Source organism: Salvelinus alpinus, chromosome 31 (assembly GCF_045679555.1).
Source record: "Salvelinus alpinus chromosome 31, SLU_Salpinus.1, whole genome shotgun sequence".
Classification (NCBI taxonomy): Eukaryota; Metazoa; Chordata; class Actinopteri; order Salmoniformes; family Salmonidae; genus Salvelinus; species Salvelinus alpinus.
The window spans coordinates 22561077-22632775 of record NC_092116.1 but is presented as its reverse complement, the minus strand read 5'-3'; the positions used below and the strand labels follow the sequence as shown (position 1 = coordinate 22632775).

Below are 71699 nucleotides of genomic sequence, written 5' to 3'. Positions count from 1 at the left end.
CCCTGACCTAAACACATACAAAAACAACATAAAACAGGTCAGGACCGTTACAGCTATTAATTATATTACAGCGAGTAAGGGACTTTCAGAGACAAATACAAACAGTCATTTCCACAAAGATGATAGCCTTCCCAGAAATATCTAAAGCTATGTGAAGATAAAGTTAATCAAATATTCATTTATTAAACAAAATATTGGGATGACAGATTATTTGTTAATTATTACATGGATGAATTCATTTTTTTAGGTTATTTGGTTGTTTACTGGATAGATACTGTACATACATTGTCTGGCGATTTCATTCCTTAATATCTATTGTGACTTTAGATCATCTGTGGGAATGTTTGGATTGCAACCTTTTTGTTGAGGAGAGGATTAAATATTATTATTCTGAAAATATGTATTTGTCACGTTCCTGACCTTATTTTCCCTTATTTTGTATGTATTTAGTATGGTCAGGGCGTGAGTTGGGGTGGGTTGTCAATGTGAGTTTTCTATGTTGGGTTTTTTGTGTTCGGCCTGGTATGATTCTCAATCAGAGGCAGCTGTCAATCGTTGTCCCTGATTGAGAATCATACTTAGGCAGGCGGGGTTTCACGTGTGGTTTGTGGGTGTTTGTTCCTGTGTTAGTGTTTCGCCACACGGGACTGTTACGGTAGTTTCGTTTGTTGTTTTATATCGTGTATTGTTTTCGTGTACATTAAATTCATGGAAACCTACCACTCTGCAAATTGGTCCTCCGATCCTTCTCGCCTCTCCTCGTCCGATGAGGAGGACGACTTAGACTGCCGTTACAGTATTATTCTACACTCATGGCTCTTAGCTGTTGTTTCTATTATTTAAAAATGTTTTAGACAGCTGAAACTAAATTTAGTGCTCTGAATTGCCCACAGAGCTCTGAGAACTGGATTGCTCTAGATGCCTCAGTGTCTACGGAACATAAGAACCCAATCTACAGGTAAAAAACTTGGACGTTCTCCCCTTTCTCAACCATAAACTGTACAAACATATCACGGTCCCAGCTTTGATGCACCTGTACTGACCTCGCCTTCTGGTTCACCCCAATACCATCAAGAAGGCGACTTCAGTACAGGTTCATCAAAGCTGGGACAGAAAGACTGAGAAACAGCTTCTATCTCAAGGCCATCAGACTCCACCCAGTACCCTGCCCTAAACTTAGTCACTGTCAAAAGCTGGCTACCACCCGGTTACTTATCCCTGCACATTAGAGGCTGCTGCCCTATGTTAATAGACGTGGAACACTGGTCACTTTAATAATGTTTACATACTGTTTTACTCATTTCATATGTAGATACTGTATTCTATTCAAGGCCGTCCTATTCCATAATTGCTGAACATATACTATTCTATCCACATACTGTCCATAATGTCTATACATCCCATCACACTGTAATGTTGGAGCTAGGAACACAAGCATTTCGCTAAACCCCGATAACATCTTCTAAATATGCGTATGCGACCAAAGAAACTTGATTTGATAAAAGTTTCAACTGAATCATTTCCTGATCTCTCTTTTGACGTACGTAACAAGACGTTTTTCAAGGACAACTTTTTTCCATCTTCGTAACATTGCAAAAATCTGAAAATTTCTGTCCAAATATTATGCAGAAAAGTTAATCCATGCTTTTGTCACTTCTACTGTAGATTAGACTACTGCAATGCTCTACTTTCCCGGCTACCCAGGTATAGCAGTAAATAAACTTCAGTTAGTGCTAAACACGGCTGATAGAATCTTGACTAGAACAAAAAAAAATTGATCATATTACTCCAGTGCTAGCCTCTACACTGGCTTCCTGTCAAGGCTAGGCCTGATTTCAAGGTTTTACTGCTAACATACAAAGCATTAAATGGGCTTGCTCCTACCTATCGCTCCGATTTGGTCCTGTCGTACATACCTACACGTACGCTACGGTCAAAAGACGCAGGCCTCCTTATTGTCCCTAGAATTTCTAAGCAAATAGCTGGAGGAAGGGCTTTCTCCTATAGAGCTCCATTTTTATGGAATGTCTGCCTATCCATGTGAGAGACACAGACTCGGTCTCAACCATTAAGTCTTTATTGAAGACTCATCTCTTCAGTAGGTCCTATGATTGAGTGTAGTCTGGTCCAGAGGTCTGAAGGTGAACGGAAAGGCACTGGAGCAATGAACCACCCTTGCTGTCTCTGCCTGGCCAGTTCCCCTCTCTCCACAGGGTTAGAGGCAGAGAATCCCGGTCTCGGGGGCTAAGTCACTGGCTTACTGGTGCTCGTCCATCCCATCCCTAGGAGGGGTGCGTCACTTGAGTGGGTTGAGTCACTGACGAGATCTTCCTGTCTGGGTTTAGCGCCTCCCTTGGGTTCGTACCGTGGGGGAGATCTTCGTGGGGGAGATCTTTGTGGGCTATACTCAGCATTGTCTCAGGGTAGTAAGTTGGTGGTTTGAAGATATCCCTCTATTGGTGTGGGGGCTGTGCTTTGGCAAAGTGGGTGGGGTTATATCCTGCCTGGTTGGCCCTGTCCAGGGGTATCGTCGGACAAGGTCACAGTGTCTCCTGACCCCTCCTGTCTCAGCCTTTAGTATTTATGATGCAATAGTTTGTGTCGGGGGGCTAGGGTCAGTCTGTTATGTCTGGAGTATTTCTGCTGTCTTATCCGGTGTCCTATGTGAATTTAAGTATGCTCCCTCTAATTCTCTCTCTCTCCCCTCCTGGAGGACCTGAGCCCTGGGACCTTGCCTCAGGACTACCTGGCCTGATGACTACTTGCTGTCCCCAGTCCACCTAGTCGTGCTGCTGCTCCAGTTTCAACTCTTCTGCCTGCGGCTATGGAACCCTGACCTGTTCACCGGACGTGCAACCTTGTTCCGGACAGGCTGTTTTCAACTCTCTCTCTCTACCGCACCTGCTGTCTCTAACTCTGAATGCTCGGCTATGAAATGCCAACTAACATTTTTACCCTCTACAACCACTGTGATTATTATTATTATTTGACACTGCTGGTCATCAATGAACATTTTAACATCTTGGCCATGTACTGTTATAATCTCCACCCGACACAGCCAGAAGAGGACTGGCCACTCCTCAGACCCTCCTCGGAGTTTCTTTAACCTTTATTTAACTAAGCATGTCAGTTAAGAACAAATTCTTATTTACAATGACGACCTACACTGGCCAAACCCGGACGATGCTGGGCCTCTAGCACTGACTTGCAGTGCCTTAGACCGCTGCACCTGTAATGAGCACGAAGGGGGACAGAGAGCTGGGTTCAAGCGCAGGGTGCAGCAGGTGTTTAGTGTAAAGGATCACAGGAGGAGGCAGGTAATCGGGTCCAGCAGGAGGTCATGCACAGGGGGTCGAAAAAGGCAACAGTACAGGCAGGGAAAAGGCTAGTAACTTTGTCCGGGAGATCAGGCAATAGGTTGATAACAGGAAATCCGATAGGCTAAGGTACAGGCAGGGAATAGGCAAAAGGGGTCGTTAGTGAGGCAGGCAAAAACGATCATACACAGGAAGAGAAAAGTACAGGAAAAACAGCGCTTCGAATAGAAGTGTATCACAAAACAAACAATACCTCACAAAGATGGGGTGCAAAGAACTGAACTAAATAGTGTGTGATAATGACATACAGGTGTGTGAATTGGTGATCAGAATTCAGGTGATTGGGATCTGGAGAGTGAGCTGCGTTCAGGGGATCTATGTGTTTGAGAGTGTGAGTTGGAAGCAGATGTTACAGCGCCACTCGGAAGCCATGGTTGCTTCTATTTCAAGTATTTATTCAACCAGGATTATCCTCTCTCCGCAGCACACAAAACGTTAAAACAAATCCGATCAGACACACATAAAACAATATTAAGAATAAAACGGAATTGAAAGTATACAGTGTACATTATAATTCTCAGGACATCCTGTCCTTCTGATGGTGACCATTCTGAAGACCCTTCCGTACGGTCTGAAGTCCTATCGAAAATGTATGAAATCCAAAACAAGATCGCAATGTATCCAGAATAAACTAAGAATTATCAGAAATGTAAATAACCTTGTGTCAGAAGAAACTGTAGGCTCCATTTCAGTCTTCAGCTATAGTTTTATAGTCTCTCTTTCTCATTCTCTCTCTTTCTTTCTCTCCTTCTCTCTGTCTCTCTGTTAAATATGTTGTCTCAACAGGAAATAGTCCTGAGATATGTCAATCTACCAAATGTATTTAAAGTGTTTATAGAAGATGCAGATTTTTACTTCAGGATGGAACTAATCCCTAAACTGAAAGGGGTAAATCACACGGGCCCATACAATATGGAAAGGTTAGAATAATATTATCCAGTGATTTGTATACAGTACATGTCCTCAGATATAATTCCAATGTGTGTTTAAAGTCATACAAGTCATATGTAAAAGGAATAGTAATTTATTTGTTTATTTGCGTTGTTTTTGCATAAGTAATTTTTTAACTTATTTTGTACATAATGTTGCCGCTACCATCTCTTATGACCGAAAATATCTTCTGGACATCAGGACTGCGATTACTCACCACGGACTGGAAGAATCCTGTCCAGTTTCCTAGCAAACATGCAATCTATGGACAATAAAATGATGACTGACGTGGAAGATTAAACTACCAACAGGGGCCTGTTGCACAAAAGTAGAATTAAGACATCCGGGATAAATGACTCAGCTGAGCTCAATGAAGCCAAAACATGTGCGTCCAGGCTTAATTGGTTGCACAAAGACCAAGCCAGGATGAGCAGACACGGATTCATTAAGCCAGGTGAAACCAATCCTGGATAGGTGCGCGCTCACGGCTCACTCAAATAGACCCCGCCACAGATCACAGATTAACTGATTTACCATGGCAACTAGAGCCGCGTACTTTTCCCCGTCGGAAGCACAAATCCTCATGGAGGCATACGAGGAGGTAAAATATATAATTAAGAAGAAAGGCAACACCGCCACAGTGATAAAGCAAAGAGAAAAAGCGTGGCAAAGTATTGCAGACCGCCTGAATGCGTAAGTAGTGCACAATTACACACTCACCGCTCCGCTGAAACATCACAATTACAATTCAAATATTTAATTCACATCTCCAAAAATGCAGTTGTACTGTAATTATGAAACGGTTAAATTTTTAATTGAAATGCACTGCAGATATGAGTGAAATTGTGTAAAGTAACTCCATCACACTGTATAAAGCTATGATAAATTTTTTGATATTTTTACTGAAAACAAGACAAAAATACCAAGTAATTTTTTGCAGTGTGACTCCATTAAATGTGTGTGTGTGTGTGTGTGTGTGTGTGTAGATTAAACATGAACGGGCCAAAACGGACATGGCAGCAGGTCAAAATCAAATACAAGAACATTCTGCAGAATGGTATGGTCCCTGACTAATATTTAACAAAGCACAAGCATATATTGTACCCAGAAGGTGCCTGCTCACACATTGTCTGTACTGTTTTAGCAGTGAAAAAGAATACCCACAGACAAGGCACGGGTGGTGGGTCACCAAAGGCTGACCTTACCCCAGCAGAGGACATGGCCTTGGAGCTAAATAAAGGCAGGCCCGTCTTAGAGGGGATCCCTGGGGGGAAAGAGACGAGCATAGGTTCCTCCCAAGATGCCACCCGCTTCATTCAAGGTATGTCCTTCCATCTCTACATGGGATACAACCACATTCATATTGAATCAATTTGGACTGTCTGACTTTGGTTTACCTATTGCCTTGCAGTGTCTGGCAGCACTGTGTTCCTGTTAGAGCCACCAGCACAAGCACCAGACGATGCTGATCCAGTGAGTACTCCATCAAAGGCATACTGTAGGCCTGGCATGTCTTGTCTACTAGCTTCAATATGAATCCGATTAAATGTGATAGGGTGAAGGCCCCAGTGCAGCAGCAACAGCACATGATGGAGACGATGATGAGGAGGAGACCATCTCTCTGGATTCCAGAAGGCATGAGGTATCATGTTAAGACTGTGAAAGTACTATTTACTCTACAATGGTGAGGAGTCCTCATCAAAATCAAAAAATCTAATTTCTTTTACAGGACCCAGATGCTATACAGTGGGAAAACCAGCCTGGCAACATAGTGCGTATTAATAAAAGGACACCACATCCTGCCAAATTCCAGCTGCGCTAATTGTATTGTGTTCACAGAGCTCACAAGCTATCAGAAAGTTGTATGGCAACCACCTCCGGCGCCAAATAGAACTGGCAGACATAGACATTCAGTACAAGAAGAAAAAGATGGAAAATCTTGCACTGGAGTCCGAAATAAAAAAGAGGACAATTAGGAAACTGGACCTTGAAATAAAAAAACTTGAGAGGGAGGTGAGATATGCCTTCAATGTACACTGTATGCTAACTGTAACACAAATGTATTAATCATTATTTTTCTTTCCTCCCCCAGCTCCAAGAAGATGACACAGCTCAAAATAAAAATTAGGTATATTCTCGTAAAGTCAAGTGAGCCATGACATATGAGCTCTTATTGTGAGCACACAGGACGGTGGCATCTTTCTAAGGTTTTTTTTTATTTTCCCAGCAATCAGTACAACCAAGTCATCGTTATAAGGCATCGCCCTCTTTTGCCCACCCCCCCAGCACCAGGTGTGGCCACTAGCCTATATGAAGGCCCAAAATTGTGTGTTCCTTTCTGCTCTGACAATGGCATGCCCATTCGTGCGAGATGTGGTGGATGAAGAAGCACTTGTGCTGAGGAGAGCCTTCAGGCGAGAAAGGGTCTTCAGGGACCGGTTGGACCCACTGGCCTTCCCTGATGACCATCTATATGAAAGATACAGGTTTTCTGCAGATGGCATCAGGTATCTATGCAGACTACTGGGTCCCAGGATTAAGCACCGCACTGCACGGAGCCATGCACTGAGTGTGGAGCAAATGGTTTGTGTGGCCTTGCGCTTTTTTGCTAGTGGAGCCTTCCTGTACTCAGTGGGGGATGCAGAACAGCTGAACAAGGCCACAATTTGCCGCACAATAAGGAGTGTGTGTCTGGCTATCAAAGCATTAGCAGATGTCTTCATCTCCTTCCCTGGCCACAGAAGACTCTGTGACATCAAAGAGGAGTTCTATAGGATTGCAGGTAAGAGGATCTACAAATTACAGGACAACTGTTAACACATAGTAGGATACTCATTACTTTGTGTGACAGGTTTCCCCAATGTCATTGGTGCAGTGGACTGCACACACATAAGGATAAAAGCCCCCTCAGGTGCCCATGAGGCCGATTTTGTGAATAGGAAATCCTTTCACAGCATTAATGTTCAGGTGAACATAACTTTTTGATATTGTCCATTGACGAACACTCTGCATTGCCAGTGATGTGCATTGATTGGTGTAATATTCCTCATCTTATGATTTCAGATGGTCTGCAATGCTGACTGTGTGATCAGCAATGTTGTGGCAAAATGGCCTGGCTCAGTCCATGACTCCAGAATCTTTCGGGCCTCTGAAATCTATCAGTGCCTATCACAAGGTAAGCCACACAACCCCTATTTATAACCATCATGGCTGTGTCAAGAATATCACTGTGTTTATGAGGTAGTAATGATGAGATTTTGTGTTGACAGGTGAATTCTCTGGTGTGTTGCTGGGAGACAGGGGGTATGGCTGCCAGCCTTTTCTCCTGACACCTTTCACAGACCCCCAGGAAGCACAGCAGGCCTACAACCATGCCCATGCCAGGACCAGGGCCAGAGTTGAAATGACCTTTGGCCTCCTGAAGGCACGCTTTCACTGCCTTCACAAATTAAGGGTCAGCCCTGTTAGGGCATGTGATATTACTGTGGCTTGTGCTGTCCTCCACAATGTGGCCTGCCTGAGGAAGGAGAGGGCCCCCAGAGTGCCACCAGCCATGGACTGGGACAATCCGGCAATCTTCCCTGATGACGACAGTGGTCGGCTGCTGAGGGACCAATATGTGTTGAATTATTTTAGTTAGTATGTGTGCTTTCAATTTTGGTTAAATATGTCCTGCGGTGGCAGAGGAATTTGGGTTTTTTTGGGTTCGTTTTTTGACGAATTTGGCCTCTTATGATGTTTGTGCGGTATACTGTGTGTAATACAAGGCTGCAGGGAGGCTACTGCATCCATTCATTTGTCTGTTCAGTTGATGTGTATGGATTTGTCCTGCATTTATTTTAGTGTGCAGACATGCAGGGTGTGTTATATACAGACCTTTGAATGTGTATGTATCATTTTGTATAATATGCTTGGATTCTGTGCTTTCCATCTTGTAGAGTCACTGTGACTTCAGTTTCGAAAGGAGCTGATGGTTTACCTGCTTTGTTTTGTCCTTATTCAATAAAGGAACATAATGTTACACATTGTGTTTTTATATTCATATGGAATGTGTATTTGTTTATATGACAGAGTACTAGGGCCACACTGAAGAAAAAGGATAAAGTCATAAATTTATGAGGCTGGTTCTTTCTGCAGAAAAGCTACATATTGTTTTTACAGTTTTGATACTTATGACAATGTGATACTTAATATTCTGGCACATCAGCATGTCTTTGTTTATGAAACCATACTGAAGTACAATTTCACGAAATGCCCCACATCTGTCATTTTAACAACTGTCCTCCTTTAAAACAACTGGTTACAATATTATGACTTGTGTTTTTTTCCCCTCTGTGGCCCTAATATTCTATCATTTTATATATAGCCTTATAGTCTATGGGAAACTGTAAATTATCTAATGATAGCAACATCATCTAAAAATCATTTTTTATCCAAAATCATTGAAATTAATGATCACAAATGTTTAAATAATAACAGTGGGTCTAGTTATATGTGATAACAATGTATAGTGAGCAGTGAAATAACTATTGGTTTCCATTTGTGGTGACTGCTGACTGACATTAGGGATGAGATTAAATAGATCCTGGAATTTAGCCTGGTCTGGAGCAGGCTAGCTCCACAGAATAAATCTCCATGGTAATTTATACCATAACATATCCTCCTGCCCCCTATCCATCTTTAGTGCAACCGGATTACGGATCAATTGAGCCAGGATCACCAAGATATCCTGGCTTAATCCCTTATCCTAGTTTTGTGCAACAGGCCCCTGGACATTCAAAACTGTAACATCTTCTGCTTCACAGAGTCGTGGCTGAATGACGACACTATCAGCATACAGCTGGCTGGTTATACGCTGCACCGGCAGGATAGAACAGTGGCGTCTGGTAAGACAAGGGGCGGCGGACTATGTATTTTTGTAAATAACAGCTGGTGCACGATATCTAAGGACGTCTCGAGCTATTGCTCACCTGAGGTGGAGTATCTAATGATAAGCTGTAGACCACACTATCTACCTAGAGAGTTTTCATCTGTATTTTTTGTAGCTGTTTACATACCACCACAGTCAGAGGCTGGCGCTAAGACAGCATTGAAAGAGCTGTATTCTGCCATAAATCGAATCAAATCAAATCAAATTGTATTAGTCACATGCGCCGAATACAACAGGTGTAGATCTTACAGTGAAATGCTTACTTATGAGCCCCTAACCAACAATGCAGTTTCAAAAAAAATATGGATAAGATTAAGAGATACAAATAACAAGTAATTGAAGAGCAGCAGTAAAATAACAATAGTGAGACTATATACAGGGGGGTACCGATACAGAGTCAATGTACGGGGGCAGTGGTTAGTTGAGGTAGACTGTACATGTAGGTAGAGTTATTAAAGTGACTATGCATAGATGACAACAGAGAGTAGCAGTGGTGTAAAGAGGGGGAGAAGGGGTGGGGGGGCAATGCAAATAGTCTGGATAGCCAATTGACTAGATGTTCAGGAGTCTTATGGCTTGGGGGTAGAAGCTGTTTAGAAGCCTCTTGGACCTAGACTTGGTGCTCCGGTACCGCTTGCCATACGGTAGCAGAGAGAACAGTCTATAACTGGGGTGTCTGGGGTCTTTGCCAATTTTTAGGGCCTTCCTCTGACACTGCCTGGTGTTGAGGTCCTGGATGGCAGGCAGCTTAGCCCCAGTGATGTACTGGGCCATATGCATTACCATCTGGAGTGCCTTGCGGTCGGAGGCCGAGCAATTGCCGTACCAGGCAGTGATGCAACCAGTCAGGATGCTCTCGATGTTGCAGCTGTAGAACCTTTTGAGGATCTCGGGACCCATGCCAAATCTTTTTAGTTTCCTGAGGGCTAGGCTTTGTCGTGCCTTCTTCACGACTGTCTTGGTGTGTTTGGACCATTCTAGTTTGTTGTTGATGTGGACACCAAGGAACTTGAAGCTCTCAACCTGCTCCACTGCAGCCTCGTCGATGAGAATGGGGGCGTGCTCGGTCCTCTTGTGAGCGACGTTCAGAATCAAAACGCCAAACGTATGGTCGTAAACAAAGTATACAGGGGATAATAACAAACATAGAATGCCAAACGACTTACCCTGTCATTACTTTGGTTCAATACATGACAAAGCCAAATGCCCAGCATACAGTGTCACCTGTAAAGCATGTGGCAAACACTTTGCCTGAGTTTGTAAACAAGCACAACACAAACCTAAACTCAATCTATTAGAGGAAGATAATGAGCCAGATGACTGAACAACAGATGCAATGTGTTACATCTCACAGGTTAATTCTGTGGAAGACAAGGCAAAACATGTTTTCATTAACCTTAAGCTAGCTCCACTCAGTGATGAGCCATAGACATATGACCCCAGCCATACAATTAAATGTCAACTAAACACAGGATCAACAGTGAATGTCATAAGCCAGCTACACACAGCTAGTCATGGAAGACAGCAATCCAGTTCTCCTACCAAGCAAAGCTACACTCAAGCTAAATGACGGCACACTGATAAAGCCAACAGGTCATGGAGACATCCCAGCTTCCTCTGCTGACACGTGTGAAAGACTCAGCCTAATACATGTGAACCACAGCCATGTGCTACATCACGTTGACACCCCAAGCACCACATCCACTGAGGTCATCATGACAACTGAGGAGATCATCTCTAAGTACAAGGACATGTTGGATGGGCGTGGCTGCCTTCCTGGAGAGCTACACCTGGAAGTAGACAATGCAGCCAGCCTGTGTAGCAGCTACCAAGACGGATACCTATTCCACTGAAGGAAAGCATCACAAAGGCCATACATTCAGTGGACAATGCAGACATCATCACGAAAGTCAAAGGTGCCAACACCATGGATTAGCAACGTGGTTGTCATGCATGGACCCCAGTGCACTCAACGAAGCCTTACTGAGATCTCACTTCCAGATGCCCACAATAGAAGAGATTCTACCAGAGATATCCAATGCAAAGGTATTCTCAGTACTCATTGGCAAAGATGGATATTGGCAAGTCAAAGCTGATGAAGTGAGCAGCTATCGAACAACTTTCTAGACAGCTGTAGGTAGGTATACAGTTGAAGTCGGAAGTTTACATACACCTTAGCCAAATACATTTCAACTCAGTTTTTCACAATTCCTGACATTTAATCCTTGTAAAAAATCCCTGTCTTAGGTCAGTTAGGATCACCACTTTATTTTAAGAATGTGAAATGTCAGAATAATAGTAAAGAGAATTATTTATTTCAGGTTTCATTTCTTTCATCACATTCCCAGTGGGTCAGAAGTTTACATACACTCAATTAGTATTTGGTAGCATTGCCTTTAAATTGCTTAACTTAGGTCAAACGTTTCAGATAGCCTTCCACAAGCTTCCCACAATAAGTTGGGTGAATTTTGGCCCATTCCTCCTGACAGAGCTGGAGGCTTTGTGATGGTCTCTCCAACACCTTGACTTTGTTTTCCTTAAACCATTTTGCCACAACTTTGGAAGTATGCTTGGGGTCATTGTCCATATGGAAGACCCGTTTACGACCAAGCTTTAACTTCCTGACTGATGTCTTGAGATGTTGCTTCAATATATCCACATAATTTTCCTTCCTCATAACGCCATCTATTTTGTGAAGTGCACCAGTCCCTCCTGCAGCAAAGCACCCCCACAACATGATGCTGCCACCCCCGTGCGTCACGATTGGGGTGGTGTTCTTCGGCTTGCAAGCCTCCCCCTTTTTCTTCCAAACATAACGATGGTCATTATGGCCAAATAGTTATATTTTTGTTTCATCAGACCAGAGGACATTTCTCCAAAAAGTACGATCTTTGTCCCCATGTCCAGTTGCAAACTGTAGTCTGGGTTTTTTATGGCGGTTTTGAGCAGTGGCTTCTTCCTTGCTGAATGGCCTTTCAGGTTGTGTCGATATAGAACTAGTTTTACTGTGGACATAGATACTTTGTGTTCGTTTCCTCCAGCATCTTCACAAGGTCCTTTGCTGTTGTTCTGGGATTGATTTGCACTTTTTGCATCAAAGTACGTTCATCTGTAGGAGACAGAACACGTCTCCTTCTGGTATGGTATGACGGCTGCGTGGTCCCATGATGTGTACACTTGCATACTATTGTTTGTACAGATGAACGTGGTACCTTCAGGCATTTGGAAATTGCTCCCAAGGATAAATCAGACTTGTGGAGGTATACAATGTCTTTTCTTAGGTCTTGGCTGATTTATTTAGATTTTCCCATGATGTCAAGCAAAGAGGCACCGAGTTTGAAGGTAGGCCTTGAAGTACATCCACAGGTACACTTCCAATTGACTCAAATGATGACAATTAGACTATCAGAAGCTTCTAAAGCCATGACAAAATTTTCTGGAATTTTCCAAACTGTTTAAAGGCACAGTCAACTTAGTGTATGTAAACTTCTGACCCACTGGAATTGTGATACAGTGAATTATAAGTGAAATAATCTGTCTGTAAACAATTGTTGAAAAAATTACTTGTGTCATGCACAAAGTAGATGTCCTAACCGACTTTCCAAAACTATAGTTTGTTAACAAGAAATGCGTGGAGTGGTTGAAAAACGAGTTTTAATGACTCCTACCTAAGTGTATGTAAACTTCTGACTTCAACTGTAGATGGCTGAGAATAACATTTGGAATCAAGCCAGCAGCTGCAGAATACCAGTGCAGACAAGCCCTACAGGGAAATAAAGGAGTGTGTGTGATCGCAGATGACATTCTACTTTATGGATGTGGTGACACACACGAAGAGGCGATGGCAGATCATGACAGATACCTTACAGCTCTCTTGCAGAGAGCAAGAGATGTCAACCTGAAGCTGAACAAAATTAAACTGGTTAAAGCTACCTAGTGTGACATACATGGGTCATATTCTCACCACAAAGGGCCTTTGTCCTGAACCAGCGAAAATAACAGGTTTGGGCACAGCCCTTCTACAGAAAGGACAACCTGTTGCATTTGCCTCCAAAACATTGACTCAGACAGAACAAAGATATGCACAGATTGAGAAAGAATGTCTCTCCATTGTTTTTGCATGTGACAAGTTTGATCAAACCGCTTGAGACAATCTTCAAGAAATCCCTACTCACAGCACCCAAGTGACTGCAGAGAATGTTGCTAAGCCTACAAAGATACCAACTCTGCGTGCAATACAAACAATGCAAATAACTACATGTAGCTGACTTCCTGTCCAGAACAGCTCAATCAACCACAGAGCACAGACAAATGCAAACACCAGCCACGGTCTACTCTACCGGTCTAGCCACAACTGACCTGGAACAGGTGGATCACACCAGTGATGTCAACATCTCACCTAAGACAATGGAGTCAAGTATTACTTGATTATTACTCGGACTACTGAGAGCTCGACGAGCTGACTGACACCACATCATTGAATGCTGCAAAAAGCAGTTCAGCAGACATGGCGTTGCCCACACTGTTGCTTCTGATAGTGGCCCCACCTTCTCCAGAATGGACTTTCAAACATGTTCTGATGAGTGGGACTTTAAACATGTGACGTCATCACTGTATCACAGCCAAAGCAATTGCAAAGCTGATTCAACGGTGAAGATTGCCAAAACACATACCCATGGCTGTGATGCATGGTGAAGACCCATGGCTGTGATGCATGGTGAAGACCCATGGCTGTGATGGATGGTGAAGAACCATGGCTGTGATGAATGGTGAAGACCCATGGCTGTGATGGATGGTGAAGACCCATCTCCCTTTCCTCCGCTGACACTGACTAAAAAGGGACACCGTCTTGCAGCTGATGGCGAAACTCGAGTCGTGCTGTGTTATTTCTGCCTCATGCACAAATTCATGTTGTTACTCTTATGAACAGAGAAAGTGAAATATTCCTCGATATTAAAAAAGACCCAAGCCACTAATAATAACAACTCAAGCCTATAGATACACTTTCCTACTCATTCATTACTGCTGCTGTGCTTGTTGTAGCGCTGAGTGGAAATAGGAAGAACACGCATTTTATGTCTTATAAAAGTGTTAAATACAAAGTGTTGACAGTGCTGAGTAAGAACTTAAATATGAACTCAGTCAAACACAGCATCTCTTTGCTGTATTCATTGACAGTTTCTCTCTAGTTGTGGTTTTCAACGTTTTGAAATCTCACAGTATCAACTTTGCTGTAGATTTATTTTATGCCTCCTATGTGACTGCAGACAAGGTCATCTGAGCCATCGGATTGGCCAGCGGTTGACCTTAGAGTGCACTTGATTTGCTCTCTGGGCCCGCCTGGAAAGCAGAGTTAGTACCTTCAGGCACATGCAATGGTTGAAAATAGCAACAGTTAGTCTACCCGGTGAGTAAGGCAGCTGAATCGGGTGCACCTGCCGCCAACAGCCTATTACGAATAAATCAAAATAGGAGCACAAGGCTTTATCGTTGGGTTTTTACATAAATGTTTAGTGATCGACTAGTAATGCCTTGGAGATCGACTAGTCGGTCGCGATCGTCCGGTAGGTGACCGCTGCTCTAGAAAGTTGAGTGAAGTGTACGCTCGCAGTTTAGATGGAACTTTGATGGGGATGTGTATACCTGAGGTGTATTCACTAAGAAATCAAAAGGAACAAAATGTCCGAAATGGGGAGTGACTAACCTAAACTAATCTGCCAAACGGTTTCAGTTGCAAAACACATTACTACAGTGTGCACTAATGAATACACCTGTCTATTAAATCTGTCTCTGTCACTCAAACAGACAACTTTGTGTTGAGAGGAGTGGCCGCTCAATCTTTCCTTTGGGATTTATGGTGTAGTCCAAGCAAAGTCATCATGGAAACCGCTGCATTGCAGCACTGCAGCACTGCATTTAACACCAACCCCTGGTGGAGAGTGGACCTGCTGGATGTGTACAGAGTGACAGCTGTCACCATCATCAACAGAAGACAATGCTGTCCTTATGGTACTGAGATCCGCATCGGTAACTCACTGGAGAACAACAAGCAAGTGAAATAGATAATAAAGACAAGTGAAATAGATAATAAAGACAAGTGAAATAGACAATAAAAAATGAACAGAAAACATTACACTCACAAAAGATCGAAAAGAATAAAGACATTTAAAATGTCATATTATGTCTTTACACAGTGTTGTAACGACGTACAAATAGTTAAAGTAAAAAAGGGAAGATATGTAAACATAAATATGAGTTGCATTTACAATGATATCTCTCTCACACCCTTCTCTCTGTCCCCCCACTCCCCTTCTCTGTGTCCCCCACCCCCTCTCCCCACCCCCACTTTCTCTCCCTACCCTTCTCTCTCTCTGTCCCCCCACCCCACCTCTCTCTCTGTCCCCCCACTCCCCTTCTCTGTGTCCCCCACCCCCTCTCCCCACCCCCACTTTCTCTCCCTACCCCTCTCTCTCTGTCCCCCCACCCCACCCCACCTCTCTCTCTCTCTGTCCCCCCACTCCCCTTCTCTGTGTCCCCCACCCCCACTCCCCACCCCCACTTTCTCTCCCTACCCCTCTCTCTCTGTCCCCCCACCCCACCTCTCTCTCTGTCCCCCCACCCCACCTCTTTCTCTGTCCTCCCACCCCATCTCTCTCTGTACAATAATCGCGTCCTTTGCTCTCTCCCCCATCCCATTCTATCTCTCTCTCTCTCGCTCTCCCCCCTCTCTCTCTCCCACCCCCTTTCACTCTCTTTTACACCGCACCCCCTCTCTCTCTCCCCCCACTTTTCTCTCTTATTTTGGGGGGTATTTACAGCCTCCAAGTCAAAGAGAACGGTGGTGAAAATGAAGGTGAATATGAAGGTCCAATCAGATGCTGATCTGACAGACCAGGTGGTCGGTGACCAGCTCCTACAGCAGGTGCGAGAGAGGGAGAGGGAAGGGGGGAGGGAGAGAGAGAGGTTTCTGGTAGAGAATACAATGATGAGTACTACAATTCTTGCCCATAATGTTAAAATGTGCTCTTAACATTCCTATTACATCATAATGACTATGATTTATAAGTTTCCACTTATGTGGAAGTGATGTGACAATGAAAAGAGGTGGGTTGGGAATGCGAACTTGGCACGTGTATACCTTCATGCATTTACTGTGATACTGCTGCACAGTCTATATTTACTGTGATACTGCTGCACAGTTTACAGGAAAAAGAAACAAAGCACCATTTACAACCATCCAACTTGGTTTCATTTACAGTGAAATGTAACTTAAGTTAACAATGAGCGTAATCATCACTGGCATCTAATCTGTCCAGTTCATCCAGTTTACCTTGGGAACCGACTGATGCACAGAGTGATGCACAGAGACTAACTACATAGGGAAGAAAACATCAACCTGAACCGGTTTGAATGTGGGTGGCTCAACTCAAATTTGACTATAAAAGGACACATCATCCAGGGTCAGCCATTGCATTACAGGAACCAAGACAGGTAATAAAATAGCAACCTACGAGTATTAACCAGAAAATGCATGCAATACAAAGGTTGTACCTTTAGATTAACCTTATTTCAGATAAAAGTAATTGATTCTCTGAAGTTTTACAGATAATGTAACTGTGATATCATGCGTTCCTTTGCAGATTCGGCTGTGATTCCCACAAAAAAGATAGAACCGTCTTCAAACAGACAAAGGTAACGACAATGCCTATATTTTCCATTTTGTATTGGTATACATTTGTATTGCCGAACTTCAGTGCTATAGCGCACTTAAAATGTAAAGGTAATTTGTGGTTGAGCCGAGTCATGCAGCATTTACTGTGAATGTAGTCTACACGAACACGGGAACATTGCCTTTAAATTCAAATCATGCTGTAACGCAGAACTTCAGCATTACGGATTGAATTGAGCCATTAGTCGACAACATGCAGAATTATAAGATGATTGATTAACTTTACACTGGAGGTTATTGGCCTATATGGACAGGGCCAAACTTCTAACAGAATCAATGTATTTATGTATCAATTAACCCCTACAAGTCTAATGGGAGTTCTGCTAAGCTAACATATGGAATTATTTTAAGATGGTCATACCATGGATCATTTTGCTATTTGATTTGGATTTTTAGGACCCCTGTAGGGAAGAAAAATTTTGATTTTTATAAAACAATTATTTGATTAAACATTGAATTTGGCCTTAGTCCATAGAAACGCATTGAATAACATGTTCATACATGGCAAACTATACTGAACAAAAATATAAACACAATATGCAACAATTTCAACGATTTTACTGAGTTACAGATCAAATAAAGAAATCAGTCAATTGAAATAAATGAATTAGGCCCTAATCTATGGATTTCACATGACTGGGCAGGGGCGCAGCCATGGGTGGGCCTGGGAGGGCATAGGCCTAACCACTTGGGAGCAAGGCCCAACCACTGGGGAGCCAGGCCCAGACATTCAGAATGAGTTTTTCCCCACAAAGGGGGTTTATTACAGACAGAAATACTGTCAGGGTGGCTGGTCTCAGACGGTCCTGCAGGTGAAGAAGCCGGATGTGGAGGTCCTGGGCTGGCTTGGTTACAATGCCGGTTGGACGTACTGCCAATTTCTCAAACATTTTGTTGGAGGCAGTCTATGTTAGATAAATAAAAATGTATTCTCTGGCAACAGCTCTGGTGGACATTCCTGCAGTCAGCATGCCAATTACACGCTCCCGCAAAATTTCAGACATCTGTGGCATTGTGTTGTATGAAAAAACTGCACATTTAGAGTGGTATTTTAGTGTCCCAAGCACAAGGTGCACCTGTGTAATGATCATGCTGTTTAATCAGCTTCTTGATATGCCACACCTGTCAGGTGGATGGATTATCTTGGCAAAGGAGAAATGCTCACTAACAAGGATGTAAACAATTTTGTTCACAAAATTTGAGAGCGATACACTTCTTCTGCGTATGGAACATTTTCTGAGATTTTTTATTTCATCTCATGAAACATGGGACAAATACTTATATTTCTGTTCAGTGTATTTAGGCCTAATTACCACTAAAATTCCATGAAAACGATAGAATGACAAGCGTAATATTTATGTGGGCTATAGCAGCCTATTGGTAGGTAGCCGAAATTGTGGTTTCTTCCCTGTATTCTTTGTCTATGGCGCTGGCCTGAATGATTTACTGTAGGCTTGTGTGCAGAGGCCCGTCCATTGGAGGCGTGACCAGATAGTCAAAAAACAAACAGGAAATTTGTTTTGAAGTGTCTGAGTGATATAAGAAAGATCAGGAAATTATATAAAACATTTTGTGACCCATATGTCACCCATTTTTTGGCACTAAACTACTTCCATATATACAGTGCATTTGGAAAGTATTCAGACCCCTTGACTTTTTCCACATTTTGTAACGTTACAGCCTTACTCTAAAATAGATTTAATAGTTTTTCCCCCTCATCAATCTACACACAATACCCCATAATAACAAAGCAAAAACAGGTTTTCAGAAATTGTTGCAGATGTATAAATAACTAAATAAATGAAATATCCCATTTACATCAGTATTCAGACTCTTTACTCAGTACTTTGTTGAAGCACCTTTGGCAGTGATTACAGCCTTGAGTCTTCTTGGGTATGATGCTACAAGCTTGGCACACCTGTATTTGGGGAGTTTAGCTCATTCTAATCTGCAGATCCTGTCAAGCTCTGTCAGGTTGGATGGGGAGCGTCGATGCACAGCTATTTTCAAGTTTCTCCAGAGAAGTTTGATCGGGTTTGAGTCCTTGCTCTGGTTGGGCCAGGGACAAGAGACTTGTCCCAAAGCCACTCCTGCGTTGTCTTGGCTGTTTGCTTAAGGTCATTTTCATGTTGGAAGGTGAACCTTCGCCCCAGTCTGAGGTCCTGAGCGCTTTGGAGCAGGTTTTCATCAAGTACGTGACGCTTGGCATTCAGGCCAAATAATTATGTTTCTCATGGTCTGAGAGTCCTTTACGTGCCTTTAGGCAAAATCCAAGCGAGCTGCCATGTGCCTTTAACTGAGAAGTGGCTTCCATCTGGTCACTATCATAAAGACCTGAATGGTGGTGCTGAAGAGACGGTTGTCCTTCTGTAAGGTTCTCCCATCTCCACAAAGGAACTCTAGAGCCCTGTCAGAGTGACCATCGGGTACTTGGTCACCTCCCTGACCAAGGACCTTCTCCCCCGATTGCTCAGTTTGGCCGGGTGGCCAGCTCTAGGAAGTGTCTTGGTGGTTCCAAACTTCTTCCATTTAAGAATGATGGAGGCCAATGTGTTCTTGGGGCCCTTCAATGCTGCAGACAATTGTTGGTACCCTTCCCAAGATCTGTGCCTTGACACAATCCTGTCTCGGAGCTCTACGGACAATTCCTTCGTGGCTTGGTTTTTGCTCTGACATGCACTGTCAACTGTGGGACCTTATATAGACAGGTGTGTGCCTTTCCAAGTCATGTCCAATCAATTGAATTTGCCACAGGTGGTCTCCAATCAAGTTGTACAACCATCTCAAGGATGATGAATGGAAACAGGATGCACCTGAGATCAATTTCAAGTCTCATAGCAAAGGGTCTCAATACTTATGTAAATAAGTATTTATATACTTTTTATTTTTAATCAATTTGCAAACATTTCTTAACCTGTTTTCACTTTGTCATTATGGGTTATTGTGTGTAGATTGATGAGGAAGTTTACTTATTTAATCCAGTTTAGAATAAGGCTGTAATGTAGTAAAATGTGGAAAAAGGGGTCTGAATACTTTCCGAATGCAATGTACTTCCATTCATTTTTTAAACTGGTACCTGGCTACTTTCAGACGAGTCTTATGAGGCTCTAGGGCATCCTAGAGCAAAACAACCAACGTACGTGTTCATGAGAGTCTCACCTTTCGATGGTGGGGTCATATTATTATCAAACTATTCGGACACTACAGACGATTTCGAAGACCAATTTTCAGATGTCTCCTGGTCTGACAAACACTTCTGTAGCTCTGTGGGCATTAATATGGAGTTGATCCCCCTTTGCTGCTATAACAGCCTCAACTCTTCTGGGAAGGCTTTCCACTAGATTTCGGACAATTGCTGCTTCTATTCAGCCACAAGAGCATTGATGAGGTTGGGCACTGATGTTGGGCGAATAGGCCTGGCCTGTAGTCGGCATTCCAATTCATCCCAAAGGTGTTCAATGGGGTTAAGGTCAGGGCTCTGTGCAGGCCAGTCAAGTTCTTCCACACTGATCACGACAAACTATTTCTGTATGGACCTCGCTTTGAGCACGGGGGCATTGTCATGCTGAAACGGGAAAGGGCCTTCCCCAAGCTGTTGCCACAAAAGCTGGAAGCACGGAATCGTCTATGCTGTAGTGTTAAGATTTCCCTTCACTAGAACTAAGGGGCCTAGCCCGAACCATGAAAAACAGCCATAGACCCTCCACCAAACTTTACAGTTGGCACAATGCATTCGGGCAGGTAGCATTCTCCTGGCATCCGCCAAACCCAAATTCGTTCTTCGGAATGCCCGATGGTGAAACGTGATTCATTACTCCAGATAAGGCGTTTCCACTGCTCCAGAGTCCAATGGCGGCGAGCTTTACACCACTCCAGCCGATGCTTGGCAGTCCTCAACTGGCAGCTTCATTAAATTGTACCCGCAAAACACCAGTCTCAACGTCAACAGTGAAGAGGCAACACCGGGATGCTGGAATTCTAGGCAGAGTTCCTCTGTCCAGTGTCTGTGTTCTTTTGCCCATCTTAATCTTTTCTTTTTATTGGCCAGTCTGAGATATGGCTTTTTCTTTGCATCTCTGCCTAGAAGACCAGCATCCCGGAGTCGCTTCTTCACTGTTGATGTTGAGACAGGTTTGTGCAAAATAATAAAGGAAAATATATTTTAAAAGTATATATATATGTATGTGTATATATGTATATTTATATATATGTGGGTATGTGTATATATATATATAAATATTTATATTTACCCCAAAAATATATGGGGGATTGGAAATGATGCAGACAATTACATTGATGGAAGCTACAATCTATCTGCAATATTAAAGCTGATCTACCCCCTATAAAAAATAACAAATAAAAAAACTATTGACGTAACCAATTATCAACATTTGAAGGAGATGTATCTACTGCTTGGATAATAAAAAAAAAAAATGTTGTTCAGTTGGAGATGTGAATCCAACATATCATTTGTTAACTTGTCAACAAGTTAATAGGCTATTTACTTTATTGCAAAAGTGATACTGAATTATGTTTGGTTGTCAACACAACCAAATATCAACATTTCAAAGACATGTACTGTATCTTCTGCTTTGATAGTTCCATCTGCTCCACTGACTTAGTCGGGATTTAATTTCAGTTTGTCTATAACGTAATCATTTATATGTTGGATTTACGATAGTGGATATGACTTTGAAGATCTGACGTTTTTTCAAAGGTTCAAAGTCAACATATTTTATACAAGGTTTACTTACCTATGTTGAAAATTGGTTACAATAATGACATAATCCTGTGGTGAAAATGTTATGCTCAAAACAATGTTGATGACTTGCAAATCCAATGTATTTTACACATACATTCCACGTCACAATACATTGAAAAATTACATTTAAACAGGATTGATTGAACCAGTTTGTGCAAATTGGGAAGGCCCTACCCATGAAGTGTAACATTTCAAAGAGAGGGTTAAGACCTGCTAAACAAGATTATGTGTTTTATTAATTTAGATCATCCCTCAGATCTAGCTAAGGGACCAGTCTGTTTGTGCCAACATTCCACTACTTGTCTTAACAAATGTTTGACATACAGTGGCGAGAAAAAGTATGTGAACCCTTTGAAATTACCTGGATTTCTGCATAAATTGGTCGTAAAATTTGATCTGACCTTCATCTAAGTCACAACAATAGACACACACAGTGTGCTAAAACTAATAACACACAAATGAGTGTATTCCTCTTGTCTATTTTGAATACATCAGTTAAAATTTCACAGTGTAGGTTGGAAACCCCAAGGCTAATGACTTTTCCAAAAGCTAACTGGAGTCAGGAGTCAGCTAACCTGGAGTCCAATCAATGAGATGAGATTGGAGATGTTGGTTAGAGTTGCCGTGCCCTATACAAAACACTCACAAAATTTGAGTTTGCTATGCACAAGCGTTGCCTGATGTGAACCATGCCTCGAACAAAACAGACCTCAGAAGACCTAAGATCAAGAATTGTTGACTTGCATAATGCTGGAAAGGGTTACAAAAGTGTCTCTTAAAAGCCTTGATGTTCATCAGTCCACTGTAAAACAATTGTCTATAAATGGAGAGAGTTCAGCACTGTTGCTACTCTCCCTAGGACTGGCCGTCCTGCAAAGATGACTGCAAGCGCACAGTGCAGAATGCTCAATGAGGTTAGGAAGAATCCTACAGTGTCAGCTAAAGACTTACAGAAATCTCTAGAACATGCTAACATCTCTGTTGACGAGTCTACGATACGTAAAACACTAAACAAGAATGGTGTTCATGGGAGGACACCACGGAAGAAGCCACTGCTGTCCAAAAAACCCATTGCTGCACATCTGAAGTTCGTAAAAGAGCACCTGGATGTTCCACAGCGCCACTGGCAAAATATTCTGTGGACAGATTAAACTAAAGTTGAGTTGTTTGGAAGGAACACACAGCACTATGTGTGGAGAAAAAAAGGCACAGCACACCAACATCAAAACCTCATTCCCACTGTAAAGTATGGTGGAGGGAGCATCATGGTTTGAAGCTGCTTTGCTGCAACAGGGCCTGGACAGCATGCTATCATCGACGAAAAAATGAATTCCCAAGTTTATCAAGACTTTTGGCAGGAGAATGTAAGGCTATCTGTCCGCCAGTTGAATGTCAACAGAATTTGTGTGTTGCAACAGGACAATGACCCAAATCAAAAATACACCTTCTGGAGTGGCCCAGTCAGAGTCCCGACCTCAACCCGATTGAGATGCAGTGACATGACCTCAAGAGAGAGGTTCACACCAGACATCACAAGAATATTGCTGAACTGAAACAGTTTTGTAAAGAGTAATGGTCCAATATTCCTCCTGACCGTTGTGCAAGTCTGATCTGCAACTACAGAAAATGTTTGGTTGAGGTTATTGCTTCCAAAGGAGGGTCAACCAGTTATTAAATCCAAGGGTTCACATACTTTTACCCACCCTGCACTGTGAATGTTTACGGTGTGTTCAATAAAGACATGAAAACTTAAAATAGTTTGTGTGCTATTAGTTTAAACACACTGTGTGTGTCTATTGTTGTGACTTAGATGAATGTCAGATCAAATTTTATTACCAATTTATGCAGAAATCCTGGTAATTCCAAAGGGTTCACATACTTTTTCTTGCTAATGTACGACACGGAGCTCAAGGAGTGGAACTTTAGCACAAAACATGTCTGGATTTCTGGACAGTCACATGACGGTCAACCCAGCCATCGTTAGATGTTGGTTTAAGTTCACAACACTTACCCGTTCCTTGGGACAGTGTGTCCCCATGCTTCCCTATACCACGTCCCTCATGTGTACATGCCCCTCCGATGGCCTCAGGTGCCATCCAACTTCTGACACCAATGCACTGAGTTCGGGGGTAGCCCTGCCCGGGACATAACCTCGGGTCCCACGACATTCAACCCAACACCTTAGCCATTACATGAAGAGATCCAAACCTCTTCACAAGGTCGCTAGGTGTTGGGTTGCTACAATAGATGCCTATTTATTAGAGAGAGTAGCAACAAGAAGCAAAACATAGTCTGTATTTGTCAGCGCCATGCAGTGTCAGTAGATAAATCCAACCAATGTCCAACTTATCAGCTATATAAATGAAACTCCAACAAATTCAAAGATATATTGTAATCAGCCTTTTGTTTATAACCATTAATGACCTTCAACATCTCCTTTCTCAGAGTCCATACCACCACATGAAGTACAACTAATATTCAGAACACTGGTTAAGCTTTGGACCGGAGACAACAAAGATGGCACACAACACGGGGTCATCCCTGTCCAATGCCCGTCATCGTGAAAGTTTTGTTGGAAGTCAAATCAGGGATTCCATTTCACTTCTGGATGTTTTGTACTCAGATGCATTTGAAGAAGAGGACATAGACTCCGCAGTAGCTAAGGAGACCGAGGTAGATTTTTACAGAGGAGCCCCACCTCAATGGCTTAACTTCTACTGGGCTGAAAGGGCAACGTCAGCTGATAATACAACCCCCTTTATCAAAAGAGACGGATACACTGAGCTGATACAAAATATTAAGAAACAGTGTAAGGGTGACCTGACTTCTACCATGAATCTGCTGCATCAGCCAGGCAGCGGAGGAACCACTCTGGCCAAGCAGGTGCTCTGGGATATGCGTAAAAAGCTCAGATGTGCTTTTCTTACAGGTGCTACCTCAGATATCACCGCTATCGCCAGGCAGGTGATTCACCTTTTCACTGCAGGCGATCAAGGCCCGCAGAACACTGTGCTCTTACTGCTGGAAGATGAGCGTATTCTGGAGAATCTGCAGGATGCCATCATGAAAGAGATTGCAGAGACAAACATCACGACCCACAGGCCTGTGGTCATAATTTTAAACTGTGTGCGTAAGGCAGTTATCAAACAAGAGGACCGTAACAACTCAAGAAATGTTATTCTCAGGACGGAACTTTCTGAAGCAGAGAAAAAACAGTTTGAGGAGAAACAGATTGAGATCAGTCGAAGCTACAGCAATGAACACAAACAGTTTCATGGCTTTAACATAATGCGAGAAAATTTCAGTGGAGATTATGTTAAAGAAACGTGTGCCTTTTTAAATGTCAGGAAAAAAGGAAGACCTAAAAATTCCCAGCTTCTTGCATTCTTATCACTGGTGAATGCCTACGTCCCTGGATCCCACCTTCTGCAGTCTCCATGTCAGGCATTCCTTGGCCCTCCAGATCCCATTTATGGAGGTCCTTCCTTTGAGCAGCGAATGGAGCCTTTCACTCATCTGATAGTGACATTCCCTGCACGACAGGGACAAGACAAACATGTCCGCATGGCTCACTCACTGATTGCACAGCAGTGTGTTAAGGTACTGGCTACGGCAGGTGTGACCAGGAGTGATACAGCAACGGCATTTCTGATAGACTTTTGTGGAGAAGAGGTGCAGCAACATTTGATGCCTGTCATCAAAGACATGCTAACTAAGAGGGAAATCACAGTGGACCATCAGCAGAATACAGGACATGAAACACAGGATCTGTTTTCCCAAAAATGTGCTTTACAAAACAAGCTAACAAAAAGGGAAATGGGAGAAGAGAGGACAGACACGTTTTCCAGGTTGATTCACGATATTGAAGCCAAAGAATCCAAAAGCAATTGTGTATCTGTTTTGCGATTAGCTTCAGAGACAATCACGCAAAACCCATTTTTTCCTCAAGCTCTTGCTCGTTTCTTTTACATTAGGATGAGGGAATATGTTGAAGCGGAGCAGTGGGCAAAAATAGCAAAAGACAGAGATCCTAACAGTTCATTTGTTGCTGATACACTGGGGCAAGTATACAAGAACCATTTGAAGAGCAGGGTCCATGATCCTTCCATCTCTGCACAAGACATCTTGGAACTGGCAGAAAAGGCCTTTGAGGCTTTCAAAGATGAGGAAAGGGCTGCTGAAAATGAGCAAGGAGCAGACTTGCAAGATGATGGTATGACCAAAGTCTCAAACATCTTTAACAACAGAGGACTATTTGGTTATCTACAGGTTGCCAACATTGTTTTTGACTCACTTGTCTCGCTTGATAAAAACTGGCAAAAGGTCCTTACCATGGAAATACCCGCTGACTCCTTCTTCGTATCAATCGGACAGAAAAAGCTCTTCAAGTACAAGCCACTCATCATCAGCCTCAGGGATGAGGTGGAGAGGAAATGTGAGTTTTTTGACAGTTACTTGACGTACTCCAAGCCCAGCATGAAAAAAGATGAACCGCATTACTTTCAGACTGATGTCAAGAACTGCTACCACAAATATGTGGGGACATGCACACCTATACACTCAGAGTCTGCAATAGATGTACCCCTCCAGAAGCTCAAAGAAGAAATGCTTCGCTGTCTTGACAAGGGCTATGATAAAATGCACTTTTGGGAGGAAATAAAAAAAGATTGGGAAAAAAAGAAAGATGGTGGTGGTGAGAATAACGCTTCCCAAAACTTAATCCTTGCCAACATCATCTTAAGCGAAGTGGAAACAGCATCTCCAATGCTTACCCCTTTGCCAATCCTAAGAAGCATTCTGGAGAGAAATCTTTTGGCTAATCTCGGTAACCAAACCCCAGAGTTTTACTTCTTAGTCCTTTTGCTGTTTTGGCCCGAGGAGCATAAGAAAATGGATTTCAATATGGACCTCAACAAATGTGTTCTGGAGATGCAAGACTCCTACAAAAATACATACAAGAAGCATCTTCGCTTAAGGTACCTTCGCCCCCTTATTTTCCTGGGACGGGGTGAGGGTTTGAGCAGACTGGTTCATAGATCAAAAATAGACAACCTATTGGTAGAGGAGAGTGGTGAGGTGTGGAGAGAACCCAGTGTCCAGGACCTTCTTCTTCCAGTCAATGGAGTGGTTAGACAGCGCAGGGTGTTTGCGCGCGTTGATGGCAAGGAGATTGAAGTTTCTGCCGAAGAACAAAGCAAAGTTTGGAAGTCCGGAGGCGTCTGCTTCTACCTTGGCTTCACCATTAGAGGTCCTGTGGCCTACGGCATCCACTACCCATCCCATTCGGATAGGATTAAAGAGGAGGAGCCTCGTAAAATGTTGGAAGTACCGGACATCAAATTGATTAAAGACGGTAAGACAGTTCTTTTTCAAATTTGTATCTCTATATTCTCTCACTCATGTTCAAGTTCTTGATATTTTAATGTGCTAATACACAATATAATGACACGGGACGTCCAAACCCACCAATCTACACAGGGGAGACAGTGACTCTGGGAGCATTTGTGACTCATCTCATGGAGATCATTATTTGCACTAAATATCATTGTTATTGTATTTGTGATATCATTGATTTTAAAATGCTTTGTGTACCAGGAAATTAACACCACTGTATTATCACTGAGGTTAATGCTTGGTGTGGTTGATATTCTGATTGATGTGTCTGTCCCCAGGGGCTGTGAGAAGTTGCCCAACATGTGCCAATGTGATGGTGAGCTAATGTTTGTTGCAGTATTCATAGAGTGTATAATAGTAGTAGATAGGTTTTTGACAAATGAAACGTTTTACCACAAACTATGTTGACTGTGCTCTTTATTCATGAATATAACATAGTTTACATGACAATAAAGAAATATGTTGGGGAAATTGTACATTTTGTCTATTTTCACATGGAATTACCCAGCTGGCAGCTGCCCTCTTAGAAAAAATTATTACAAAAGCGTTCTTTGCAGAGGGATAAGGTTCTACCAAGAACATTTTTCGACTGAAGAACCCTTTTTGGTAGACAGGGACTCTTTATAAGGCAAAGGGTTCTACCTAGAACCTTTAACATGCTTAGAACTGTTTTTGGAAGAAAAGGTTATTATTATATATTTTTTAAGGCAAGAAGCTTCTGAATCTGAATAAGCATATTTATTGTAATTTCTTTATTTTACATAGTGCTTGAGCATTTGTGTTTAACTCAGTGTTTAAACTTTAACATCAGGAGTTTGAGTAATCTGAAAAGTTAAAAGAGATAGGTGAGCAAACCTATATGGGAATATTTGTGCATATTTGGTCCCGTGTGGCTCAGTTGGTAGAGCATGGCGCTTGCAACGCCAGGGTTGTGGGTTCATTCCCCACGGGGGGACCAGGAGGAATATGTATGAACTTTCCAATTTGTAAGTCGCTCTGGATAAGAGCGCCTGCTAAATGACTTAAATGTAAATGTATATATCTGGTATTATCATTTTACATGTAACTGACAGTGGTGTAAAATAACTCCAGTGTTGATATTAATAACCAGAGTGTGGTTGTCATTTTTACTCTATGTAGAGTATAACATTCAAACCACGCCAATCATAATCATATTTCCCAGTATGTTCTATTGCAGGTTGATTTTCAGAATTGTTTGTTTTAATATCTGTGTTTTTGCATGTACATTGATTGGTTGATTAATCTTATGCTACACAAAGATTAATAACGTACATTTTCCTAAACTAATCCAATCTGTTAGTAGTTGGATTTATTGCACTCATTACTGGGATGGTTGTTCAAGTTTAGATTTAGATTTAGTCTCATTTATCAATCTTCACTACCCTGGAAGTCATTCTGAACGCAGGTTGCAAGTGATAAAAATTATAATTGTTGGATATCCTCACTCTGGCTGGATTACAATAGGAATTACACATCACTTTGAAAGCGAGCATAATGTGACTTGCAGGCCTAACGTGGCCTGTAAACCAGGAGTTTCCTACCAGTATTCTAGGCCCTCAAAGAAAAGCCTTATGATATATGAAAAGGGTTCTTAGTAGATCCGTTCATAGAGGGTTCTAGGTAGAACCATTTACAGGGGGTTCTATGAAGAACCCTGCAACACTACACTCTATGCAAAGGATTCTACCTATGACAAAAAAGGGTTCCCTTATGGGGACCAACCAAAGAACCCTATAGGGTTTTACTTAGCAACTTTTTTTCTAACCAGAAACCATTCTTCATTAAAGTGCAAATTAATGTATAGAATAAGCAGGTTTAAAAAAGTGTGAAGGCAAGTAAGGCAAAGAAACCCTTCAAAGTGCAAAGCACAACCTTCACACTACGATGTTTTAAGAATGATGTCATAAATACAGTTTGATAATCTGTGATAATCAGAGATCAATGTTCCCTTATTCAGGAATCTACCAATTGGGTTCAGGTTGAACCTGCAGTCTTCACTGAAGAAGGCCCAATGTTCAGGTACACTCCTGGATTGGATTAGTCCCTCACCATATATCGTATGATAAAAGCTTTAAGTTTTGTTACCCAACAATTCTGTCTTAGGATAACAGTAACTAGATGGAATAAACCTCCTATCCATTATTTAAAGAAAGTCTGACTTCATAGCGTTTGTTGAACTACTTGTAAAAACTTAGGAAATACAGTATGTGAGGATCTACAGAAAAGTTTAACAAAGTAAAGTAACCATTATGATGTTTGTCAACTGCTGATAAACAATTAAATACATGACTTACTTACTAAATCCATTCTGTCTTCTTATCATGGCATCCCTAGCATGTCTCCCCCTGGGCGCTACGAGTGCAGAGTATCAGGGCTCCGGTGGGTATGTAAAGACCATGTCAATCTGAAGTATCAATTCAGCTCCTGGGAGCCTCACAGGGCAATGATGAAAAGCTTGGGGTACAAGCAAGGTGGCCCCCTATTGGATGTCACAATCGTTGCAGGAAAACTGGAAGAAGTGCATCTGCCACATTTTGCCTGTTTTGGTATGGGCGTATATGTTTATAATTCAAATATAACTGATGCAAACTACTTTTAAAAAGCCTTGTTGTTGATGTCAACCTGATGTTTATGCAAATGTGCCTGTTTTTATCTCTGCAGGCGATGATCCCTCCTTTAAAGAGAAAGTGAGAGTTCTACATGTAGAAGGTGTGTCCATAGAACAAGTGGATGAAGTCACCCGCTTCCACGTCAAGATCCTCCATCCAACCTTCTCTCCAAAAGGAGTTCTCGTGAGATCTGGCTTTCTGCTGAAAGCCCACTGTGACTTGCTGCTCTACCAGGCCAAGACAGCATGCCTCACGCTACATGCATATCTGGTGCCCTGTGATTCTTCAGTAGAAAAGGTTATTTCCACTTATTGTTCACCTCTGTGGTTAAATCATCTCTCAATGTTATCAATGCAGATAATATCCGTGGATTTATAAAATTGACATTTAATATACAGTGTATAATTGTCTAGACATAGCCAAGCTCCTATTCAGTGCTTGACCTGGGCAGGAGCTCACCGGAGCTGACTACCAGCACCTTAAATGTTCTACTATTGAGATCCTGTTCCTCTTATAGAATATTAGCTCAAAAGTATTGTGGAGCTCCTGCACCTAAATATTAGCAGTACCGGAACACCTGTGGTGTTAGGAAACCTTGGGGGTAAGAGTCCGATATGGTGTTGCTGTGTCAACATCTCCCAGCAGTTCTTCTCATGGTTGCCTTAGATTCTTTAGTTTAGAATATGTTATATAATTAATTCATTGAAATCTGTTTCAAACTACAAAATCCAACTAAATGTAATGTATGAATATGTCGGCTTATTCTTCTTCAGGCAATGAAGAAAAAGGAGCAGTCTTATGGATATAGGAGTATCAGAAAACCACAACCAGTGAAGTCCCTTCGGATGAAGGATTGGTTCAGCCTCACAACGTCGTCTCCTTCTGCTGAAGTTAAACCTCCTGTATGGTTTGAGCTCCCACAGAATATCAATCTAATTCAAAAAGCAATAGCAATTTTAATATCCTAAAAAAACTACCAAAAAAACAACTCTCTCTCACCTACTGCCTCCACAGAATATGAAGCTGAGATATGACAACACTACACCAAACTTCTTTGAGGTGTTCATAGAAGATGCAGATGTTGACTTCGGTATGAAGCTAATCAGTGATGTGGAGGGGGAAATCGTCTGGGATCACACAATACGAAGAGGTCAGAAAAATATTATGCCAAAAAGATCAGTGTCTCAACATTGACTAAACATGCACCATGTCAGTTAAAGTCAAAGATAATAAAACATTTTAAATCCCCAGCCGACTACAGAGACGAAAGGACTCAGAATTCACAAAGTAAGCATTTTGTGGACCTCCACCGGACAGACCTGATCCAGAGAGTGAGCGAGGTAGACCCCATCTTGGACAGACTCCTGAAGAGTGGAGTCATCACTGACAATGGCTACAGTGACGTGAGATCTGAAAGAACCAAACAGAAGAAGATGAGGGAGCTCTTTGATGGGCCCCTGACAGGATGTGGCCCCAAAGGCAAAGATATTTTCTTAGAGATCCTGAAAGAGCAGGAGCCATTTCTAATCAGAGAATTGAAGGGTGAATGAGAAGCTGGGGAGGTGAATACATTTGAAGTTTAATTTTAGGGGAAAGGACACGGATGACAGACTCCTAGAGGGGAGTCATTGCTGACGAGGGCTATGATAAGTTGAGGGCTAAATGCACCACCCAGGACCAGATGAGGGCGCTCTACTCAGGACCAACAACGTCAAGGAGCACCAAAGACACTTTCTATGTCATCCTGGAGGTGCTGGCGTCATCCCTGATCGATGAACTATTCATGGACAAACCACCTATAATCAATGATAGGTGAATGAAGGGAGGGGGGCGAAGTGTTTCTAAAAAGGGGCAGAAAACTTTCTCTTTGTTTCTTTGTGTGTTCATGACTTTGTGAAAATAATCACAAATGTTTCAAATAAAACACATTGTTTTATGGAGGGTTGGAGTTTGATTAGAATTTTATTTATTTATTTAGAGACAAGAAAATATATAAAGGATAGATTTAAGAAAATACAATGAAAAGACGATAAAGAAAAATGTAATGGCAACTATGTGAATGCCAAGTCAGTGATGGTAAGGAATACCAGTGATCAGCATGTCAATCAAAATACAAATATATAACATTGTAAATCTTTATTCAACAGCATATAACAGCTTATAATTTATAAAACATTGTTTCTATCATCCGTACTGGGCAGGCATGTCCTCCCAAGCATCAATATGACTAACTCTTACGAGTGGCTTTGTTTGTGTCTTGTAAAGTATTGCATTAAAGCAAACCCCCTGCCACACCTGTTGCATACAAACTTCATTTATTTCTGATGCGTTTTCTGATGCCCTTTAATGTTACTTAGCTGGGTGAAATATTTCCTGCATATGTCACAATGGTATGGTTTCTCCCCTGTGTCATGACGTTGGCCTGGGGGTAGGTTTATGACAGTCATAAATACCTCTTTCCCCCTTTGCCACCACTCCCTACTATAACTGATGTGACATAAGAAAACCCATTGGTTAACATAGAGATTCTGGGAACATCAGAAGTTGGGGGAAATGAACTATATTCTGGTAATCCGACCAACTGAACATATGCGGTGGTACTTAAGGTATATTATGTCAGTTCGGCTGCCCTCTGACACATTCTCATCAATGATAGAATGACATAAACTCTACTGTGGAAAGTCTAAACGTCAGAGGTATCGGATTCACATGGAATTGTTGTTTAATTCAAATGTTTGAATATGAAATTATTTGTGAAGAGATTAAATGTAATTTTAGCTTCCAAATGAGAGATTTGGGTTTTCATAAGTTTGGCTTCTGCTCAACCAGGGGCCCGCCCCTGTGAAGAGACATGGGTTATAAACTTTTCAGACACACCCCTCTCCCTCCACTATAAAAGCCATTGACGAAAATATAACTTGCTGTTCCGGGTACATTTAGGATGACGATCCGATGTCAGAATGGTTCAGATAGTAACTACAGAACTAAGCCAACATCAGCATGGACTTTGGTTGTAAATGGTATGAACTTTGAACTCGTATTCACTACAGAAGTGATACCTCCTAGCCGTTGAGTTGGCAACAGCTGCTACAAACGCAGGTTAGGAAGGACAGTCAGAGTATCCCGTCTACTACACATCAACGTTACTCCAACGTATCCAGCGACCACCAGAGACATTCTTCAAAGGACAGAGGACTCGGGTTGGCGACACGGTCCATCTACCACCAACCTACTGAAGCGCAGCTCAGAGTAAAGATTTATTGCATTTTCCTTTCCATATGGGCGGTAATTTAGAATGCATAAGATACGGTATTTACGATGGTACAGCTTCGCCTATGTTCCAGTCTCCCGCTCTTTCACTAAAATCCCGCCCCTTTTCTTTGTGTAACAAGCTGTCATATCTATTCTGCCCGCTAGGGACGTTTTTTCTTTATGACGGCAATTTGTGATCAAGTTATGATTTAATTGTGTATGTGTGATTCTGTGTAATTAGTTAGGTATTTAGTAAATAAATAATTAAACCCAATTTTGTATTGCTGATTCAACTTGTTAGCCAGGATTCTTGCAGATAACCAAGGATTTACCACTTTCAGATGAGACTGAATAAAATGACGATTAATGTGACTGCTATGGATGTAAAATATTACTAAATCTATAAGAGTTTATTCGGAAGTTAACAGCTCTATAAATATTATTTTGTGGTGTCCCTCTCTAGTTAATTACGTTTACATGATCAGTTCAATCAGGTAATATTAATTACGGAGAAATTATTTTATAGAATAGCATGTCATAGCAATTAATCTGGCATAGCCAAAGACACGACACCTGTGTGGATTCTCTGATGGACTTTCAGCTCCACTTCAAATAAAAAAGGACTCCCAACACTCGTCACAGTAGTGAAGCTTCACCCGTGTCTCTTCTCGTGGGTTCTGAGTGACAATTTGTCCACGGATCTGCAATCACACATTCAACACGCAAACGGTTTCTCTTCCCTGTGAGTCAGAAAATGTCTCCGCAAACTCAACTCTTGACTGAACTGTTAACTGCGGTCAGGGAAACGTCAAAGCGTACGGCTTCTCCTTGATGTGTGTTTGCTGATGTGTTTTCATGTTACTTAGCTGGGCGAAATCTTTCCCGCATATGTCACAATGGTATGGCTTCTCCCCTGTGTGGATTCTCTGATGGATATTAAGCTCTTTTGGTAATAAAAAGGACTTCCCACACTCATCACAGTAGTAAGGTTTCACCCCAGTGTGTCTCTTCTCGTGGGTTCTGAGTGACGATTTGTCCGCGGCTCTGTAATCACATGTGGAACAAGCAAATGGTTTCTCTCCTGTATGAGTACGAACATGTCTTTGCAAACTCAATGCATGACTGAACCGTTTACCACAGTCGGGTAAACTGCAAGTGTATGGTTTCTCCTTGGTGTGAGTTCGCTGGTGCGTCTTCAAGGTGCCCGGACATCGGAACCTCAGCCTGCATTGCGAGCATTCCTGCGGTTTGTTGCCCGTGTGGATCTGTTTGTGTCTGGACCAGGTGGTGTAGTTGGAGAACTAGAGTTCACGGTTGTAAACTCTGTGGGAAACGGTTCACCCAGTCATCTCATTTAAACACCCACATGCGCAGACACACAGGACTGAAGCCATTTTCATGTCCTGTATGTGAGAAAACATTTATCGACTCAAAATCCTGCCAGATCCACCAGCGAACGCACACAGGTGAAAAGCCGTACCCTTGTTCTCAATGTGGCCAGGCCTTTAGTCAGACCGGCAACTTAAAAAAACACATGATGGCCTTCCATAGCACTGATGGTGCAGGGAAACCTCACCGATGCACCACGTGCAACCGAGGCTTGATGAGACTTACAGAGTTAAATGTTCACAAGCTCCTTCATTCCGGACTGAAGCCACACTGCTGCTCCGAGTGCGGGAAAAGCTTCCGACTCCAATCACGTCTGAAAGATCACCAACGGGACCACTTTGAGTGGGCCGAAAACAGTCTTGCACTCGCCCTACTGTCCGAGTGGTTATCTTACAGAAACGTACCACTTCTATTGCATATGCAGACAAACCGATCCACCGCATGAACCTTATCATCAAATACATCATCACACCAACGATATTTACTATTCAAATGTACTGCGTGTCTGTCATGAGGATCATTAAACTCCACGGACCCCTTCCCTCAGTGGAACCCAGAACGATACGTGACCACCGCTGTCCTTTCAGCACCAGGATTCGAAGGGCGCTCAAATTGGTAAAAAAAGAGAAAGCTCATCAAGATGTTGCCTACTAGTAGTTCTACGCATCATTTATTAGTACAAATAGAAGATCATCACGTATCGCAATGGTGTTCGTTTAGTAAAGTATGAATTAATGTCTTGCAAGATCACATAATGATTCATTAGTATTTTACATAGCAGATCAGAATGTAATAATCATACTGCAGCATAGTATGCCTATAATATGTTACACGAAAAACACCTGTCATTTTTTATCCGAAGCTGAATAGTCAAATATTTTCAAAACACAACAGCGTGCGCGAAGGCTATGCTTTGATTGTAGAAAAAATATGCCTACAAGAAATGCTAATAGTCTGTTAACAGCACCTGCTTTAATTCGCCCGCAAAACAGTTTTTCAAGAACATCTGAATGCATATTCCCATGAAACTGATTGAGATCAAATGATTGCCATTCAGACGCAGTTTGGACATTTTACCGGTAAAATGTAAAGAATTATCATTCACGATTGACAGTGATAATGGCCTACTTTGAAATTAGTATGCCCAACTTGGTGCTTGAGGGTAGGCCTATTAAAAATATAACATTTGTTTTAGACAAGATGTGTGGGCATATAGGCAGACGTTGCAATTGAAGGATGCATTTCATATTGTAACGATATTCAATCTGTCCTTACAAACTTTGAGAAAGTATTGTAATTTAAAACTTTTTTTGCGCTCCCTCTCATAAAAATAGCTCAATAGAAGTCGTAACGCTTCATCTGAATGTCATAGGGACAAACCAAAGATATCCCAATCCCATATGCATCGGAGACTCGTCTTTCCCTGGCATTTTACAGTGTAACGGTGGTCCTCCTCCTCTTCAACCGAAAAGGAGGAGTATTGAGGGAACCAAGGCGCAGCGGGTTGTGAACACATAATATTTATTAAAGACAAGACGAAAACACGAACTTCACTATAAACTAACAAAACAACAAACGGAGTAGACAGACCTGAACGACGAACTTACATAAACACGAGAACGCACGAACAGGGAAAATAGCCTACACATAAAATGACGATGTACAACACAAACCGAACAGTCCCGTATGGTGCGACAAACACTGACACAGGAGACAACCACCCACAACGAACACTGTGAAACAACCTACCTAAATATGACTCTCAATTAGAGGAACGCCAAACACCTGCCTCTAATTAAGAGCCATACCAGGCAACCCTTTAACCAACATAGAAACAGAAAACATAGAATGCCCACCCAAACTCACGTCCTGACCAACTAACACATACAACAAACTAACAGAAATAGGTCAGGAACGTGACATACAGCTTGTTTTTAGCATAACCTATTGCGGACTAAAGCGTCGTAATACATAGTTTTATATAAATCAGGTTCATTTGATTTTTAATCAAATATATTATATCAGTAGCAAGCTTTGAACCCCAGGAAGAGTAGCTGCTGACTTGGCAGCAACTACTAGGGTTCCGGAATAAATAATAAACTCCGGTCCTCATTTTTTTATTTTATTTAACTAGGCAAGTGAGTTAATTAAGAACAACTTATTTCAAATGACGGCCTACCCTGGCCAAACCCGGACGACGCTGGGCCAATTGTGCGCCGCCCTATGGGACTCCAAATCACGGCCAGTTGTGATACAGTCTGGAACCGAACCAAGGTCTGTAGTGACGCCTCTAGCACTGAGATGCAGTGCCAGACCGCTGCGCCACTCGGGAGCCCAAGCTCATCTTCAAGCTCTCCCTCTCAAACCGAACAGGACATCAGTAGGCCTAGTCCGCGTGCACAGATATAGATTATTTGGGACAAATTGACTCGACTCCTGAAGTGCCACCGTACACAGCACAGTCTTTGATTAGGCAGCAGACAGGGGCTTCCATCAGCAAGAGCAGGGTAGGCCGGGGTTCAGGATAAGGAACGCCTATCCGTTGCAGCGTGTAATGAAGTGTGGCCTAGTTTTATATAGCCTACACCATCAGTGCGCCGCAATCATTCGGAAAGGAAGTACATTTTCTTAGAAATATAACTTTGCCCTGTGTTTCTCTGAGCATGCGGCTTGCATAGCCTAGGCCGATAGCAGGGGTATTCAACTCTTACACTACGAGGTCCGGAGCTGGCTGGTTTTCTGTTGTATTTTGATAATTAATTGCACCCACCAGGTGTCCCAGGTCTAAATCGGTCCATGAGTAAAGGGGACAATGAAAAATGCAGCGGAACTGGCTTCGAGGTGCAGGTTTGAGGGGCCTATAGCATAGGCTATGCATCATTTTATGGAGACCACACTAGGCGCACTTGATATTGTGCGCCCAGCAGATAATCAGGGGTGAGTGGCATAATCCGGCACACAGGAGATACTATAATAAGCCACTCATTCTCAAATGAGCAATATGACATTTAATCGATTACAAATTACATTACCCTCCCCTGGACTAAAAAATATAATAAAAATAAGAAACCCTCCCCCTGGCTGAAAATGAAAACGCATGACCCTGTCCTATTTTACTCGTGGTAAGTATTGTGTACATGTCGAGCTCTCCTTTACAAAGGTGCACATGGTTCAACTACAATTTAAGGTGGTAATAGGCACGTGCGTCTGGCAAACTGTATCCTAGAGTAGATTCGCTCCAGCGGGCCGATATATTCCAGTCAACTCAACAGTTCGGAGGTTTTGATGACACAATTCAGTTGTAGGCTACTGACTAGTTTTAGCAAATAACGCAGAAAATCTACTTCCTCTGACTTACCATGCGAAACTTTCTCCATGTATCAGACCTCTATATTTCCTTCGCTTCTCACAAAAGACGTGTCTTTCTGTAAACTGAAAGAGGAAAGTCCCCTGGTTGCGCAGCCCAACCCAAAGTAAACTAAATATCTACTAGAACCCTAGTAGCCTAATATCTCAAAGACTAGTTGATAAAATGTTCATAAGAAGTGAAATCCTAATGGAAATGTTTCACAATGATGTCATTAGGCAGAGCAGGCAACAGATGGCACACAGACAGCAGAGCTGGGGACAGATCGGCAGGGACAGACTGGCAGAGACAGTCTCAGGTAAGTTTGTTGAGTCTTTGTTTGGCAACATAATGAAAGGTTCTCTCTTTTTTAGACCTGTAAAATAGGGACATTGGAAAATACCATGGATACCCCCACTCAACTTAAACTGGTGACTGAACTAAGATTTGTTAAGGCAATGGTATTGCTGTTGTGATTAATTGTGTAGTTTTGGGTACCGGTAGTTAGGAGTATGGCAAACACCTTATTTATTTTCTAGTAGACAGACAGTGAGGGTGGTGAAAGTGAAAGAGCCAGGGAGAGAGACTTCAGAGGACAGTGTCACAGCCATAGCAGGACCAGGTGTCAACCTTGTTGCCAGCAGCACCAGTATGGGGAACAGTGGCACAGCATTGTCCAGTTACCTCAGTGATGGCACAAAACCATATCAATTTATAGAACCGCAAACTCTTGCCAACAGAGTGTTGATGTTTCAAGATAAATGGTTTTGCGATTTCCCCTGGCTACATTATAATCCATCAGTAAAATGAGTGTTGTGTTTTCACTGTAGCCAAGTGTTTTCAAGCCAGCCATCTTTTGGCCAAAGAGAGGATGCTGCCTTCATTAGTGTAGGATTTAGGAACTGGAGAAAAGCCATTGAAAAATTCACAGCACATCAAAACTGCCAAACCCACCGCCACCTTGTAACTGTAACAGCACACCAGCTAAATCCAATCAGTGTCCAGTTATCCAGCGCGTGGGGTAAACAGCAGGACGACGCAAGGCATTGCTTGATGAAAATTGTTAGTTCGGTGTGTCGTAGAAATATTTGCTCAATAATATTTCTCAGATGCCGGAACTTGTGAATTCAAATAGACTTTATTACAAAGTGACAAGCCAAGTTGGTCCATGGATCAACTGTCTTCCAGCTTCGGCACACACTTTTTATACAGTTCTCATCCTTACGTCACACACATTATCTCCTCTTTATGTTAATGATTCATCACCTCTGGTACTGGCCACCATTATCTTTTTGCCTTGCACTCATTTTAGCTTAGTTTCCTCATTCTTATTGGCACAGACATTAGGGCATAGATTCTATTGGTGGCGTAACCATAGCAATGACAGAAATAAACAGACATGCACACTCCTAATGCAGGTGCATGTCTAATGGTGCTTAAGCAATACAAACCCATGCTCTTCATGCACGTACATGTCTTATGGTGCTTGTAAATGATTAACTAATATGTATGTACAATGGCCTTCACAAGACCAGGCATGACCCAGAATCGTTAGGCCAATTGTTGATCCAGCTTTGCACATTCACATGGATTCTGCTTACGCATGTCTAATGGTTAACCCTTATATTGATTCTGCGTACCAGCTTTGCACATTCACATGGATTCTGCTTACGCATGTCTAATAGTTAACCCTTATATTGACTCTGCGTACCAGCTTTGCACATTCACATGGATTCTGTTTACGCATGTCTAATGGTTAACCCTTATATTGATTCTGCTTACCAGCTTTGCACATTCACATGGATTCTGCTTACGCATGTCTAATGGTTAACCCTTATATTGATTCTGCTTACCAGCTTTGCACATTCACATGGATTCTGCTTACGCATGTCTAATGGTTAACCCTTATATTGATGCTGCGTACCAGCTTTGCACATTCACATGGATTCTGCTTACCCTAAGATGCATAACATGTACTGGAATATCCCCAATAGGTGCGGCATGTAGTAAGACAGGGACTAGCCTTTAGATGCCACACGGATGACAGTGGGAATTTATACCAGCTTTTGAAACTTAGGGCAGAAGAGGATGATCCCATTTTACTGAAGTGGTTAACAGAGCATACCACAATGTACACAGGCCCCAAAGCACAGAATGAAATTCTGAACATCATGGCCAATACAGTCATTCGAGGCATTGCAGCTGAGGTTAGGTCTCTTCCGATTGTACAATTTTCAGTAATTGTTGATGGTACTGAAGATGTTTCTGGTGCTGAACAGGAGAGTGTCTGACTACATTATGTTGACCATGACCTTGTCCCTCACGAGGAGTTTATTGGGCTATACAGGGTGTCGGTGACAACAGGCGAGGGCATTGCGAAGGTGGCAACTGATGTGTTGTTGAGGCTCAATTTGCCCATGTCTGACTTACTTGGGCAGAGTTACGATAGTGCCTCAAACATGGCAGGAAAATACACAGGTGCACAGGCAATTGTGAGGAGGCAGCAGCCATTAGCCCTCTATGTACATTGTGGAGCACACTGTAAATCTGATTACACAGTCTGTCTGCTCAGCCTCCCCACTGATCCGGGATTCCCTTTCTTGGGTCCATCAGTTAGGAAAGTTTAAGAGCATGTTGGAATCAATTGCCACGTCCAAAGATACACATCTGACCACCATGAAACCCCTATGTCCAACAAGGTGGACTGTGCGGAATACTGCTATTAGAGCTGTGCTAGGGCAGTACTAGCGGGTACTAAGCAGTGTAGAGGAGATGGCAAAAACTGCATCCAAGACAGCTTCAACTGCCAGTGGCTTATTTGAGCACTTCAGCAAAGGCAACAGTGTGTTGGGCCTCACACTTGCCACTGCTGTTCTTGGAGAGCTTGAATGTCTAAACATTTCACTACAGAAGAAAACTCAGACTGTCTCTGGTGTGCAGGCTGCAGTCGAGTGTGTGCGGTCATCTCTTAGGTGCAAGAGAAATGACGAAAGCTACCTTGCACTGTATGAGAAAGCAACATCATTGATTGAATCCATTGAGACACACTCAAGATGATTTGCTGGCAAAGTGTGGATCACTATAGGGCAGAATTTTTTACAGGGTTGGATGGTGTGGAGGTTCAGTTTGGCGACCGTTTTGACCATGACAGTCTAAACGTCCTGCACACGTTGGAAAGAGAGCTTCTCACGGGGGAGTCTAGATCAGTACCCTGAGCTGAACATAGATTCTCTTTCAGTGCAGTTGCCTCTATTTCACAACAAATACCCCTGTAGCAGCCGTGGAGAGGCAGCAGAGGTCCTCAGAGGCTTCCAGTGGAGGTGCAGGGGTTGTTTGACCAAGTTGAGGTGCTGATCAGAATTTTGTTTGTGGTGCCAGTGTCTTCATGTGAGGCTGAGAGGAGTTTCAGTGCACTCCGCAGGTTAAAGACTTGGCTACGGGCTAGCATGAGCCAAAATAGACGGAACAGCGTACTTGTCTGTAATGTACATAAAGACAGGCTGGACAGTCTGGAGGGAATATATCTGCCAGCAATTTGTTGGATCCATTGAAACCCGCAGACATGTTTGGTTCTTATGTTCAGTACTATGTATATATAAAGTTACTGGAAACCTTGTGGTGCTGAATATGTTCTTTACACTTTTCTTTTTCACTGACCCCTTGCAATTACACCAGGGACCCCTAGGGGTCCACTGACCCCTGTTTGAGAACCCCTGGTGTATAGTATGATATTTGTTATTTTGTTTAGTAGTTTTCAGTTTTTATTACATGACAGTACACTTACTAATTATTTATTTTATTTTATTTAAAATTGCATACTTTGTGTGACATACTTGTCCATAGCTGTTGTTTGAAGAGTTGAGACACTGATTGAACAATAAATAAGTATTTTTGAAGGATATTTTGGTTGATTTATTTGGGTTATTCATTGAAGTAGTTCTTTCACTTTTAGAACTACTTATTTTGAGCTTTTTGTTTTGTAAAGCTATTGTAGTAGACATATTTAATGACTATATAAATATCAGAAAAAGTAAAATAAAAAGGCCAATTTTTTGATGGTTCTCAATGAGATTATTTTAGATGAGATCACAACATGTTCATTGTATTTATGAAAACTACACCCATACAGTGTATAGTACCATTGCCACCTACTGGCCTTTCTTCGTATTGCTGGTTGTAAGTACAAATACATGCTGGACTGATAAGGAACACTGCTATAACTATTATCCAGTAGTAGTATTATAATAATTGAAACATTTGAACAAGTTGGGACAACCCTTCAGTTAACTGCGATACCTATCAATTATCCAGTAGTAGTGATTATGGTTCCTCAATATACATTTAACATATTACAACGTAGGCTATGTGTTACAGCACTACTTTTGGTGTCCCCCTCAGGAATTGCTCTTGAGAAAATGTCATGTAATTGTCCCCTCCAAAGTTGATATCAGATTTTCACCCCTGATCTAAACGTGAATCCATTCTCAAATGCGGTACGGTTCTGGAAACAGAAATCCCTCCACTTTCATATCACATCAAAATAATTTCACAAACGCAACAATTACTGTAGGCTACGCTGTTTTAACCGGTTTTAACAGTTGCAGCTAACAGTAGGCTATTTTACAATGACAACACGTTTGTGGCGTCTTTCCTCCGTTTATACACGTGTTCAGAGATGCAGAGGAAGAGACAGGCCCAGCTCTGCGCAAAATCTGTCTCCCTCCAACCGGTGACTTTTTTGTTGTTGTTGCGCCCAACAAGCAAGGAGTTTTGTATGGAGGTCAATGAGTGCTGAATTTGGTCAACAAAACAATGCATGGCTTATTTGCTACATGAGTTTTATTGGATCGAATAGAAGTTTCTTAATGCTTAAATTGTTATGAGTGTTCTGATATAAGTAGGACATGTGACATCCGGGCAACTTTGAGAAAAATACTTTATAGGCCGATCAGAGTTGTCTTGAAATGGCTATGCATTTTCATACGTTTCATATGGCATGTAGTAATTTGTGGATGTCCATCATCCATTTCATGTGATATGTTACAAATTATGCTGAACAAAAATATAAACACAACATGCAACAATTTCTAAGGTTTACTGAGTTACAGTTCATATAAGGAAATCAATTCATTAGGCCCTAATCTATGGATTTCACATGACTGGGAGTAGAGAAATGCATATGTTCATCACAGATACCTTAATAGTAGCGGTGTGGATCAGAAAACCAGTCAGTATCTGGTGTGACCACCATTTTCCTCATGCAGCATGACATCTTTTTTACATAAAGCTGATCAGGCTGTTGATTGTGGCCTGTGGAATATTGTCCCACTCCTCTTCAATGGCTGTGCAACGTTTCTGGATATTGGCGGGAACTGGAACACGCTGTCGTACACGTCGATCCAGATCATCCCTAACATGCTCAATGGGTGACATGTCTGGTGTGTATGCAGGCCATGGAAGAACTGGGACATTTTCAGCTTCCAGGAACTGTCAAATCAAATCAAATCAAATTTTATTTGTCACATACACATGGTTAGCAGATGTTAATGCGAGTGTAGCGAAATGCTTGTGCTTCTAGTTCCGACAATGCAGTAATAACCAACAAGTAATCTAACCTAACAATTCCACAACTACTACCTTATACACACAAGTGTAAAGGGATAAAGAATATGTACATAAAGATATATGAATGAGTGATGGTACAGAACGGCATAGGCAAGATGCAGTAGATGGTATAGTGTACAGTCTATACATATGAGATGAGTAATGTAGGGTATGTAAACATAAAGTGGCATAGTTTAAAGTGGCTAGTGATACATGTATTACATAAAGATGGCAAGATGCAGTAGATGATATAGAGTACAGTATATACATATACATATACATATGAGATGAGTAATGTAGGGTATGTAAACATTATATTAAGTGGCATTGTTTAAAGTGGCTAGTGATACATTTTTACATAATTTCCATCAATTCCCATTATTAAAGTGGCTGGAGTTGAGTCAGTATGTTGGCAGCGGCCACTAAATGTTAGTGGTGGCTGTTTAACAGTCTGATGGCCTTGAGATAGAAGCTGTTTTTCAGTCTCTCGGCCCCTGCTTTGATGCACCTGTACTGACCTCGCCTTCTGGATGATAGCGGGGTGAACAAGCAGTGGCTCGGGTGGTTGTTGTCCTTGATGATCTTTATGGCCTCCCTGTGACATCGGGTGGTGTAGGTGTCCTGGAGGGCAGGTAGTTTGCCCCCAGTGATGCGTTGTGCAGACCTCACTACCCTCTGGAGAGCCTTACGGTTGTGGGCGGAGCAGTTGCCGTACCAGGCGGTGATACAGCCCGACAGGATGCTCTCGATTGTGCATCTGTAGAAGTTTGTGAGTGCTTTTGGTGACAAGCCGAATTTCTTCAGCCTCCTGAGGTTGAAGAGGCGCTGCTGCGCCTTCTTCACAACGCTGTCTGTGTGGATGGACCATTTCAGTTTGTCCGTGATGTGTACACCGAGGAACTTAAAACTTTCCACCTTCTCCACTACTGTCCCGTCGATGTGGATAGGGGGGTGCTCCCACTGCTGTTTCCTGAATTGTGTACAGATCCTTGCGACATGGGGCTGTGTATTAATTATCATGCTAAAACATGAGGTGATAGCGACAGATGAATGGCACGACAATGGGCCTCAGCATCTCATCATGGTATCTCTGCATTCAAATTGCCATCGACAAAATTAAATTGTGATCGTTGTCTATAGCTTATGCCTGCCCATACCATAACCCCACCCCCATCATTGGGAACTCTGTTCACAATGTTGACATCAGCAAACCGCTCGCCCTCACGATGCCATACACATGGTCTGCAGTTGTGAGGCTGGTTGGAGATAGAGAAATGAACACAATTTTCTGGCAACAGCTCTTGTGGACATTCCTGCTGTCAGCATGCCATTTGCATGCTCCCTCAAAACTTGCACATTTTAGTATGGCCTTTTATTGTCCCCAGCACAAGGTGCACCTGTGTAATGATCATCCTGTTTAATCAGATTCTTGATATGCCACACCTGTCAGGTGGATGGATTATCTTGGCAAAGGAGAAATGCTCACTAATAGGGATGTAAACAAATATGTGCACACCATTTTAGAAAAATAAGCTGTATGGAACCTTTCTGGGATCTTTTATTTCAGCTCAAGAAACATGGGACCAACTCTTTACATGTGTTTATATTTTTGTTCAGTGTACAATAAGTATGATATATTCCTAATTGCACTTTGTTGTGGCTAATGTTATCTTGCGTTAGCTGGGTTAAGTTTAGGGTTCAATTTAGGAGTTAGGGTTAGGGGAAGGGTTAGCTAACATGCTAAGTAGTTGCAATGTTGCTAAAATTGTCTGTGATGTGATTCGAACATTCACGTTATACACCCACCCATACTCCCAGGCCAACCTCCCTCCTTTTGTTTTTGGCTTAATGGTCGAATGCAGCAAATTGAGAAAAAAAAGGGTCAGAACCTTAAGATGTTTTAAGTAACCTTCTGTCTTATGTAACCCATACCAAACATATCATACAAATAGACTACCACAGTATGAGTCATAATACCCAGCGGTCAAACAGGGAGATGGTTCCAATCGTATTTCCACCATTCATTTTTCCCATAGGGGATTTTAGAAACACTTAAACAAGGGCTGTGTTTCATGTAGGCTTAGCCTGGTGTGATGTTTTGATAACCATGTAAATCTCTCTAGGACAAGGTGATGTTTATTTTCTGTATTCCCCCCCCCCCCCCCCCCCCAAAAAAAAATGAAATGCTAATTAGCTGCTAATGTGGCTATCATAAAGAACTACAAATGCCATGATGATCTGGAAGAGACTGCCAATTTGAGGCAAAAGTAAGAATCTCTGGATTAACTATCTAATGTTAGTTAAATGTAGTAATGGATAATTTGGCTACATTTCTTTAATGGATAATTCTGTGAACTGTCTTGTGCAAGTTTTAAATTGACACAATACCTGTTAGGTGTCAGCTAGAGATGACGTGCAGGAGCTTGCAGGGATTTGTTGTTTTTACATGATGTCTACGCCGATGTGAATTAGCATTTTCGAATCTGAGAGTAAATAGAGCCGACTATATTGATAAAATTAATCTTGTCGGCGAAAGATTGACATTGTTATCAAAACGTTACACCAAGGTAAGCCTACATGAAATACAGCCCATATTGTGTTTCTAAAATCCTTTATGGGAAAAAAGAACGGTGGAAAAACTGTTTCCCTGTTTAACCGCTAGGTTTAATGGGTATTATTTTTTAATTTAACCTTTGTGTCACAGATTTGCATTTACTATGTTACATCTTTGAGGCCAGGCTGACATATTAGACATTTCTTGGAATTATAGTTTCAAGAATTCATAAAAGTGAAAGGAGGAAAATAATTAACAATCCAAATGCAATTTGACAGTATAATGTAAAAGAATGTGGGGTCTGAAAGAAGCCAATGAAATGTTATATGAATGCAATGTGCTATTATAATAACATTCATGCTGAGTTTATTGGCTGGATAGAATGACAATTTTACCACATTCAAAATCACCAGTATGAAAATCCCCCAAAATATTATAGATTTTTCAGATCACATTTTTTTTAAATCCCTTGCAGGACAAAAAAGTAATTTATCACTATGTTCTTTGCAGAACTGTGCAAATTGATAACGATACAAAACATGTCTAAAGTAACAAGTTATCTATTGCTACAACCACTAGAAGTAGGCCTTCAAATATTTCTCAGAACTACAAGTCATGAGAAATTGGTTGTGTTCATTAGTGCACACCGTTTCCAAACGGAAAAGGACAACAAGGGCTACTTATTGGACCAGTGCTGGTAGAATTCTCTCTGTTTCAGTCTGTCCCCCCCCCCCCCCCCCATTTGGTGCCTAATGAATACAACCCAGGTATGCAACTGATGAAACATAATACCATAAGAACAATTAATTATTAAACGATAGACTGATAAACATATAGCTCACCAACTTTTACATAAATTTCAAACAGCTTTTGAAAAACACACCCACGCTTCACACACTCATCCACAAGTCTTCTATCATCTAACTGTCATTGGTATAAAATTCACATCAAACAGAATTAAGTCAGGATATGCACTCACATTTGTCTGGTTACACATGAACACCTAAATGCTAGCCTGGACCCAGATCCATTTCTGCTGTCTTGCCAACTATGATGGTCATTCATATTGGAGCTGGCAAGACAGCACAAACAGATCTGGGACCATGCTAACTAAATGCACTAATGGTGTATAATTAGTCAGGTAGCCCATTGTAGTTTATGAAGACATACATTTCTGCAAGTGATCAGTGCAATACCTTTCAATATTATTTATCAAAGTGCCATCAAATAATAAACACCTTATAATACATCTTCCTGAGAATCAAAATAAATACTTAAGATGTGGCTTTCCCTGGATGTATAATACAGCCCGCACCTGGGTTCAAATACTAGGTGAAATTATTACAAATACTTCTAGCAGTGCTTGATCAAGCTTGCCTGGCTTAATGGAAGCAATAGAATAGATCCAAAACTATATTACATTACAAAGCAAACGCAGAAAAGTATTTGAAAAAAAAAATTATAATAATAAATCAAATACTATTTGAACCCAGGTCTACAAAAGAGAGGTTGGGCACATAAAGTGCTTTAGTCAACAACAAAAAACGTATGAGGTTAGAATGAGGAGCCCAGTTTCAAGTGTTTAGTTATTACAGTATAATCTTGTATAAAAATAAGTATAAAAATTGTCTACGTTCCAAATGACACCCTATTGCCTATATAGGGCCCTGGTCGAAAGTAGTGCACTATATAAGAAATAGGGTGCCATATGCACTCAAACAGCTCATCTTCTAAAGATTGATGTATAATATTTACAATGTTTCCCAAAATTGTTCTTTTGGTAATTTATGGAAAAATCCAAAGTAGCCTTTTCACACATTCTCCCACTGACATCAATGCATGACTTTTTGACTGAAAATCAGACTTAAATGGAAGTAATTTCATCAGTCTGAATGAATCTCCTCTTCTTCCTCCTCCTCTTCTTCCTCCTCCTCGTCTTCCTGCCCTTCGGGACTGTAAAGTTCGTCTGCTGACTCACTCTGGTCGTGTACAGCCTCCTCTTCCTCACTCCTCATCTCCTCCTCAGCTTCTTCTTGCTCATCTCGATCACTGCTGTCGTCACCATCTTCATCCTCCTCCTCCTCCTCTCCTCCGCTGTCCTCCTCTTCCCGGACTACGGGACCTGGTAGAAGACAAAACTGTTAAAGGTAGAATCCACATTTGGTGAAACTGTGCCACTGTTCGCCTCAGCGCCTCTTGTTATTGGTTTTGTTGATGAAACAGAGGAGAGGAGCGTCCGACAGTGTGGTTGAAGACATGTTGCAGTACATATTCTGCTGTTCTATCATGCATGCAATGAAGTCTGAGGAGAAAAGTGTTTGTGGTTTCAAGTACAATCTTTAGGTTGGTTTATTTGTCAAACGCACAAAAAAAGACAACTAAAAGACAAACAGTTCAGATTTTAAAAAACAAGGTAAAAATAAATGTACATGTGAACCTGGAAACCCAAAGGGCATTTGTAAAACCCAAGCAAAAATACAATTGAAGTTAAAATGATTCAACACACTCTAGTTCCCTCTACCCTTTCTCACACACACCAGTCTGTTACTTACAGAGCTCGTTGATGAGGTGAGAGACGTGAGAGTGTACTTCAGTGAGGAAGTCTTCCTGTTTAGCCTCCATGGACTCGGCCAGGCCGTCTGAGTCCACGCAAGCGCATTCTGGGTGGAACAGAGGCTTCTTCAACTGCCTGCAGAAACTGGGACAAACACACACAAACACACTCGCATTAGCAATGGCACATCACCCATAGACAGGTGGAGAGAGAAAGACACGCATTACCAATGAAATGTCACCCATAGACATAGCTCACTCACACACACACACACACACACGCACAAACACACTGCAAATGGTGCAAAACACCCATAGACAGTTGGACACACACACACACACACACACACACACAACCCACTTACTTTTTGCTTGATGACTTGTACGCCTAAACAGCAAATCAGAGAAGCAAAGAATAACATCATTCATTATTTTTATTTATTTTTGGGGGGGGTAGATCAGCTTTACTATTGCAGGGATTGTGGCTTCCATCAATGTAATTTTCTGCATCTTTTCCAATCCCCATCAAAAAAATAATAACATTTAGTTAATGAAAATAAAACAATAAAGCTACTTAGGAACAGCAGGACGGTTTTAAAAAGAATGTTAAAGGCACATCCATTTGTCCATGTATATCAATTAATCCGCACACTGACCTCCAGGAAGCGGAAGGGGTCGTTCTCCTGGGCGAGGGTCTGGATGCCACTGTGGACATCCTGCAGACGGGACTGGTCCTGGACCGCCTTGGCTATGTTCCGCTGGATGCTGGGGCCACACTCGACCCCGTGGGAGCAGGAACAGTCCCTGAGGGAGGTGAGGAAGCCCTCCAGGTGGACCTGTAACACCTCCCCCAAGGCTGTGACCCGCTGGTCTGAGTCCTCCAGGAACCTCTGCACAGAGAGAGGGAGAGGGTTGAGAGGTAGGTGTGTGTTTAACCAAAAACTAACTAATCAGTGATCAAAAGTTTCTCATCTTCAGACATGAAAATGGATTATAAATATATATTTTTTAATACAACAAATTTAAATATACAGCTCTGTAAACAATACAAATACATGACATCTTACATTATGGAAAGGAGTGCTGATCAAGGATCAGGTGCGAACACCTGTCCATAATCATGTTCATTACAATCTTAAATGCAAAACTGATCCTAGATAGGGCTGTTACGGTGAGCATATTACCGCCACACGGGTGGTCACAAGTCATGATGGCAGTCAAATTCCATGTGACAGTTTAGTCACTGTAATTAGGCTTCTCCAAACTCTGTTGTTGCTGATGGTCATTAGTAGCCTACTAAACTTGCCAACTGCCTGAACTGCCTGAAAATGAACCACGTGAAAAGCGTCCTCCATTCGCTATTTAAGAGCATAGATGACATGTATTTTTTCCCGCTGACCCTGTTTCGAGACAGGTGCATGATAATGGTCCATTCTAAATCAAAACTAATTTCACACTTATATGATTTAGTATATGTAAAGACAAGATTAAATCAAGAATAGTCTGCCAAAAAGTAAATGTGGACAGTTATTCTAATGTCTTCAATATGCACCTAGCCTGTGAGAAAGACCCGATCACGTGACGGGCATTGGCTAATAAGAATTGAGCAATCTGAGAGAGCCATGTGAGTGAGGTGCTTTGGAGCATGAAGCCTGGAGAAGGGAATTATAATTATTATATTCAGCACAAGGGCACATCGGACAAAAAAGGCATGGATTTTTTTAGGGGACATTACGGCCACACAAAGAGGATGCCGCCGGGAAATTCGAGGCATTATCAAGTGCTTGTTAAATTGTGAATGAGAGACTGATTAAGTGTGTACAGCCTGAGCAGTAAACAAAGCAGAGCTCATGCCTTTGATGCGACTTAGAATGTATTAAAAATCAAAACATGTAGAGCAACTAAAGTTGCATAAATAACTCTAGATGAAGCATATAGGAGGAACGGTTTCTTTGTTAACCGCTCAACACAGAATAGCCCCATGTGCACACTCCTATTTTATTCAGCAATGTTCAACTGTATTTTTCACACTATAAAATAATGCCACGGAATTCTAAACAAATCTTGTCTGCTAAATGAACTAGTGTAGCCCACAGCCATATGGCATAGCCAGATCACGGCCTAACATAAAGACAACTCAGATTATGCTCTTCTGAAATAGACTTCATTTTCTTCATATAATTTTTCTTAGACTAAAATAAATAATGGATTTATTGTGATGGTGTAGGCTATATTAACTTTTTATGTAGATGTTCCAAAGTTCTGCATCATTGGCTTATAGGCTATGCGTGGAAGCCAGGAGATGGGAAATGTGTTTATGTTAATTAACGGTCAATTACCGTGAGACCGGTATTTATTTGCTTGACAATCACCGGCTGCCCTCATCCTAGATCAGCAATATCACCTTGTTCAGTCATTCTTGTTCCTTCTGTTCCTGGAGATTTTTCTCTGCTTTGTTCAGCTTCCTGTCCACCTTCTGTAGCTAGTTCTCCAGAGAGCCCTGAGAACAGAGTGTGAGTTTGGGAGAGAGAGTGAGAAACAGAGGGAGAGAGTGGGTTTGAAGGAGGGGACAGAGATGTTACATTCACTATGACAACAAGACTATAGTGAGGGTAAATGGTGAACTAAACTAGAAATGTCTCCCTTTTTCACATTGGTTCGGAAGCAGCTTGAACAATTCATTCAAACAGTGAGATCACATCATGTTTTGTCTCAGTCCCGAATGGCACCCTATTCCCGTTATAGTGCATTACTTTTGACCAGAGCCCTATGGGATCTCTCTCTTCCCACTATTTAGGTTATAGGGTGACATTTGGGACTCACTCATTGTCTCTCATTCGCTCAACCATGTCAGACAACAGCAGTGACAATGACATTCACCTGTGTTCTAGACTCATCAATTGCCATTCTGTAGAGGCCTCGTCTAGAGTATAGAGGTGTGTTCTTTGTGTGTGTACCTTTTGTTTGATCGAAAGTAATAGGGAGTACATACTTCTTGTGTGCGAGTGTGTTCTAAGTGAGGGTCTTTCATTTTTAGAGTGCTTCATTTAGTCCTGTACATCCCCCTCCTGACCAGTAGACCAACAAACAGAGACCTCTTAACTCTACCACTCTTCCATAACGATATGTAACCTAAACCAGGGGTGCAATTTTGGTTTTAGAAGTGGGGGTATCCAGTCAGATAAACACTCCAACACGCTCAGAGGCGTCCACATGGTCCTAAAGCACACATTTGCCTAGGACAAAAATGCAATTTCAGAATGTGTGGGGTGGGGGCATGTCACCCCTGTCCCCAGTGAAGGTTGTGCCCATGACTTAAACACAGTGATTAACCTATTCACTGTTTTATAGGTTTTATAACTTTAGAGCTGTTTACCTTCAGATCCTTCATAGTGTTCTTCAGGGTCTTGATGGTGTGTCCGGCGTGGCTCCCCTCGATGGTACAGGCGTTGCAGACACACACCCGGTCGTCCATGCAGTAGTAGCGGTACATCTCATCGTGTTCGGGACACTTCCTCTTCCTCAGGTCCCCCAGGGGTTCAGTCAGGGGGTGCTCCCTAAACGCAGGCAGCTCCAGGTGGGGCTTCACGTGCTCCTGAAATGGACAAAATGAAGAAAAAGTTCATGTTTGTCTTGACTTACCTGCTGATTGAAAATGTAAAATAAAAACAAAGCTTAAAAAATAAAAAAAGTGTTATGCACATCCAACACTAGAATGTGTTGAGAATACTGGTGCTGTGCAAAAAGAGTGCTTAGATAACGGAATAAGAATATTGGAATATTTCTGCTCCATAGTGCTTTACCACGGGTGAATTTGGAAATATGGATGCTGAAAAAAGCTCTTGGGAATAGCACTATTCCGTGTGTGGGCCTCCCAGATCTTTACCTGACACATGGACACCTCGCATTTCAGACACGTCTTGACCGCTACCTCTACCACCACTCCATCCCCAGGTTCCCCTTTCCCTGCCTCGCTAGTGTCCCCTGGAGAGCAGTAGTCACACGGCACGGACACGGGGGTCTTGGCTGTTGTCGGGCTGCCGTCTGGTAGTTGTGGTCTTGACGATACTGCCTGGACATCATAGAGAAATGAAGAGAGGTAGCGTGTTTGTTGGGTGGGGCCTATAGGCTATGAATCAGTAGAGCAGGCTATTGTAGAGATGAATACTCCTTAAACTAAGGTCATCAGAGTGATAGGCCTTAATATTCATATAAACTTTTCTTTGGTGCTTTTAGCTACCGCTCCACAGCTAATGTGACCAGGGGCCGTGTGTATCAATTATCTCAGAGTAGGAGTGCTGATCTAGGATCAGGGCCCTCCTGTCCATGTAAAAGGCTAAACTTATCCTAAATCAATACTCCTCCACTGAGACACTTCATGAATACAGCCCCCAGACAGCACATACCCGTCCCCTGCAGCGGAAGTCGTCTGCGATGTTGGCGAGCTTAAAGTTCTTCTGGGAGGCCGCGGAAATACACACATCGAAATGTAAATACAAAATGTAAGCAGAAAGAAAAACATGGTCATAAAAAACAAACACATTCGTCAGTAATAAGATCCTCAATCAGATGTAAGAACATTTCGAAGATTGTTCCACAAATATTGTTCAAGAAAACGAATTGCTGATTTACCTAGCTAACTCATTAGAGACCAAAGGAATTTCCAGAGTTAGACATCCCTGTGGTATCTCCTATGTCTAAAGTTTAGCAAGGAGGTTAGTAGCCTAGTGGGACTTTTTGTTAAAAAGACTTTATAAATGAAAACATAGCAATGTATCAACCTATATGACATCAAAGAAGGCCAACAAACGTTCTGGTAGAGAATACAATGATGAGTACTACAATTCTTGCCAATAATGTTAAAATGTGCTCTTAACATTCCTATTACATCATAATGACTATGATTTATAAGTTTCCACTTATGTGGAAGTGATGTGAAGATGAAAAGAGGTGGGTTGGGAATGCGAACTTGGCACGTACTGCAGTGTTCTTTCTGTCACACCATTTCCTGGAACATGTACATCTGCCACAAAATAATATGTAAAGCATATTTAGTCATATTAGCTGGCTAACCCACTGATCCTGCTTTGTTGTAAACCCCTCAGGTCTAAAATCTGTATGTGTATTTTATACAACAGAATAATTGGTTTGTTTATTTGAATATGTCACAATGGGGGATAATCTTCCAAGTCTATGAAAAACATAGAAAATACAGTATTATAACAAATTGATCAGGGAACCATCTTTTGTACCCTTGATATGGCTGTGGAGGAGTCCAGTAAGCTATACAGTCAGGAACTTTCATATTTTTGTTAGAAATACATGTATACCTTCATGCATTTACTGTGATACTGCTGCACAGTCTACATTTACTGTGATACTGCTGCACAGTTTACATTTACTGTGATACTGCTGCACAGTTTACATTTACTGTGATACTGCTGCACAGTCTGTATTTACTGTGATACTGCTGTACAGTCTACATTTCCTGTGATACTGCTGCACAGTTTACAGGAAAAAGAAACAAACGACCATTTACAACCATCCAACTCTGTATCATTTACAGTGAAATATAACTTAAGTTAACAATGACATGTTAATCATCACTGGCATCTAATCTGTCCAGGTCATCCAGTTTACCTTGGGAACCTGGCACAGAGTGATGCACAGAGACTAACTACATAGGGAAGAAAACATCAACCTGAACCGGTTTGAATGTGGGTGGCTCAACTGAAATTTGACTATAAAAAGGACACATCATCAAGGGTCAGCCATTGCATTACACGTACCAAGACAGGTAATAAAATAGCAACCTACGATTATTAACCAGAAAATGCATGCAATACAAAGGTTGTACCTTTAGATTAACCTTATTTCAGATAAAAGTAATTGATTCTCTGAAGTTTTACAGATAATGTAACTGTGATATCATGCGTTCCTTTCCAGATTCGGCTGTGAAAAGATAGAACCGTCTTCAAACAGACAAAGGTAACGACAATGCCTATATTTTCCATTATGTATTGGTATACATTTGTATTGCCGAACGTCAGTGCTATAGGGCACTTGAAATGTAAAGGTAATTTGTGGTTGAGCGGACACATGCAGCATTTACCGTGAATGTAGTCTCCACGAACACGGGAACATTGCCTTTAAATTCAAATAATGCTGTAACGCAGAACTTCAGCATTACGGATTGAATTGAGCCATTAGTCGACAACATGCAGAATTATAAGATGATTGATTAACTTTACACTGGAGGTTATTGGCCTATATGGACAGGGCCAAACTTCTAACAGAATCAATGTATTTATTTATCAATTAACCCCTACAAGTCTAATGGGAGTTCTGCTAAGCTAACATATGGAATTATTTTAAGATGGTCATACCATGGATCATTTTGCTATTTGATTTGGATTTTTAGGACCCCTGTAGGGAAGAAAAAATATGATTTTTATAAAACAATTATTTGATTAAACATTGAATTTGGCCTTAGTCCATAGAAACGCATTGGATAACATGTTCATACATGGCAAACTATACTGAACAAAAATATAAACACAATATGCAACAATTTTAACGATTTTACTGAGTTACAGTTCAAATAAAGAAATCAGTCATTTGAAATAAATGAATTAGGCCCTAATCTATGGATTTCACATGACTGGGCAGGGGCGCAGCCATGGGTGGGCCTGGGAGGGCATAGGCCTAACCACTTGGGAGCAAGGCCCAACCACTGGGGAGCCAGGCCCAGACATTCAGAATGAGTTTTTCCCCACAAAGGGGGTTTATTACAGACAGAAATACTGTCAGGGTGGCTGGTCTCAGACGGTCCTGCAGGTGAAGAAGCCGGATGTGGAGGTCCTAGGCTGGCTTGGTTACAATGCCGGTTGGACGTACAACATTTTGTTGGAGGCAGTCTATGTTAGATAAATAAAAATGTATTCTCTGGCAACAGCTCTGGTGGAAATTCCTGCAGTCAGCATGCCAATTACACACTCCCGCAAAATTTCAGACATCTGTGGCATTGTGTTGTATGAAAAAACTGCACATTTAGAGTGGTATTTTAGTGTCCCAAGCACAAGGTGCACCTGTGTAATGATCATGCTGTTTAATCAGCTTCTTGATATGCCACACCTGTCAGGTGGATGGATTATCTTGGCAAAGGAGAAATGCTCACTAACAAGGATGTAAACAATTTTGTTCACAAAATTTGAGAGCGATACACTTCTTCTGCGTATGGAACATTTTCTGAGATTTTTTATTTCATCTCATGAAACATGGGACAAATACTTATATTTCTGTTCAGTGTATTTAGGCCTAATTACCACTAAAATTCCATGAAAACGATAGAATGACAAGCGTAATATTTATGTGGGCTATAGCAGCCTATTGGTAGGTAGCCGAAATTGTGGTTTCTTCCCTGTATTCTTTGTCTATGGCGCTGGCCTGAATGATTTACTGTAGGCTTGTGTGCAGAGGCCCGTCCATTGGAGGCGTGACCAGATAGTCAAAAAACAAACAGGAAATTTGTTTTGAAGTGTCTGAGTGATATAAGAAAGATCAGGAAATTATATAAAACATTTTGTGACCCATATGTCACCCATTTTTTGGCACTAAACTACTTCCATATATACAGTGCATTTGGAAAGTATTCAGACCCCTTGACTTTTTCCACATTTTGTAACGTTACAGCCTTACTCTAAAATAGATTTAATAGTTTTTCCCCCTCATCAATCTACACACAATACCCCATAATAACAAAGCAAAAACAGGTTTTCAGAAATTGTTGCAGATGTATAAATAAATGAAATATCCCATTTACATCAGTATTCAGACTCTTTACTCAGTACTTTGTTGAAGCACCTTTGGCAGTGATTACAGCCTTGAGTCTTCTTGGGTATGATGCTACAAGCTCGGCACACCTGTATTTGGGGAGTTTAGCTCATTCTAATCTGCAGATCCTGTCAAGCTCTGTCAGGTTGGATGGGGAGCGTCGATGCACAGCTATTTTCAAGTTTCTCCAGAGAAGTTTGATCGGGTTTGAGTCCTTGCTCTGGTTGGGCCAGGGACAAGAGACTTGTCCCAAAGCCACTCCTGCGTTGTCTTGGCTGTTTGCTTAAGGTCATTTTCATGTTGGAAGGTGAACCTTCGCCCCAGTCTGAGGTCCTGAGCGCTTTGGAGCAGGTTTTCATCAAGTACGTGACGCTTGGCATTCAGGCCAAATAATTATGTTTCTCATGGTCTGAGAGTCCTTTACGTGCCTTTAGGCAAAATCCAAGCGAGCTGCCATGTGCCTTTAACTGAGAAGTGGCTTCCATCTGGTCACTATCATAAAGACCTGAATGGTGGTGCTGAAGAGACGGTTGTCCTTCTGTAAGGTTCTCCCATCTCCACAAAGGAACTCTAGAGCCCTGTCAGAGTGACCATCGGGTACTTGGTCACCTCCCTGACCAAGGACCTTCTCCCCCGATTGCTCAGTTTGGCCGGGTGGCCAGCTCTAGGAAGTGTCTTGGTGGTTCCAAACTTCTTCCATTTAAGAATGATGGAGGCCAATGTGTTCTTGGGGCCCTTCAATGCTGCAGACAATTGTTGGTACCCTTCCCAAGATCTGTGCCTTGACACAATCCTGTCTCGGAGCTCTACGGACAATTCCTTCGTGGCTTGGTTTTTGCTCTGACATGCACTGTCAACTGTGGGACCTTATATAGACAGGTGTGTGCCTTTCCAAGTCATGTCCAATCAATTGAATTTGCCACAGGTGGTCTCCAATCAAGTTGTACAACCATCTCAAGGATGATGAATGGAAACAGGATGCACCTGAGATCAATTTCAAGTCTCATAGCAAAGGGTCTCAATACTTATGTAAATAAGTATTTATATACTTTTTATTTTTAATCAATTTGCAAACATTTCTTAACCTGTTTTCACTTTGTCATTATGGGTTATTGTGTGTAGATTGATGAGGAAGTTTACTTATTTAATCCAGTTTAGAATAAGGCTGTAATGTAGTAAAATGTGGAAAAAGGGGTCTGAATACTTTCCGAATGCAATGTACTTCCATTCATTTTTTAAACTGGTACCTGGCTACTTTCAGACGAGTCTTATGAGGCTCTAGGGCATCCTAGAGCAAAACAACCAACGTACGTGTTCATGAGAGTCTCACCTTTCGATGGTGGGGTCATATTATTATCAAACTATTCGGACACTACAGACGATTTCGAAGACCAATTTTCAGATGTCTCCTGGTCTGACAAACACTTCTGTAGCTCTGTGGGCATTAATATGGAGTTGATCCCCCTTTGCTGCTATAACAGCCTCAACTCTTCTGGGAAGGCTTTCCACTAGATTTCGGACAATTGCTGCTTCTATTCAGCCACAAGAGCATTGATGAGGTTGGGCACTGATGTTGGGCGAATAGGCCTGGCCTGTAGTCGGCATTCCAATTCATCCCAAAGGTGTTCAATGGGGTTAAGGTCAGGGCTCTGTGCAGGCCAGTCAAGTTCTTCCACACTGATCACGACAAACTATTTCTGTATGGACCTCGCTTTGAGCACGGGGGCATTGTCATGCTGAAACGGGAAAGGGCCTTCCCCAAGCTGTTGCCACAAAAGCTGGAAGCACAGAATCGTCTATGCTGTAGTGTTAAGATTTCCCTTCACTAGAACTAAGGGGCCTAGCCCGAACCATGAAAAACAGCCCTAGACCCTCCACCAAACTTTACAGTTGGCACAATGCATTCGGGCAGGTAGCATTCTCCTGGCATCCGCCAAACCCAAATTCGTTCTTCGGAATGCCCGATGGTGAAACGTGATTCATTACTCCAGATAAGGCGTTTCCACTGCTCCAGAGTCCAATGGCGGCGAGCTTTACACCACTCCAGCCGATGCTTGGCAGTCCTCAACTGGCAGCTTCATTAAATTGTACCCGCAAAACACCAGTCTCAACGTCAACAGTGAAGAGGCAGCACCGGGATGCTGGAATTCTAGGCAGAGTTCCTCTGTCCAGTGTCTGTGTTCTTTTGCCCATCTTAATCTTTTCTTTTTATTGGCCAGTCTGAGATATGGCTTTTTCTTTGCATCTCTGCCTAGAAGACCAGCATCCCGGAGTCGCTTTTTTTTGTTGATGTTGAGACAGGTTTGTGCAAAATAATAAAGGAAAATATATTTTAAAAGTGTGTATATATATATATGTATGTGTATATATGTATATTTATACATATGTGGGTATGTGTATATATATATATAAATATTTATATTTACCCCAAAAATATATGGGGGATTGGAAATGATGCAGACAATTACATTGATGGAAGCTACAATCTATCTGCAATATTAAAGCTGATCTACCCCCTATAAAAAATAACAAATAAAAAAACTATTGACGTAACCAATTATCAACATTTGAAGGAGATGTATCTACTGCTTGGATAATTTAAAAAAAGTTTTTTGTTCAGATGGAAATGTCAATCCAACATATCATTTGTTAACTTGTCAACAAGTTAATAGGCTATTTACTTTATTGCAAAAGTGATACTGAATTATGTTTGGTTGTCAACACAACCAAATATCAACATTTCAAAGACATGTACTGTATCTTCTGCTTGGATAGTTCCATCTGCTCCACTGACTTAGTCGGGATTTAATTTCAGTTTGTCTATAACTTAATCATTTATATGTTGGATTTACGATAGTGGATATGACTTTGAAGATCTGACGTTTTTTCAAAGGTTCAAAGTCAACATATTTTATACAAGGTTTACCTATGTTGAAAATTGGTTACAATAATGACATAATCCTGTGGTGAAAATGTTATGCTCAAAACAATGTTGATGACTTGCAAATCCAATGTATTTTACACGTACATTCCATATCACAATGCATTGACAAATTACATTTAAACAGGATTGATTGAACCAGTTTGTGCAAATTGGGAAGGCCCTACCCATGAAGTGTAACATTTCATAGAGAGGGTTAAGAGTTGCTAAACAAGATTATGTGTTTTATTAATTCAGATCATCCCTCAGATCTAGCTAAGGGACCAGTCTGTTTGTGCCAACATTCCACTACTTGTCTTAAAACCTGTTTGGGCTATAGGGGGCGTATTGGAAAAACTGGAAAATATGTGCAAATTTTCAAACGGCCTTTTAATCAATTTTTGCTCTTACAATATGCATATTGTTAATATTATTGGATAGAAAAGAGTCTTTAGTTTCTAAAACCGTTTTAATTTTTTCTCTGAGTGGAACACAAGTCCTTTGGCAGCACTTTCCCCGACCAGGAAGTAAAATGCAAGATGTTTATGCTCACTTCAACGCTCTGCCTATACATGGTCATGCCACTTATGACCCGAAACACACCTCGTACGCCTTCCTCTGGGTGTCAAGAGGACGTCAGAGGAGAAATCATGCGTTTATCTTGTTTTGACGTGAAATAAGACCTATTTCTTTGACGTGACCGTCAATTTCAGGAAGTCAGAAGCGTGCGACTTGGGAGAGATATCATGTTTTGTTTTGCTGCCGTTTCGGATGTGAACTATCTCCAGCTCGGATTTGATTTGATAAATGAGACCATGTCATCGTAATGTATGTTTTTTCAATATAGTTTAATCAGATTATTTGAATTTTTTCGGGAGTTTTGCCGTGTTCCGTAATGTTTACTTTGTTTACGTTGGAGAGATTCGTGCCACTCGACGAGTACCCTGCTAAATGAAGATGGAAAGTTGCCATTCTGAATGGATTGAACGACTCTTCTGGACTAAGGACAACTTGATCAACATTCTGATGAAAGATCAGCCAAAGTAAGACCAAATTTATAATGTTATTTCATATATCTGTCGTGCATGTCAACTGGTCGCGCGCGCCCAAGTGTGTCTGTCTGGCGTGGCTATGCTAATTTAGCGCTACATTTAGTTTTCGATGTAAAACATTTAATAAATCGGAAATATTGTCTGGAATCACAAGAATCCTGTTTTTCAATTGCTGCACAGTATGTATTTCTCAGAAATGTTTTATGAGGAGTAATTAGGTATTTGATGTTGGTGTCTGTAAATGTTATGGCTGCTTTCTGATTGTAGCTGAAATGTAATTTATGATTTATACCATAAATATACACATTTTTCAAAAAAAAAATATGCTATACAATAAATATGTTATCAGACTGTCATCTTATGAAGTTGTTTCTTGGTTAGTGGCTATATATATCTTCATTTGGTCGAATTAGTGATAGCTGGTGATGGACGTAAAAACTGATTGGTGTTAGAAAGTGGTGTCTTTTGCTAAGGTGGTTAGCTAATAGATTTACATATTTTGTCTTCCCTGTAAAACATTTTAAAAATCGGACATGTTGGTTAGATTCACAAGATGTCTGCCTTTCATATGCTGTATTGGACTTGTTAATGTGTGAAAGTTAAATATTTTAAAAAAATGTTTTTTTTGAATTTGCCGCTCTGCCTTTTCAGTGGAATGTGGGAGGAGTGCCGCTAGCGGCACCCCTGGCCTAAACAGTTAACAAATGTTTGACATACAGTGGCGAGAAAAAGTATGTGAACCCTTTGGAATTACCTGGATTTCTGCATAAATTGGCCGTAAAATTTGATCTGACCTTCATCTAAGTCACAGCAATAGACACACACAGTGTGCTAAAACTAATAACACACAAATGAGTGTATTCCTCTTGTCTATTTTGAATACATCAGTTAAAATTTCACAGTGTAGGTTGGAAACCCCAAGGCTAATGACTTCTCCAAAAGCTAACTGGAGTCAGGAGTCAGCTAACCTGGAGTCCAATCAATGAGATGAGATTGGAGATGTTGGTTAGAGTTGCCCAGCTCTTTACAAAACACTCACAAAATTTGAGTTTGCTATGCACAAGCGTTGCCTGATGTGAACCATGCCTCGACTAAAACAGACCTCAGAAGACCTAAGATCAAGAATTGTTGACTTGCATAATGCTGGAAAGGGTTACAAAAGTGTCTCTTAAAAGCCTTGATGTTCATCAGTCCACTGTAAAACAATTGTCTATAAATGGAGAGAGTTTAGCACTGTTGCTACTCTCCCTAGGACTGGCCGTCCTGCAAAGATGACTGCAAGCGCACAGTGCAGAATGCTCAATGAGGTTAGGAAGAATCCTACAGTGTCAGCTAAAGACTTACAGAAATCTCTAGAACATGCTAACATCTCTGTTGACGAGTCTACGATACGTAAAACACTAAACAAGAATGGTGTTCATGGGAGGACACCACGGAAGAAACCACTGCTGTCCAAAAAACCCATTGCTGCACATCTGAAGTTCGTAAAAGAGCACCTGGATGTTCCACAGCGCCACTGGCAAAATATTCTGTGGACAGATTAAACTAAAGTTGAGTTGTTTGGAAGGAACACACAGCACTGTGTGTGGAGAAAAAAAGGCACAGCACACCAACATCAAAACCTCATTCCCACTGTAAAGTATGGTGGAGGGAGCATCATGGTTTGAAGCTGCTTTGCTGCAACAGGGCCTGGACAGCATGCTATCATCGACGAAAAAATGAATTCCCAAGTATATCAAGACTTTTGGCAGGAGAATGTAAGGCTATCTGTCCGCCAGTTGAAGGTCAACAGAATTTGTGTGTTGCAACAGGACAATGACCCAAATCAAAAATACACCTTCTGGAGTGGCCCAGTCAGAGTCCCGACCTCAACCCGATTGAGATGCAGTGACATGACCTCAAGAGAGAGGTTCACACCAGACATCACAAGAATATTGCTGAACTGAAACAGTTTTGTAAAGAGTAATGGTCCAATATTCCTCCTGACCGTTGTGCAAGTCTGATCTGCAACTACAGAAAATGTTTGGTTGAGGTTATTGCTTCCAAAGGAGGGTCAACCAGTTATTAAATCCAAGGGTTCACATACTTTTTCCACCCTGCACTGTGAGTGTTTACATGGTGTGTTCAATAAAGACATGAAACCTTAAAATAGTTTGTGTGCTATTAGTTTAAACACACTGTGTGTGTCTATTGTTGTGACTTAGATGAATGTCAGATCAAATTTTATTACCAATTTATGCAGAAATCCTGGTAATTCCAAAGGGTTCACATACTTTTTCTTGCTAATGTACGACACGGAGCTCAAGGAGTGGAACTTTAGCACAAAACATGTCTGGATTTCCGGACAGTCACATGACTGTCAACCCAGCCATCGTTAGATGTTGGTTTAAGTTCACAACACTTACCCGTTCCTTGGGAGAGTGTGTCCCCATGCTTCCCTATACCACGTCCCTCATGTGTACATGCCCCTCCGATGGCCTCAGGTGCCATCCAACTTCTGACACCAATGCACTGAGATCGGGGGTAGCCCTGCCCGGGACATGACCCCGGGTCCGACGACATTCAACCCAACACCTTAGCCATTACATGAAGAGATCCAAACCTCTTCACAAGGTCGCTAGGTGTTGGGTTGCTACAATAGATGCCTATTTATTAGAGAGAGTAGCAACAAGAAGCAAAACATAGTGTTTATTTGTCAGCGCCATGCAGTGTCAGTAGATAAATCCAACCAATGTCCAACTTATCAGCTATATAAATGAAACTCCAACAAATTCAAAGATATATTGTAATCAGCCTTTTGTTTATAACCATTAATGACCTTCAACATCTCCTTTCTCAGAGTCCATACCACCACATGAAGTACAACTAATATTCAGAACACTGGTTAAGCTTTGGACCGGAGACAACAAAGATGGCACACAACACGGGGTCATCCCTGTCCAATGCCCGTCATCGTGAAAGTTTTGTTGGAAGTCAAATCAGGGATTCCATTTCACTTCTGGATGTTTTGTACTCAAATGCATTTGAAGAAGAGGACATAGACTCCGCAGTAGCTAAGGAGACCGAGGTAGATTTTTACAGAGGAGCCCCACCTCAATGGCTTAACTTCTACTGGGCTGAAAGGGCAACGTCAGCTGATAAAACAACCCCCTTTATCAAAAGAGACGGATACACTGAGCTGATAGAAAATATTATGAAACGGAGTAAGGGCGACCTGACTTCTACCATGAATCTGCTGCATCAGCCAGGCAGTGGAGGAACCACTCTGGCCAAGCAGGTGCTCTGGGATATGCGTAAAAAGCTCAGATGTGCTGTTCTTACAGGTGCTACCTCAGATATCCCCGCTATCGCCAAGCAGGTGATTCACCTTTTCACTGCAGGCGGTCAAGGCCACCAGAACACTGTGCTCTTACTGCTGGAAGATGAGCGTATTCTGGAGAATCTGCAGGATGCCATCATGAAAGAGACTGCAGAGAAAAACATTAAGACCAACAGGCCTGTGGTCATCATTTTAAACTGTGTGCGTAAGGCAGTTATCAAACAAGAGGACCATAACAACTCAAGACATATTATTCTCAGGACGGAACTTTCTGAAGCAGAGAAACAACAGTTTGAGGAGAAACAGATTGAGATCAGTCGAAGCTACATTAATGAACACAAACAGTTTCATGGCTTTAACATAATGCAATCCAATTTCAGTGGAGATTATGTTAAAGAAACGTGTGCCTTTTTAGATGTCAGGAAAAATAGAAGATCTAAAAATTCCCAGCTTCTTGCATTCTTATCACTGGTGAATGCCTACGTCCCTGGCTCCCACCTTCTGCAGTCTCAATGTCAGGCATTCCTTGGTCCTCCAGATCCCATTTATGGAGGTCCTTCCTTTGAGCAGCGAATGGAGCCTTTCACTCATCTGATAGTGACATTCCCTGCTCGACAGGGACAAGACAAACATGTCTGCATGGCTCACTCACTGATTGCACAGCAGTGTGTTAAGGTACTGGCTATGGCAGGTGTGACCAGGAGTGATACAGCAAGGAACTTTCTGACTGAATTTTGTAGAGAAGAGGTACAACAATTTTTAGTTCAAGACATGTTAACGAAAAGGGAAATTGGAGAAGAGCGAAAAGACACGTTTTCCAGGTTGATTCAAGATATTGAAGGCGAAGAATCCAAAAGCAATGTTGTATCTGTTTTACAATTAGCTTCAGAGATATTCAAGCAAAACCCATTTCTTCCTCAAAATCTTGCTCGTTTTCTTTACATTGAGAGAAGGGCCTATTTTAAAGCGGAGAAGTGGGCAAAAATAGCAAAAGAAAGAGATCCTAACAGTTCATTTGTTGCTGATACACTGGGGCAAGTATACAAGAACCATTTGAAGAGCAAGGTCCGTGATCCTTCCATCTCTGCACAAGACATCTTGGAACTGGCAGAAAAGGCCTTTGAGGCTTTCAAAGATGAGGAAAGGGCTGCTGAAAATGAGCAAGGAGCAGACATGCAAGATGATGGTATGACCAAAGTCACAAACATCTTTAACAACAGAGGACTATTTAGTTATCTACAGGTTGCCAACATTGTTTTTGAATCACTTGTCTCGCTTGATAAAAACTGGCAAAAGGTCCTTACCATGGAAATATCCGCTGACTCCTTCGTATCAATCGGACAGAAAAAGCTCTTCAAGTACAAGCCACTCATCATCAGCCTCAGGGATGAGGTGGAGAGGAAATGTGAGTTTTTTGACAGTTACTTGACTTACTCCAAGCACAGCATAGAGAAAGATGAACCACATTACTTTCAGACTGATGTCAAGAACTGCTACTGCAAATATGTGGGGACATGCACACCTATACACTCAGAGTCTGCAATAGATGTACCCCTCCAGAAGCTCAAAGAGGAAATGCTTCGCTGTCTTGACAAGGGCTATGATAAAATGCACTTTTGGGAGGAAATAAAAAAGGATTGGGAAAAAAAGAAAGATGGTGGTGGTGAGAATAACGCTTCCCAAAACTTAATCCTTGCCAACATCATCTTAAGCGAAGTGGAAACAGCATCTCCAATGCTTACCCCTTTGCCAATCCTAAGAAGCATTCTGGAGAGAAATCTTTTGGCTAATTTTGGTAACCAAACCCCAGAGTTTTACTTCTTAGTCCTTTTGCTGTTTTGGCCCGAGGAGCATAAGAAAATGGATTTCAATATGGACCTCAACAAATGTGTTCTGGAGATGCAAGACTCCTACAAAAATACATACAAGAAGCATCTTCGCTTAAGGTACCTTCGCCCCCTTATTTTCCTGGGACGGGGTGAGGGTTTGAGCAGACTGGTTCATAGATCAAAAATAGACAACCTATTGGTAGAGGAGAGTGGTGAGGTGTGGAGAGAACCCAGTGTCCAGGACCTTCTTCTTCCAGTCAATGGAGTGGTTAGACAGCGCAGGGTGTTTGCGCGCGTTGATGGCAAGGAGATTGAAGTTTCTGCCGAAGAACAAAGCAAAGTTTGGAAGTCCGGAGGCGTCTGCTTCTACCTTGGCTTCACCATTAGAGGTCCTGTGGCCTACGGCATCCACTACCCATCCCATTCGGATAGGATTAAAGAGGAGGAGCCTCGTAAAATGTTGGAAGTACCGGACATCAAATTGATTAAAGACGGTAAGACAGTTCTTTTTCAAATTTGTATCTCTATATTCTCTCACTCATGTTCAAGTTCTTGATATTTTAATGTGCTAATACACAATATAATGACACGGGACGTCCAAACCCACCAATCTACACAGGGGAGACAGTGACTCTGGGAGCATTTGTGACTCATCTCATGGAGATCATTATTTGCACTAAATATCATTGTTATTGTATTTGTGATATCATTGATTTTAAAATGCTTTGTGTACCAGGAAATTAACACCACTGTATTATCACTGAGGTTAATGCTTGGTGTGGTTGATTTTCTGATTGACGTGTCTGTCCCCAGGGGCTGTGAGAAGTTGCCCAACATGTGCCAATGTGATGGTGAGCTAATGTTTGTTACAGTATTCATAGAGTGTATAATAGTAGTAGATAGGTTTTTGACAAATGAAACGTTTTACCACAAACTATGTTGACTGTGCTCTTTATTCATGAATATAACATAGTTTCCATGACAATAAAGAAATATGTTGGGGAAATTGTACATTTTGTCTATTTTCACATGGAATTACCCAGCTGGCAGCTGCCCTCTTAGAAAAAATGATTACAAAAGCGTTCTTTGCAGAGGGATAGGGTTCTACCAAGAACCTTTTTCATCTGAAGAACCCTTTTTGGTAGACAAGGACTCTTTATAAGGCAAAGGGTTCTACCTAGAACCTTTAACATGCTTAGAACTGTTTTTGGAAGAAAAGGTTTTTTTGTTGTTTTTTTTAAGGCAAGAAGGATTCTTTGGAAGGCAAGAAGCTTCTGAATCTGAATAAGCATATTTATTGTAATTTCTATAATTTACATAGTGCTTGAGCATTTGTGTTTAACTCAGTGTTTAAACTTTAACATCAGGAGTTTGAGTAATCTGAAAAGTTAAAAGAGATAGGTGAGCAAACCTATATGGGAATATTTGTGCATATATATATCTGGTATTCCCATAGTCATTTTACATGTAACTGACATAGTGGTGTAAAATAACTCCAGTGTTGATATTAATAACCAGAGTGTGGTTGTCATTTTTACTCTATGTAGAGTATAACATTCAAAACCACGCCAATCATAATCATATTTCCCAGTATGCTCTATTGCAGGTTGATTTTCAGAATTGTTTGTTTTAATATCTGTGTTTTTGCATGTACATTGATTGGTTGATTAATCTTATGCTACACAAAGATTAATAACGTACATTTTCCTAAACTAATCCAATCTGTTAGTAGTTGGATTTATTGCACTCATTACTGGGATGGTTGTTCAAGTTTAGATTTAGATTTAGTCTCATTTATCAATCTTCACTACCTTTGATGTCATTCTGAATGCAGGTTGCAAGTGATAAAAAGTATAATTGTTGGATATCCTCACTCTGGCTGGATTCCAATAGGAATTACACATCACTTTGAAAGCGAGCATAATGTGACTTGCAGGCCTAACGTGGCCTGTAAACCAGGAGTTTCCTACCACTATTCTAGGCCCTCAAAAAAAAGCCTTATGATATAAAAGGGTTCTTAGTAGATCCGTTCATAGAGGGTTCTAGGTAGAACCATTTACAGGGGGTTCTATGAAGAACCCTACAACACTACACTCTATGCAAAGGATTCTACCTATGACAAAAAAGGGTTCCCTTATGGGGACCAACCAAAGAACCCTATAGGGTTTTACTTAGCAACTTTTTTTCTAACCAGAAACCATTCTTCATTAAATTGCAAATTAATGTATAGAATAAGCAGGTTTACAAAAGTGTGAAGGCAAGTAAGGCAAAGAAACCCTTCAAAGTGCAAAGCACAACCTTCACACTACGATGTTTTAAGAATGATGTCATAAATACAGTTTGATAATCTGTGATAATCAGAGATCAATGTTCCCTTATTCAGGAATCTACCAATTGGGTTCAGGTTGAACCTGCAGTCTTCACTGAAGAAGGCCCAATGTTCAGGTACACTCCTGGATTGGATTAGTCCCTCACCATATATCGTATGATAAAAGCTTTAAGTTTTGTTACCCAACAATTCTGTCTTAGGATAACAGTAACTAGATGGAATAAACCTCCTATCCATTATTTAAAGAAAGTCTGACTTCATAGCGTTTGTTGAACTACTTGTAAAAACTTAGGAAATACAGTATGTGAGGATCTACAGAAAAGTTTAACAAAGTAAAGTAACCAATATGATGTTTGTCAACTGCTGATAAACAATTAAATACATGACTTACTTACTAAATCCATTCTGTCTTCTTATCATGGCATCTCTAGCATGTCTCGCCTGGGGCGCTACGAGTGCAGAGTATCAGGGCTCCGTTGGGTATGTAAAGACCATGTCAATCTGAAGTATCAATTCAGCTCCTGGGAGCCTCACAGGGCAATGATGAAAAGCTTGGGGTACAAGCAAGGTGGCCCCCTATTGGATGTCACAGTCATTTCAGGAGAACTGGAAGAAGTGCATCTGCCACATTTTGCCTGTTTTGGTATGGGCGTATATGTTTATAATTCAAATATAACTGATGCAAACTACTTTTAAAAAGCCTTGTTGTTGATGTCAACCTGATGTTTATGCAAATGTGCCTGTTTTTATCTCTGCAGGCGATGATCCCTCCTTTAAAGAGAAAGTGAGAGTTCTACATGTAGAAGACTGTGGTGTGTCCATAGAACAAGTGGATGAAGTCACCCGCTTCCACGTCAAGATCCTCCATCCAACCTTCTCTCCAAAAGGAGTTCTCGTGAGATCTGGCTTTCCGCTGAAAGCCCACTGTGACTTGCTGCTCTACCAGGCCAAGACAGCATTCCTCACGCTACATGCATATCTGGTGCCCTGTGATTCTTCTGTAGAACAGGTTATTTCCACTTATTGTTCTCCTCTGTGGTTAAATCATCTCTCAATGTTATCAATGCAGATAATACCAGTGGATTTAGAAAATTGACATTTAATATACAGTGTAGCCAAGCTCCTATTCAGTGTTTGACTTGTAAGGAGCTCACCGGAGCTGACTACCAGCACATCAAATGTTCTACTATTGAGATCCTGTTCCTAAATATTGACTGTACCGGAACCCAAAATGAGTAAAGCACTGCCTATACAGTTCCTACAGGCGGAAAAACAGCTGTTTATTTTCCATCCAAAAGCAGGGAAATTTGGTTGACTTGTGGTGTTAGGAAACCTTGGGGGTAAGAGTCCGATATGGTGTTGCTGTGTCAACATCTCCCAGCAGTTCTTCTCGGGGTAGCTGGGTACTTTAGTTTAGAATGTTATCATTCATTGAAATCTCTTTCAAACTACAAAATCTAACAAAATGTCATGTGTGAATGGTTTTGACAAGGACGTGTTGGCTTATGCTTCTTCAGGCAATGAAGAAAAAGGAGCAGTCTTATGGATACAGGAGTATCAGAAAGCCGCAACCAGTCAAGTCCCTTCGGGTGAAGGATTGGTTCAGCCTCACAACGTCGTCTCCTTCTGCTGAAGTTAAACCTCCTGTATGGTTTAAGCTCCCACAGAATGTCAATCTAATTAAAAAAGCAATAGCAATTTTAATATACTAACAAAAACTACCAAAAAAACCAACTCTCTCTCATCTACTGCCTCCACAGAATATGAAGCTGAGATATGACAACACCAAACCAAACTTCTTTGAGGTGTTCATAAAAGATGCAGATGTTGACTTCAGTATAAAGCTAATCAGTGACGTGGAGGGGGAAACCGTCTGGGATCACACAATACGAAGAGGTCAGAAAAATATTATGCCAAAAAGATCAGTGTCTCAACATTGACTAAACATGCACCATGTCAGTTAAAGTCAAAGATAATAAATCATTTTAAATCCCCAGCCGACTACAGAGACGAAAGGACTCAATTCACAAAGTAAGCATTTTGTGGACCTCCACCGGACAGACCTGATCCAGAGACTGAGCGAGGTAGACCCCATCTTGGACAGACTCCTGAAGAGAGGAGTCATCACTGACAATGGCTACAGTGACGTGAGATCTGAAAGAACCAAACAGTAGAAGATGAGGGAGCTCTTTGATGGGCCCCTGACAGGATGTGGCCCCAAAGGCAAAGATATTTTCTTAGAGATCCTGAAAGAGCAGGAGCCATTTCTAATCAGAGAATTGAAGGGCGAATGAGAAGCTGGGGAGGTGAATACATTTGAAGTTTAATTTTAGGGGAAAGGACACAAATATGTTCATGTTTTACTGTGACTTGTTGTAGGCTCCTAAGTGGACCATAAGGTTAAAAACAAATTAAGAAAAATTCAATTAAAAAACTAAGTAACTTTTGCAGTCTCTCTTTTGGGTCACTTTTGCCGGTCCCAAGCCCAGATAAAGGAGGGTTGGAATTGTGACATAGTAGTTCTAAACATATTTAGGGTGTTTTTTACTCACTTTCTCTCTCCTACAGTGTCCATCACAATTACTTGCACATGGCCGATTATGCAAATTAGGTGATGCCGTCATTTATCTACTGTCCTTACTGGGGAGTTGGCAACACTGGGTTTAACACATAGATGGGCGTTCATAAAATGCAATTTGAAGTAACACTTTGACGCACTTGACTTTTTTTATGGTGCAGTCTGGACCGGCCTTAATTTCTGGGCAGGTCCAGACCAAATCTGAACCAATCATAGACGACTGTTTTGTTCAGATTGTGTCCTGTGTGGACCAGCCTTGATTTGGCCCTAACATAGTATTTTCAACTTTCATTAGGAACAAAAAATGACCCTGATTGCAACATCCTGGAAAATGCCACTCAGAACATAATTTTAACATAACGTCAATGTCTGGGGATTATGTTTTTTAAGTGTCTTTTCAACGTAATTTTGCTTACTGGGACTATGCTAGTTTAGCATTTTTTGGGGTCTCAGCTTGGGCTGCAGAATAGCAAGGACTGGCCCTGCAGCTACAACAGGTGTTACATCTCTAGCTAGTTCGAACTTCTGTTCCCTTTGTATTCCAGTATGTAGACTAATTATTTGTTGCCTCCTTAGTATTCCAGACCTTTCCTTAACGGAAAAGTAAGTTTATTTGTCATTTTTTTGTTCTCTCTGTGTGTGTGTGTGTGGTTCATCTTCTGTTGTGTTGACCCTAGCAACTCAACATGATGGTGGTGAGGCCCCCAGTGGCTCTGTTGCTATGCCAAGGCGTGATGATGGTGAAGACATGCACATTAATCTTAAATATGAGGTGAGATGGTTAAAATAAAAGATGGAATGAATAAAACGAACAGCATCATTGACATGAATGGGGAATCCCGTTCTGCACATTCTAGTTCTGTGGTTAGAATGCTCTGGGTTGTGTGTGTGAAACACAGCCACTCTTTTAGTGGACCATTTGACTTAATGGCCCCTGTAATGTTCAGTGTCAGTTTTGTTTCCTTCTGTAGCAGTATCTAAATGCTAATGTAGGTAAACAGTATATCCATTGTTATGCCTGTAGAGATTGGACATGGACTGGGAGGTGGTGAAGGTTGGTGTCTTTGAGGAGGGTGACAGTATTGGGAACAGCATGCACAGTAAGTGGACCAGATAAGTGGATTGCTTTGGGGTTTTAGGCTGGGTAACCGTAAAGCACTTTGTGACAACTGCTGATGTAAAAAGGGCTTTATAAAATGCGTTGAATTTGAGTTATTGAAATGATGTGGAGTAGTGGATGGAAAGAGAATTTAAGTCATGCCTTTATTGTCCCAGTAGTAGAGATACATAAAGATGATGGTCCGTCCTCATGCACTTACCACAAATGACTCGTTTGGCTAAGTTTGCCGTAGTGTACATCACACTCCTTATAATTTATTTGTATGTTCA

General features: G+C 41.6%; 4 protein-coding genes, 2 long non-coding RNA genes and 1 pseudogene across 9 annotated transcripts in view; 5 read left to right on the top strand and 2 right to left on the bottom strand.

Annotated features, from left to right (window-relative positions):
* Positions 1–4624: 4624 nt before the first annotated feature.
* Positions 4625–8351, top strand: LOC139561492 (myb/SANT-like DNA-binding domain-containing protein 4). Of its 4 annotated transcripts, XM_071378633.1 has the most exons (11): positions 4625–5000; positions 5294–5364; positions 5452–5628; positions 5719–5780; positions 5863–5949; positions 6037–6078; positions 6147–6320; positions 6400–6435; positions 6535–7089; positions 7371–7482; positions 7577–8351. In XM_071378633.1, exons 1-8 carry the CDS (start codon positions 4843–4845, stop codon positions 6433–6435), a joined length of 807 nt encoding a protein of 268 aa, XP_071234734.1. In that variant the 5' UTR covers positions 4625–4842; the 3' UTR covers positions 6535–7089; positions 7371–7482; positions 7577–8351. The 4 variants fall into 4 exon arrangements, with proteins under 4 accessions (XP_071234734.1, XP_071234733.1, XP_071234731.1 ...); XM_071378632.1 differs by having other exon boundaries at positions 6147–6435; XM_071378630.1 differs by having other exon boundaries at positions 6147–7089.
* An 8524-nt stretch (positions 8352–16875) lies between these two features.
* Positions 16876–32046, top strand: LOC139561476 (sterile alpha motif domain-containing protein 9-like). The gene is made up of 9 exons (XM_071378603.1): positions 16876–16929; positions 24174–27081; positions 27401–27438; positions 29101–29162; positions 29478–29689; positions 29805–30049; positions 30526–30654; positions 30767–30902; positions 31004–32046. The coding sequence occupies exons 2-9, from the start codon at positions 24246–24248 to the stop codon at positions 31300–31302; spliced, it is 3957 nt and encodes a 1318-aa protein (XP_071234704.1). The 5' UTR covers positions 16876–16929; positions 24174–24245; the 3' UTR covers positions 31303–32046.
* On the bottom strand, positions 31693–34297 carry LOC139561478 (uncharacterized). Its single transcript, XR_011672150.1, has 2 exons — positions 33578–34297; positions 31693–32156 (listed from the first exon to the last, which is right to left on the bottom strand). It is a non-coding gene; the product is annotated as an uncharacterized lncRNA (long non-coding RNA).
* Positions 34298–46634: 12337 nt separating this feature from the next.
* Positions 46635–62687, bottom strand: LOC139561592 (E3 ubiquitin/ISG15 ligase TRIM25-like; annotated as a pseudogene).
* A 291-nt stretch (positions 62688–62978) lies between these two features.
* On the top strand, positions 62979–67870 carry LOC139561591 (sterile alpha motif domain-containing protein 9-like). The gene is made up of 3 exons (XM_071378813.1): positions 62979–65897; positions 66217–66254; positions 67787–67870. Exons 1-3 carry the CDS (start codon positions 63167–63169, stop codon positions 67868–67870), a joined length of 2853 nt encoding a protein of 950 aa, XP_071234914.1. The 5' UTR covers positions 62979–63166.
* Positions 67871–68168: 298 nt separating this feature from the next.
* On the top strand, positions 68169–69469 carry LOC139561310 (uncharacterized). The gene is made up of 3 exons (XR_011672103.1): positions 68169–68375; positions 68491–68741; positions 69250–69469. It is a non-coding gene; the product is annotated as an uncharacterized lncRNA (long non-coding RNA).
* Positions 69470–70961: 1492 nt separating this feature from the next.
* The window catches only part of LOC139561790 (uncharacterized), a 3203-nt gene continuing 2465 nt past the window's right edge, over positions 70962–71699 (top strand). Inside the window, exons 1-2 of the mRNA XM_071379075.1 lie at positions 70962–71082; positions 71335–71410. Of these exons, the coding sequence (XP_071235176.1) occupies positions 71032–71082; positions 71335–71410 (127 nt within the window). The 5' untranslated portion in view covers positions 70962–71031. The remainder of the gene's footprint in view (positions 71083–71334; positions 71411–71699) is intronic.

Coding starts and splice junctions, on each gene's coding strand:
- LOC139561492 (XM_071378632.1), top strand. CDS start 4,843: ATGGCAACTAGAGCCGCGTACTTTTCCCCGTCGGAAGCACAAATCCTC. Junction 5,365..5,451: donor CAAGAACATTCTGCAGAATG/GTATGGTCCCTG, acceptor GTACTGTTTTAG/CAGTGAAAAAGAATACCCAC. Junction 6,079..6,146: donor AAAACCAGCCTGGCAACATA/GTGCGTATTAAT, acceptor TTGTGTTCACAG/AGCTCACAAGCTATCAGAAA.
- LOC139561476 (XM_071378603.1), top strand. CDS start 24,246: ATGGCACACAACACGGGGTCATCCCTGTCCAATGCCCGTCATCGTGAA. Junction 30,050..30,525: donor GTGATTCTTCAGTAGAAAAG/GTTATTTCCACT, acceptor ATTCTTCTTCAG/GCAATGAAGAAAAAGGAGCA. Junction 30,903..31,003: donor GGATCACACAATACGAAGAG/GTCAGAAAAATA, acceptor TTAAATCCCCAG/CCGACTACAGAGACGAAAGG.
- LOC139561591 (XM_071378813.1), top strand. CDS start 63,167: ATGGCACACAACACGGGGTCATCCCTGTCCAATGCCCGTCATCGTGAA. Junction 65,898..66,216: donor CATCAAATTGATTAAAGACG/GTAAGACAGTTC, acceptor GTCTGTCCCCAG/GGGCTGTGAGAAGTTGCCCA. Junction 66,255..67,786: donor CAACATGTGCCAATGTGATG/GTGAGCTAATGT, acceptor TCCCTTATTCAG/GAATCTACCAATTGGGTTCA.